This window comes from Durio zibethinus, chromosome 2 (assembly GCF_047325235.1).
Source record: "Durio zibethinus cultivar Kanyao isolate XHJ-2024 chromosome 2, ASM4732523v1, whole genome shotgun sequence".
Taxonomy (NCBI): domain Eukaryota; kingdom Viridiplantae; phylum Streptophyta; class Magnoliopsida; order Malvales; family Malvaceae; genus Durio; species Durio zibethinus.
In genome coordinates this window covers 23,287,241-23,359,329 of record NC_143163.1, presented here as the reverse complement: position 1 = coordinate 23,359,329, position 72,089 = coordinate 23,287,241, and positions in this window count along the sequence as shown.

Genomic DNA, 72,089 nt, shown 5'->3' with positions numbered 1-72,089 from the left:
GTCCCCATTTCAGACACTTCAATGCCTACTAGGAGCAAACCTATAAAATCTCAAATGCTCTTTAAGGGGGTGTGAGTTCTTGAGGTTTGATAAGGGATAGAGGACCAATATAAAGGCCAAGTACCAGCACCCATCGCACATCATGTGCGCACATCCCCCGGCCCCCCAATCGCCAAAACCTCCAATGCTGTCGGTTAGGTTCTCCGGTGATGCTCCGGTGATGGTGCCCCGGGTGAAAAAAATGTGGCACCAGCACATGCTCGAGCCCAGCATGTGCACCATGGCTCAAAATTTAACTTCGGCCAAGGCCTCGACCATCAATGGCACATGATGGCGCATGATGATGGCACATGCATCGATCATCATCGACACAGGCTGCCCTTTGGTAGGGGTACTTACCTCGACCACCATCGGCACAAGCTGTGCCCTGGTGTGAACGGTTGCCTTGATCACCATCGACACATGTCGGCCCTTGGTGCGGGCAATTGCCTCAACCACCATTAGTACAAGATGGCCCCTAGTGCGGGCGATTATATCGAACACCATCGGCACATGCTGGGCCGTGGTGCGGGCGGTTGCCTCGACCACCATCGGCACATGCCGAGCCTCGGTCAGCCCCCGAAATGAATGTGCGGGGACCGAACCAACCACTGGGGGCGGGATGCGTGAGCCGACTAAGGATCCCGCTGCTGGTCCCCCTCGATTGTTGCCCCAAACGCCGTCGATAGCCTCTGGCCCTTGGTTGGTCAAGATCGGGAATGCACTATGTATGCCTAAGTCAACCCATGAAACGAGCGTGTGGGTGCTTAGCCGGCTGGAGAGGCAGAATGCACAAGCTGAGGATCGGTTCGGTCCCCCCTACATGCTATCGATCCTGCTGCTAGTCCTGCTGTCGCAACCCTCAGTCCGGTTTGATCTTAGACTGGGAATGAACTTTGTGTGCTTAGACTGGGGATGAACTTCGTATGCCTAAGTCAACCCATGAAATGAGCGTGCGGGTGCTCAGCCGGCCAAAGAGGCAGGATGCGTAAGCTGGGGATCGACCCGGTCCTCTCTGCATGCTGTCGATCCCATTGCGGGTCCTGCTGCCACAACCCTCAGTCCGGTCTGATCTTAGACTGGGAGTGCACTACGTATGCCTAAGTTAGCCCATGAAATGAGCGGGCGGGCACTTAGCCGACTAGAGAGGTGGGATGCGCAAGCCGTGGATCGATCGAATGGTAGGTGGGTTCAGGCACATCTTCATATTTCTATCGTGCCAATGCCATTTTATGGCTTGTAAATTCATACAATGGTCCCTTAAGCCTTCATGTGAAGTTTCGTGGCAAGATGACCCGTTTTCTATTTTTCATGATTTTTGAAACTTTTTACGGTTCGGGATTTTTTAAAATTTTTTTAGAAAGAGTTTTGGCCCCAAATTTGGTAGACGTGATCCTTGTATTTTTTTTGGCATGCATAAACAAATTCAGCTAAAAACTTGAAGTGGAGAAGATTTTGTGACCGTTTGAAAAAAATGTCCCCATTTCAGACACTTTAATGGCTACTGGGAGCAAATTTATAAAATCTCAAATGCTCTTTAAGGGGGTGCGAGTTCTCGAGATTTGATTAGGGATAGGGGGACAATATAAGGGCCAAGTACCAGCACCCATCGCACATCATGTGCGCACACCCCCCGACCCCCCTAATCGTTGAAACCCCAAATGCCGCCGGTTAGGTTCTCCGTCGATGCTCCGACGATGGTGCCCTGGGCGAAAAAAATGTGGCACTAGCACATGCCTGAGCCCAGCATGTGCACCGTGGCTCAAAATCAAACTTTGGCCAAGGCCTCGACCATCAATGGCACATGATGGCGCATGGTGATCGCACATGTATTGACCGTCATCGACACAAGCTGGGCCCTGGTGCGAGCGGTTGCCTTGACCACCATCGGCACATGTCGAGCCCCGATCGACCCTCGAAATGAACGTGTGAGCATCAAACCGACCGCTGGGGGTGAGATGAGTGAGCCGACCAAGGATCCCTGCACTGGTCCCCCTTGGTCATTGCCCCGAACGCCGTCGACAGCCTTTTGCCCTTGGTTGGTTGAGACTGAAAATGAACTCCGTGTGCCTAAGTCAATCCATGAAACGAGCGTGCGGGAGCTGAGCTGGCCAGAGAGGCATAATGTACAAGTCGAGGATCTGCCCGGTCCCCCTCTGCGTGCTGTCGGTCCTGCTACCATAACTCTCGGTTCGGCTTGGGCTTAGACATGGAATAAACTCCGTATGCCTAAGCCAACCCACAAAACGAGCGTGTGAGAGCTCAGTCGATCGAAGAGGCAGAATGCAGAAGCTGGGGATCGACCCAGTCCCCCTCTGCGTGCTGCTGTCGATCCCATTGTCGGTTCGATCTTAGACTGGGAATGAACTTTGTATGCTTAGACTGGGAATGAACTCCGTATGCCTAAGTCAACCCACGAAACGAGCATACGGACGCTGAGCCAGTCGGAGAGGCATAATGCGCAAGCTGAGAATATACCCAGTCCCTCTCTGCATGCTATCAGTCTCGCTGCCACAACCCTCGGTCCAATTGGGGCTTAGACATGAATGAACTCTGTATGCCTAAGCCGACCCACGAAACGAGCGTACGAACGCTCAACCGATCGGAGAGGCAGAATACACAAGCCAGGGATCAGCCCGATCCCCCCTGCATGCTACCGATCCTGCTGCTGGTCCTATTGCCGCAACCCTCGGTCCGGTCTGATCTTAGACTGGGAATGAACACCGTATCCTGGGGATGAACTCTATATTCCTAAGACAACCCATAAAACAAGCGTGTGGGCACTCAACCGGCTAGAGAGGCAGGATGCGCAAGCCGGGGATCGACCCGGTCCCCTCTGCGTGTTGTCGATCCCGCTGCAGGTCTTTTTACCGTAACCCTCGGTCTGGTTTGATGTTAGACTGGGAGCACACTACGTATGCCTAGGTCAACCCATGAAACGAGCGTGCTGGCACATAGCCGGTCGGAGAGGCAGAATGCACAAGTCGAGGATCGACTCGGTCCCTCTCTACGTGCTGTTGATCCCACTGTCGATCTGATCTTAGACTGGTAATGAACTTCGTATGCTTAGACTGGGAATGAACTCTGTATGCCTAAATCAACCCATGAAATGAGCATACGGGCGCTCAGTCGGCCAGAGAGGTAGGATGCGCAAGCTGGGGATCGACCCAGTCCCCTCTGCGTGCTGTCGATCTCGCTACGGGTCCTGCTAACGCAACCCTCGGTTCGGTCCGATCTTAGACTGGGAGTGCACTATGTATACCTTGGTCATCCCACGAAACGGGCGTGCGGGCACATAGCCAGTCGGAGAGGCAGAATGCACAAGCCGAGGTTCGACTCGGTTCCCTTCTGCGTGCTGCTATCAATCTCGCTGGTGGTCTAATCTTAGACTGGGATTGAACTTCATATGCTTAGACTGGGAATGAACTCCGTACGCCTAAGTCAACCCATGGAACGAGTGCGCGGGCGCTCAGCCGGCCGGAGAGGTAGAATACGCAAGTCTGGGATTGGCCTAGTCCCTCCTGCGTGCTGTCGATCCTGCTGCTGGTCCTGCTGTTGCAACCCTCGGTCTGATCCAATCTTAGACTGGGAATGAACTCCGTATGCTTAGACTGGGATGAACTCCGTATGCCTAAGTCAACCCACGAAACGAGCGTGCAGGAGCTCAGTCGGCTAGAGAGGCAGGATGCGCAAGTCGGGGATCGACCCGGTCCCCTCTGCATGCTGTCGATCCCGCTATGGGTCCTGTTACCTTCAACCCTCGATCTGGTTTGATCTTAGACTAGGAGCACACTACGTATACCTAGGTCAACCCAGGAAACAAGCGTGCGGGCACTTAGCCAACCGGAGAGGCGGGATGCGCAAGTCATGGATCGATTGAGTGGTAGGTGGGTTCAGGCACATCTTCATATTTCTGCCATGCCAATGCCATTTTTATGGCTCATAAATTCATACAATGGTCCCCTAAGCCTTCATGTGAAGTTTCGTGGCAAGACGACCCATTTTCTATTTTTCATGATTTCCGAATCTTTTTACGGTTCAGGATTTTTTAAAATTTTTTTAAGAGTTTTGGCCCCAAATTTGGAAGACGTGATCCTTGTATTTTTGTTGGCACACACAAACAAATTCATCTAAAAACTCGAAGTGGAGAAGATTTTGTGATCGTTTCAGAAAAATGTCCCCATTTGAGACACTTTAATGGCTATTGGAGCAAACCTATAAAATCTCAAATGCTCTTTAAGGGGGTGTGAGTTCTTGAGGTTTGATGAGGGATAGGGGCCAATATAAGGGCCAAGTACCAGCACCCATCGCACATCATGTGCGCATACCCCTCGGCCCCCCAATCGTCGGAACCCCCAATGCCACCGGTTAGGTTCTCCGACGATGCTCCGAAGATGGTGCCCCGAGCAAAAAAAATGTGGCACCAGCACATGCTCGAGCCCAGCATGTGCATGTGGCTCAAAATCAAACTTCGACCAAGGCCTCGACCATCAGTGGCACATGATGGCGCATGGTGATGGCACATGCATCGACCATCATGGGCACAGGTGCCCTTCAGTATGGGCACTTGCCTCAACCGCCATCGACACAAGCTGGGCCCTAGTTGGGGTGGTTGCCTCGACCACCATTGGCAGAAGATGACCCCTGGTGCGGGCGGTTGCATCAAACACCATTGGCACATGCTGGGCCGTGGTGCGGGCGGTTGCCTTGACCACCATCGGCACATGCCGAGCCTCAGTCAGCCCCTGAAACGAGCGTGCAAGCAATGAACACCAGAATGCACTACATATTCCTATGTCATCGGTTGGTCCCCCTCATTTGTTGCCCAAAATGCCATCGATTGCCTCTGGCCCTTGGTTGGTCGAGACCGGGAATGCACTACGTATTGCTGTGTCAACCCATGAAACAAGCGTACGGGCACTCAGCCGGCTGAAGAGCCAGAATACGCAAGCCGAGGATTGACCCGGTCCCCCTCTGTGTGCTGTCGATCGTGCTACGGGTCCCTCGATTTGGTTGGGGTTTAGATCAGGAATGAACTCCATATGCCTAAGTCAACCCATGAAACGAGCGTACGGGCGCTCAATCAGTCGGAGAGGCAGGATGCGCAAGTCGATGATCGGCCTGGTCCCCCTCTGGGTGCTGCTGTCGATCCCGCTATCGATCCAATCTTAGACTAGGAATAAACTCCGTATGCCTAAGTCAACCCCCGAAATGAGCGTGCGGGCGCTCAGCCGGCTAAAAAGGCATAATGCGTAAACCGAGGATCGACTCGATCCCCCTCTGCATGCTGTCGGTTCTGCTGCCACAACCTTCAGTCTGATTGGGGCTTAGACATGGAATGAACTCCGTATGCCTAAGCCAACCCACAAAACAAGCGTGCGGGTGCTCAACCAGCCGGAGAGGCAGAATGCGCAAGCTGAGGATCGGCCCGATCCCCCTCTGCATGCTGTTGGTCCGATCTTAGACTGGGAATGAACTCTATATGCTTAGACTGGGAATGTACTCTGTATGCCTAAGTCAACCCATGAAACGAGCATGCGGGCGTTGAGCCGGTCAGAGAGGCATAATGGGCAAGCTGGGGATCGACCCGGTCTCCTTTTGTGTACTGTCGGTCTTGCTGCCATAGCCCTCGGTCTGGTTAGGGCTTAGACATAGAATGAACACCATATGCCTAAGCCAACCCATGAAACGAGCGTGTGGGCGCTCAGCTGGCCGAAGAGGTAGAATGCGCAAGCAGGGGATCGGCCCATTCCCCCCTGTGTGCTACCGATCCTACTGCCGCAACCCTCAGTCTGCTTTGATCTTGGACTAGGAATGAACTTTATATGCTTAGACTGGGGATGAACTCTGTATGCCTAAGCCAACCCATGAAATGAGCATGCGGGCGCTCAGCCGACAGAAGAGGCAGAATGCACAAGCCAGGTGTCATGACCCAACATTGTATAGGGCCATGACCGGGACTTAGGTTGCCATGAGCCACCCATGTATAGGGCCATGGTTGGGTAGATCCCTTGTGCTAGGAAAAGTGTCCCCATTTCAAACATTGTAATGGTTACTGGTAGCATAGCTCTAAAATCTCTAAGGCTCTTTAGGGGGGTGAGCCGACAGCGTAGTGTTGGGCTGTCTCACTGGGTGCTATGCGAGCTTAGGCCACCCACCAAGGGCTGTGGCCCTGGTGATGGTGGGAGATCCCGCTGTATGATTCTCGTTCATAATAAAATTCACCTCGATTGAATGCTCGATTGTTGCCTCGATGCGTTTCTTTCTTTCTCTATGTGGATGTGCCTTGTTGTGTGTGTATGCTTGAGATTGACCTCGATATATTGTGTCTTATTGTGAATGCTTGGGACTAACCATGGTTTATGGTTATTTGTTCAGATATTGATCTATTGAAGGCTGACTTAGGTGGAAGCATCCATTTAAGTGCCGTACGGCCTAGTGCTTGTTGAGAGGAAGCTTAGTCCGTGACACGTGGTATCAGAGCACGGTTGAGAAGTGCTAGAAAATGGATGAGATGGCCACAAGTGGTGGACCTGATCATCAACAGAGAATTGAAGAACTTGAGGCCGTGGTGGCCGCAATGAAAACTCACATGGTGACTAAAGATCGAGTGAGGGAGATCGAGACAACCCAATGGGAGTTATCCGATACTCTCCACAACATGAGCGAGGAGGCTAGAGATGCCTTAAATATTTTCCAAAAAGAGTTTGAAGAGCTCAGAGCACCGGTGAGCATCTTACAACTGGCTGTGGCCAGGTCAGGTTCGAGCTCGACGGATAGGGGGAAAAGGCCTAAGGTGTCGAAGCCTCGATGTTATGAGGGGGCAAGGGATGCCAAAGAACTTGAAAATTTCTTGTTTGACATGGAGCAGTACTTTCAGGCTGTGCACACGGATTCAGAGGAAGACAAGGTAACAATGGCATTGATGTACCTCGCAGGGGATGCCAAGCTTTGGTGGCATTCCAAGTTTGTCAATGACGAGTGCCCGATCAAAACTTGGACAGACCTGAAGCAGGAATTGAAAAACCAGTTTTTCCCTGAGAATGTGGAGTATATGGCTCGAAGGAGACTTCAAGAATTGGTGCAAACAGGGACAGTGCGAGAGTTTGTAAGGAGTTTTTCTACCCTGATGTTGGATATTCGAGACATGTCCGAGAAGGACAAGATGTTCTATTTTCTCGAGGGTCTCAAGCCTTGGGCCAGAGTAGAACTACAAAGACAAAAAGTGCAAGACATGGCCACGACCATGGCTGCAGCTGAACGTCTCCAAGACTATAATGATGGCTCCTTAAAACGAAAAAATTTTTTATCAGCTGGCAGTAGCTTCAACTTTGGGAGTGGGGGAAAGATGACCAGATTGGACCTTCCTTTCAGTGGGGGATCAGATAGGAGGTTTTTCAGTCGAGATAGCACCCAGCCCAAAACAAACAATGCAGTGACTTTTAGGCCTAGGCAACCGCTAGCTTGCTTTCTTTGCAAGGAGCCGCATCGGGTGGCCGAATGCCCGCACAGAGGAGCCCTTAACGCTTTAAGGACCTCATCTCAAGAGTCTACAAAAATGCCAGAGAGCATTGAAGAGATCGAAGAGGAACCAGCTAGGATGGGCTCAATAAAGTTCTTCAATGCCCTTCACACCCAACTGAACACTATAAGGAAAGAGCAAAGTAGGGGCTTGATATATGTGAACCTAATGATCAACGAGAAGGCCACCAAGGCCATGGTAGACACAGGTGCAACTGATACTTTCATCAGACCAAAAAAAGCAAAAAGGTGTGGCCTTCAGGTTAACAAAGACTGTGGATGAATGAAGGTAGTCAGTTTGCCAGCCTTTGCGATCAGTGGAAGCTCCAAGGGTGTGACAACCAAATTGGGGCCATGGGAAGGGAAGGTAGACTTCACAGTCTCCCCTATGGATGACTTTGATGTCATTCTCGGATTGGACTTCATGATGTTGGCTCAAGTAATCCCTATCCCCGCTGCTAGCTGCTTGTTGTTTTTAGGGGAACACTCATGTGTGGTGTCAGCCAATATCTTGCCAAAGAGTGGAAAGAAAATGATTTTAGCTTTGCAGTTCAAGAAAGGGGTAAAGAGAGGGGAACCCTCTTTTGTGGCCATGCCAATCTACAAAGAAGGGTCGAAAGTAGAATCAATACCCGATGGCATGAAGAGAGTGTTGGAAGAATTCGAAGGGGTGATGCCAGAGATGTTGCCCAAGGTTCTACCGCCTCCACGAGCAGTGGACCACGAAATTGAGCTCCTTCCAAGAGCAAAACCCCCTGCTAAAGCTCCCTATTGCATGGCCCCACCAGAGTTAGCTGAGCTGAGAAAACAATTAGATGAGCTTCTGTATGCCGGGTTTATCAGACCATCAAAGGCTCATTTCGGAGCGCCTGTGCTATTCCAGAAGAAGCATGATGGGAGCTTGCGCTTATGTGTTAACTACAGGGCCCTAAACAAAGTCACCGTAAGAAACAAATATCTTATCCCGCTTATAACGGACTTGTTTGATCAATTGCGCAGGCGACCAGAGTTAGCGGCCCTTAGAAGAATGGCCCCAATGGCAACTAGCAGAGCCACTATGAACATTCATAAGTTGATTGGAGATCATCTAGGGAAGGACCCACAAGCTTGTGCCATCTTGAAGCTAGTGGAAGAAGGGAAGTCCAAATACTTCTGGCAAGAAAATGGGGTCTTGTGGACCAAGGGGCCTCGAGTGTTTATGCCGAGAGCAGGAGGGCTGAGACAGATGCTGATGAGGGAATGCCATGACACCCCATAGGTGGGACACCTGGGCTGGCAATGCACTTTAGTGTTATTAAAACAAGGATACTATTGGCCTCACATGCGACAAGATGTGATGGACTATACGAAGACTTGCCTTATTTACCAACAAGACAAAGTCGAAAAGAGGAAACTTGCGGGCATGCTTGAACCATTATCGGTACCCACCAAACCATGGAAAAGTATCTCCCTCGATTTCATTTCGAGCCTACCCAAGGTTGGTGATCTTAGAACTATCTTGGTGGTAATTGATCGGTTCTCCAAGTATGCCACATTCATTTTCGCTCACAAGTATTGTACAGCGGAAGACACAGCTCGACTATTGTTCAAACATGTGGTCAAATCTTGGGGCCTCCCTCAAAACATTATCAGCGATAGAGATCTAAAATTCACGGGGTCTTTCTGGAGAGAACTTTTCAAGATTTTGGGGTCCCAACTCAACATCTTTTCGAGCTACCATCCTCAGACCGATGGCCAAACGAAATGTTTCAATGGATTGTTGGAGGAATATTTGAGGCACTTTGTCCAAGCCAACCAGAAAGACTGGCCTTCATTGTTGGACGTTGCTCAACTCTACTTTAATTCCAACAAAAGCTCTTCCACTAACAAGAGCCCATTTGAGGTGGTCACCGGACAATTACCAAGGCTACCCCACACTTTTTTGGAACAATATGGAGGAAAGAATCTGAGAGCTTTCAACCTCAGCAAGGAATGGAAACAAAACACAGAGATTGCACAAGCCTACCTAGAAAAGGCATCAAAGCGGATGAAGAAGTGGGCAGACAAGAATCGTAGAGCTCAGCAATTCCAAGTTGGTGATTTGGTTCTGGTCTGACTAGTTCCTGAACAAACTAGGTTCTTAAGAAAGAGAGATTGTAGACTAGTGCGTAAATATGAAGGTCTAGTAAGAGTCCTTTCCAAAGTAGGGAACGCTTCTTACAAAATCGACCCACCAAAATGGATGAAGGTGCACCCAGTATTTCATGTAAGCAATCTGAAGCCTTTCCATGCAGATCCTATAGATGTTAGCTGAAAAAAGCCAACCAGAGTCACCATCACCATGAAGCGACCCTCAGAGCATCGAGTCGAAGAGATCTTAGCCGACAGGGAAACCAAGATATCTCGAAGACTAGTCCGAGAATACTTAGTGAAGTGGGAGGGCTTAGGACTAGAAAAAACCAGCTGGGAGAGAGAACATGACCTCCAGAGATTTCAAAGGAAGATTGAAGAATTTTAAGCCAGCAAGTCGACGAGGACGTTGATAGAATAGGTGGGGGAGGATGTCATGAGCCAACCTTGTATAGGGCCATGACCTGGACTTAGGTTGCCATAAGCCACCCATGTATAGGGCCATGGTCGGGTAGATCCCTTGTGCTAGGAAAAGTGTCCCCATTTCAAACATTGTAATGGTTACTGGTAGCATAGCTCTAAAATCTCTAGGGCTCTTTAGGGGGGGATGAACCGGCAGTGTAGTGTTGGGCTATCTCACCGGGTGCTATGCGAGCTTAGGCCACCCACCAAGGGCTGCCCCCTAGCCTTGGTGATGGTGGGAGATCTCGATGTATGATTCCCGTTTATAATAAAATTCACCTCGATTGAATGCTCGATTGTTGCCTCGATGCGTTTCTTTCTTTCTCGATGTGGATGTGCCTTGTTGTGTGTGTATGCTTGAGATTGACCTCGATATATTGTGTCTTATTGTGAATGCTTGGGACTAACCATGGTTTATGGTTATTTGTTCAGATATCGATCTATTGAAGGCTGACTTGGGTGGAAGCGTCCATTCAAGTGCCGTACGACCTAGTGCTTATTGAGAGGAAGCTTAGTCTGTGACACCGGGGATCGACCCGATCCCCCCCTGCGTGCTGCCAATCCTACTGTTGGTCCTGATGTCGCAACCCTCAGTTCGATCCGATCTTAGACTGGGAATGAACTCTGTATGCTTAGACTGGGGATGAACTTCGTATGCCTAAGTCAACCCACGAAACGAGTGTACGGGCGCTCAGTCGGCCAGAAAGGCAGGATGCGTAAGCCGAGGATCGACCCGATCCCCTCTACGTGCTGTCGATCATGCTGTGGGTCTTACTGCCACAACCCTCGGTCTGGTCTGATCTTAGAATGGGAGCGCACTATGTATGCCTAGGTCAACCCACGAAACGAGCGTGCGGGCACTAAGCTGGCCGGAAAGGCATAATGCGCAAGTCGGGGATCACCTTGGTCCCCCTCTGCGTGTTGTCGGTCCTGCTGCAATAGCCCTCAGTCTGGCTGGGGCTTAGACATGGAATGAACTCTGTATGCCTAAGCCAACCTATGAAATGAGCGTGCGGGCACTTAACCGACCGGAGAGGCAGAATGCACAAGTCGAGGATCAGCCCGGTCCTCCTCTATGTGCTATTGTCGACTCCGCTGTCGGTCCGATCTTAGGCTGGGAATGAACTCCGTATGCTTAGACTGGGAATGAACTCCGTATGCCTAAGTCAACCCATGAAACGATCATGCGGGCGCTAAGCCGATCGGAGAAGCATAATGCACAAGCCAAGGATAGGCTTGATCCCCCTCTGTATGCTGTCGATCCCGTTGCCACAACCCTTGGTCTGGTTAGGGCTTAGACATGGAATGAACTTCGTATGCCTAAGCCAACCCACGAAACGAGCGTGCGGTCCCTCATCCGACCAAAAAGATAGAATGCGCAAGCCGAGGTTCGGCCCATTCCCCCCTGCGTGCTGTCGATCCTACTACCGTAACCCTCGGTCCGATCCGATCTTAGACTGGGAATGAACTTTGTATGCTTAGACTGGGGATGAACTCCATATTCCTAAGCCAACCCACGAAACGAGCGTGCGGGCACTCAGCCGATAGAAGAGGCAGAATGCGCAAGTCGGGGATCGACCTGGTCCCCCCTGCGTGCTGCCAATCCTGCTGCTGGTCCTGCTACCGCAACCCTTGGTCCGTTTTGATCTTAAACTGGGAATGAACTCCGTATGCTTAGACTGGGGATGAACTCCGTAGGCCTATGACAATCCACGAAATGAGCGTACGGGCGCTCAGTCGGCCAGAGAGGTAGGATGTGTAAGCCGAGGATCGACCCAGTCCCCTCTACGTGCTATCGATCCCGTTGCGAGTCCTGCTACCGCAACCTTCGGTCTAGTTCGATCTTAGACTGGGAGCGCACTGCCTAAGTCAACCCACGAAATGAGCATGCGGGCACTTAGCCGGTCGAAGAGGCGGGATGCACAAGCCGTAGATCGATCGAGTGGTAGGTGGGTTTAGGCACATCTTCATGTTTTTGCCCTGCCAATGTCATTTTTATGGCTTGTAAATTCATACAATGGTCCCTTAAACCTTCATGTGAAGTTTCGTGGCAAGACGACCCATTTTTTATTTTTCATGATTTTTGAAACTTTTTACGGCTTGGGATGTTTTAAAATTTTTTTAAAAGGAGTTTTGGCCCTAAATTTGGTAGACGTGATCCTTGTATTTTTTTTGGCACGCACAAACAAATTCAGCTAAAAACTCGAAGTGGAGAACATTTTGTGACCATTTGAAAAAAATGTCCCCATTTCAGACACTTTAATGGCTACTGGGAGCAAACCTATAAAATCTCAAATGCTCTTTAAGGGGGTGTGAGTTCTCGAGGTTTGATGAGCGATAGGGGGCCAATATAAGGGCCAAGTACCAGCACCCATCGCACATTATGTGTGCACCCCCCGGCCCCCCCAATCGTCGGAACCCCCAATACCGCCGGTTAGGTTCTTCGATGATGGTGCCCCGGGCAAAAACAAAATGTGGCACCAGCACATGCTCGAGCCCAACATGTGCACCGTGGCTCAAAATTAAACTTCGGCCAAGGCCTTGACCATCAACGGCACATGATGGCGCATAGTGATGGCACATGCATCGACCATCATCGGCACAGGCTGTCCTTTGGTACGGGCACTTACCTTGACCACCATCGACATAAGCTGGGCCCTGGTGCGAGCGGTTACCTCGACCACCATCAGCACAAGATGGCCCCTGGTGCGAGCAGTTGCATCAAACACCATCGGCACATGCTGGGCCGTGGTGCGGGCGGTTACCTCGACCACCATGGGCATAATACGCAAGTCGAGGAATTGCCCTCGAAACGAGCGTGCGAGCATCGAACCGACCACTGGGGTGGGATGCACGAGCCGACCAAGGATCCCACTGCTGGTCCCCCTCGATTGTTACCTCAAACGCCATCGATAGCCTTTGGCCCTTGGTTGGTCGAGATCGGGAATGCACTACATATGCCTAAGTCAACCCATGAAACGAGCTTGCAGGCGCTCAGCCGACCGGAGAGCCAGAATGCACAAGCCAAGGATCGACCTGGTCCCCCTCTAGGTGCTGTTGATCCCACTGCGGGTCCCTCAGTCCGATTGGGGCTTAGATATGGAATGAACTCCGTATGCCTAAGTCAACCCATGAAACAAGCGTGCAGGCGCTCAGCCGACCGGAGAGGCAAGATGCGTAAGCCAAGGATCAGTCCGGTCCCCCTCTGCATGCTGCTGTTCATCCCTCTGTCGGTTTGATCTTAGACTGGGAATGAACTCTGTATGCTTAGACTGAGAATGAATTTCGTATGCCTAAGTCAACCCACGAAATGCGCTTACGGGTACTGAGCCAGCCGAAGAGGCATAATATGCAAGCCGCGGATCACCCGGTCCCCCTCTACATGCTGTCGGTCTCGCTGCCACAACCCTCGGTCCGACTGGGGCTTAGACATGGAATGAACTCTGTATGCCTAAGCCAACCCACGAAACGAACGTGCGGGTGCTTAAACGGTCAGAGAGGCAGAATGCACAAGTTGGGGATTGCTCGATCCCCCTTCGCGTGCTGCTGTCGATCCTACTGTCGGTCTGATCTTAGACTGGGAATGAACTCCGTATGCCTAAGTTAACCCATGAAATGAGCGTGTAGGCACTGAGCCGGCCAAAGAGGCATAATGCGCAAGTCGAGGATCGGCTCGATCCCCCTCTACATGCTGTCGGTCCCGCTACCACAACCCTCAGTCCGGCTGGGACGTAGACATGGAATGAACTCTGTATGCCTAAGCCAACCCACAAAACGAGTGTACGGAAGCTCAGTCGGTCGGAGAGGCAGAATGCGCAAGTCGGGGATCGACTCGGTCCTCCCTACGTGCTGTCGATCCTGCTGCCGGTCCTGCTGCTGCAACCCTCGGTCCGGTCTGATATTAGACTGGGAATGAACTTCGTATGCTTAGACTGGGGATGAACTCCGTATGCCTAAGTCAACCCATGAAATGAGTGTGCGACGCTCAGTCGGCCAGAGAGGCAGGATGCATAAGTCGAGGATCGACCCGGTCCCTTCTGCGTTCTGCCAATCCCGCTGCGGGTCCTGCTACCGTAACCCTCGGTCCGATCCAATCTTAGATTGGAAATGAACTCCGTACGCTTAGACTACGAATGCACTACGTATGCCTAAGTCAACCTAAGAAACGAGCGTACAAGTGCTCAACTGACGAGAGTGCCAGAATACGTAAGCCGAGGATCGGCTGGATCCCCCTCAGCATGCTATCGATCCCGTTGCGGGTCCCTTGGTCTGGTTGGGGCTTAGACATGGAATGAACTCCATATGCCTAAGTCAACCCATGAAACAAGCGAGCGGGCACTCAGTCGGGCAGAGAGGTAGGATGCGTAAGTCGAGGATCGACCCGATCCCCTCTGCCTGCTCTCGATCCTACTACGGGTCCTACTGTCGCAACCCTCAGTCTGATCTAATTTTAGACTGGGAGTGCACTACGTTTGCCTAGGTCAACCCACGAAACGAGCGTGCGGGCACTTAGCCGGTCAGAGAGGTGGAATGCGCAAGCAGTGGATCGATCGAGTGGTAGGTAGGTTCAGGCACATCTTCATATTTCTGTCGTGCCAGTGCCATTTTCATGGCTTGTAAATTCATACAGTGGTCCCCTAAGCCTTCATGTGAAGTTTCATGGCAAGACGACCCGTTTTCTATTTTTTACGATTTTCAAAACTTTTTATGGTTTAAGATTTTTTAAAATTTTTTTAGAAGGAGTTTTGGCCCCAAATTTGGTAGACGTGATCCTTGTATTTTTGTTGGCACGCACAAACAAATTCAGTTAAAAACTCAAAGTGGAGAAGATTTTGTGACTGTTTGAAAAAAATGTCCACATTTCAGACACTTTAATGGCTACTAGGAGCAAACCTATAAAATCTCAAATACTCTTTAAGGGGGTGTGAGTTCTCGAGGTTTGATGAGGGATGGGGGCCAATATAAGGGCCAAGTACCAGCGCCCATTGTACATCATGTGCACACACCCCCTGGCCCCCCAATCGTCGAAACCCCCAATGCTGCCGGTTAGGTTCTCCGATGATGATTTGGTGATGGTGCCCCAACCAAAAAAAATGTGGCACCAACACATGCCCGAGCCCAGCACGTGCACCATGGCTCAAAATCAAACTTCGGCCAAGGCCTCGACCATCAATGGCACATGATGGCACATGGTGATGGCACATGCATCGACCATCATCGGTACAGGCTACCCTTTGGTACGAAAACTTACCTCGACCGCCATCGGCACAAGCTGGGCCTTGGTGCAGACGGTTGCCTTGATCACCATTGGCACATGCCGACCTTTGGTGCAGGCGATTGCCTTGACCACCATTGACAAAAGATGGCCCCTGGTGCTGGCGGTGGCATCGAACACCATCGGCACATGCTAGGTCGTGGTGCGGGCGGTTTCCTTAACCACCATCGGCACATGCCAAGCCCCGATCGACCCCTGAAATGAGCGTGCGGGCACCGAACCGACTGCTAGGGTGGGATGCACGAGCCGACCAAGGATCTCGCTACTGGTACCCCTCGGTAGTTGCCCTAAACACCGTCGACAGCCTCTGGCCCCTGGTTGGTCGAGATCGGGAATGCACTACGTATGCCTCAGTCAACCCATGAAACAAGCGTGCGGGCACTCAATCGGCCAGAGAACCAGAATGCACAAGTTGAGGATCAGACTGGTCCCTCTCTGCGTGCTGCTGATCCCGTTACAGGCCCCTCGATCCGGTTGGGGCTTAGACCGAGAATGAACTCTGTATGCATAAGTTAACCCATGAAATGAGTGTGCGGGCACTCAGCCCACGGGAGAGGCAAGATGCGTAAGTCGAGGATCGGCCTAGTCCCTCTCTACGTGCTGCTGTCGATCCCGCTGTCGGTCCGATCTTAGATTAGGAATGAACTTCGTATGCCTAAGTCAACCCATGAAACAAGCGTGCGGACGCTGAGCTGACCGGAGAGGCATAATGCGTAAGCCGAGGATCAACCCAGTCCCTCTCTGCGTGCTACCAATCCCCCTACCATTACCCTCGGTCCGACTAGGGTTTAGACATGGAATGAACTTCGTATGCCCAAGGCAACCCATGAAACGAATATGCAGGCACTCAGCCAGCCGGAAAGGCAAAATACGCAAGCCACGGATCGGCCCGGTCCCCCTCTACGTGCTGCCAATCCTGCTCTAGTCCTGCTACCGCAACCCTTGATCCGGTCTGATCTTATACTGGGAATGAACTCCATATGCTTAGACTATGGATGAACTCCATATGCCTAAGTCAACCCACAAAACGAGCGTGCAGGTGCTCAGCCAGCCAGGGAGGTAGGATGCGCAAGCCGGGGATAGGGGGCCAATATAAGGGCCAAGTACCAGCACCCATCGCACATCATGTGTGCACACCTCCGACCCCCCTAATCGCTGGCACCCCCAATGCCATCGGTTAGGTTCTCCGGTGATGCTCCGACGATGATGCCCCGGGGCGAAAAAAATGTGGCACCAGCACATGCCCGAGCCTAGCATGTGCACCGTGGCTCAAAGTCAAACTTTGACCATGGCCTCGACCATCAATGGCACATGATGGCATACGGTGATGGCACATGCATCGACCATCATCAGCACAGGCTACACTTTGGTACGGGCACTTGCCTCGACCGCCATCGGCACAAGCTGGGCCCTGGTGCGGGCGGTTGCCTCGACCACCATCGGCAAAAGATGGCCTCTGGTACGAGCGGTTGCATCGACCACCATCGGCATAAGATGGCCCCTGGTACGGGTGGTTGCTTTGAAAACCATCGGTACATGCTGGGCATTGGTGCGGGCGGTTGTCTCGACCACCATCGACACATGTCGAGCCCGATCGACCCTTGAAATGAGCGTGCGAGCATCGAACCGACCACTGGGGGTGGGATGAGCAAGCCGACCAAGGATCCCGCTACTAGTCCCCCTCGGTTATTGCCCCAAATGCCATCGATAGCCCCTGGCCCTTGGTTGGTCGAAATCGGGAATGCACTACGTATGCCTAAGTCAACCCATGAAACGAACGTGTGGGCACTCAGCGGGCCGAAGAGCCAGAAGGCATAAGTCGAGGATCGACCCGATCCCCTTCTACGTGGTATCGATCCAGCTGCGGGTCCCTCGGTCTGGTTAGGGCTTAGATTGGGAATGAACTTCGTATGCCTAAGTCAACCGATGAAATGAACGTGTGGGCGCTCAGCCAACCGGAGGGGCAAGATGCGCAAGTCGAGGATCGACTCGGTCCCCCTCTGCGTGCTACTGCATTTCTCGCTGCAGGTTCGATCTTAGACTGGGAATGAACTCTGTATGCTTAGACTGGGAATGAACTCCGTATGCCTAAATCAACCCATGAAATGAGCGTGTGGGCATTGAGCAGGCCAGAGAGGCATAATGCGCAAGCCGAGGATCGGCCCAGTCCGATTGGGGCTTAGACATGGAATGAACTCCGTATGCCTAAGCCAACCCATGAAACGAGCGTGCGGGCGCTCAGTCGGCTAGAGAGGTAGAATGCGCAAGCCGAGAATCGACCCGGTCACCCTCTGTACGCTACTACCGATCCCACTGCCGGTCCGATCTTAGACTAAGAATGAACTCCGTATGTTTAGACTGGGAATTAACTTCGTACGCCTAAGTCAAACCACGAAATGAGCGTGCGGGTGCTGAGTCGATCGAAGAGGCATAATGAGCAAGTCGAGGATCGACCCGGTACTCTTCTACGTGCTACCGATCTCGCTGTCGGTCCCTCGGTCTGATTGGGGCTTAGACCAAGTATGAACTCCGTATGCTTAAGTCAACCCACAAAATGAGCGTACGGGCGCTCAGTTGACCGGAGAGGCAGGATGCATAAGCCTAGGATCAGCCCGATCCCCCTCTGCGTGCTGCTATCGATCTCGCTATCGGTTTGATCTTAGACTAGGAATGAACTCTGTATGCTCAGACTGGTAATGAACTCCATATGCCTAAGTCAACCCACGAAATGAGTGTACAGGTGCTAAGCCGGTCGAAGAGGCATAATGCGTAAGTCGGGGATCAGCTCGGTCCCCTTTTACGTGCTGTCGGTCCTGCTACAACAACCCTCGGTCCAGCTGGGGCTTAGACATGGAATGAACTCCGTATGCCTAAGTCAACCCATTAAACTAGCGTGTGGGCACTCAGCCAGCCGGAAAGGCAGAATGCGCAAGCTGGGGATCGGCTCGGTCCCCCCTGCGTGCTATCGATCCTGCTGTTGGTCCTGCTGTCGCAACCCTCGATCCAGTTCGATCATAGACTGGGAATGAACTTCGTATGCTTAGATTGGGGATGAACTCCGTATGCCTAAGTCAACTCATGAAACGAGCGTGCAGGTGCTCAGTCGGCCAGAGAGGTAGGATACGCAAGTCGGGGATCGATCCGATCCCCTTTGTGGCTGTCGATCCTGCTGCGGGTCCCTTGGTCTAGTTAAGGCTTAGACCGGGAATGAACTCCGTATGCCTAAGTCACCCATGAAACGAGCGTGTGGGTGCTCAGCCGACGAAGAGGCAGGATGCATAAACTGAAGATCAACCTGATCCCCCTCTGCGTGCTGCTCTCGAACGTGGGGGCGGCATGCATGAGCAGACCAAGGATCCCGCTGCTGGTCCCCCTCGGTTGTTACCCCATACGCCATCGATAGCCTCTGGCCTTTGGTTGGTCAAGATCGGGAATGCACTACGTATGCCTAAGTAAACCCATGAAACGAGCGTGTGGGTGCTCAGTAGGACGGAGAGCCAGAATGCGCAAGTCGAGGATCGGCCCAGTCCCCCTCTACGTGCTGTCAGTCCCGCTATGGGTCCCTCGATCCAATTGGCGCTTAGACCAGGAATGAACTCTGTATGCTTAAGTCAACCCACGAAATGAATGTGCGAGCGCTCAGCCGGTCGGAGAGGTAGGATGCGTAAGATAAGGATCAGCTCGATCCCTCTCTGCGTGCTGTTGTCGATCCCGTTGTCAGTCCGATCTTAGACTGGGAATGAACTTCGTATGTTTAGAATGGGAATGAACTCCGTATGCCTAAGTCAACCCACGAAACGAGCGTGTGGGCGCTGAGCTGGCCAGAGAGGCATAATGAACAAGCCAGGGATCGGCCTGGTCTCCCTCTGCGTGCTGTCGGTCCCGCTGCCATAACCCTTGGTCCGGCTAGGGCTTAGACATGGAATGAACTTTGTATTCCTAGGCCAACCCACGAAACGAGCGTGCGGGCACTCAACCAACCAGAGAGGCAGAATGCACAAGCCAGGGATCGACCCGGTCCCCCCTGCGTGCTATCAATCTTACTACCGTAACCCTCAATTCGATCCGATCTTAGACTGGGAATGAACTCTGTATGCTTAGACTGGGGATGAAGTCCGTATGCCTAAGTCAACCCATGAAACGAGGGTGCGGCCGCTCAACCGGCCAAAGAGGTAGGATGCCCAAGCCGGGGATCGACTCGATACCCTCTGCGTGCTGCTGATCCCGCTGTAGGTCCTGCTACCACAAGCCTTGGTCCCATCCGATCTTATACTGGGAGCGCACTACATATGCCTAGGTCAACCCATGAAACGAGCGTACGGGCATTTAGCCGGTCCCCTCTGCATGCTGTCGATCCCACTGTGGGTCCTGCTACCACAGCCCTTAGTCCGGTCCAATCTTAGATTGGGAGTGCACTACGTATGCCTAGGTCAACCCACGAAATGAGCGTGCGGGCACTTAGCCGATCAGAGAGGCAGCATGCGCAAGCCATGGATCGATCGAGTGGTAGGTGGGTTCAGGCACATCTTCATATTTCTGCCATGCCAACGCCATTTTTATGGCTTGTAAATTCATACAATGGTTCCCTAAACCTTCATGTGAAGTTTCGTGGCAAGATGACCCGTTTTCTATTTTGCACAATTTTTAAAACTTTTTACGGTCCAAGATTTTTTAAAATTTTTTTAGAAGGAGTTTTGGCCCCAAATTTGGTGGACGTGATCCTTGTATTTTTTTTGGCACGCACAAACAAATTCAGCTAAAAACTTGAAGTGGAGAAGATTTTGTGACCGTTTGAAAAACATGTCCCCATTTCAGACACTTTAATGGGTACTAGGAGCAAACCTATAAAATCTCAAATACTCTTTAAGGGGGTGTGAGTTCTCAAGGTTTGATGAGGGATAGGGGGCCAATATAAGGGCCAAGTACCAACACCCATCGCACATCATGTGTGCACACCCCTTGGCCCCCCAATCGCCGGAACCCCCAATGCCACCGGTTAGGTTCTCCGACGATGGTGCCCTGGGCAAAAAAAATGTGGCACCAGCACATGCCCGAGCCCAGCATGTGCATCGTAGCTCAAAATCAAACTTCGGCTAAGGCCTCGACCATCAATGGCACATGATGGCGCATGGTGATGGCACATGCATCGACCATCATCGGCACATGTATTTTTGTTGGCACGCACAAACAAATTCAGCTAAAAACTCGAAGTGGAGAAGATTTTGTGATCGTTTGAAAAACATTTCCCCATTTTAGACACTTTAATGGCTACTGGGAGCAAACCTATAAAATCTCAAATGCTCTTTAAGGGGGTGTGAGTTCTCGAGGTTTGATGAGGGATAGGGGGCCAATATAAGGGCGAAGTACCAGCACCCATCGTACATCATTTGTGCGCACCCCCTGGCACCCCAATCGTCGGAACCCTCAATGCCACCGGTTAAGTTCTCCAGCAATGCTCCGATGATGGTGTCCTGGGCGAAAAAAATGTGGCACCAGCACATGCCCGAGCCTAGCATGTGCACCGTGGCTCAAAATTGAACTTCGGCCAAGGCCTCGACCATCAATGGCACATGATGGCATATGCTGATGGCACATGCATCGACCATCATCGGCACAGGCTACCCTTTGGTACGGGCACTTACCTCGACTGCCATCGGCACAAGCTAGGCCCTAGTGCGGGCGGTTGCCTCGACCACCATCAGTACAAGATGGCCCCTGGTGCGGGCGATTGCATCGAACACCATCGGCACATGTTGGGCCATGGTGTGGGCGGTTGCTTCGACCACCATCGGCACATGCCGAGCCCCGATCGACCACTGAAACAAGCGTACGAGCACTGAACTGACCACTGAGGGTGGTATGCATGAGCCGACCAAGGATCCCACTAGTGGTCCCCCTCGGTTGTTACCCCAAACGCCATCGATAGCCTCTAGCCCTTGGTTGGTTGAGACCGGGAATGCACTACATATGCCTAAGTCAACCCATGAAATGAGCGTGTGGGCGTTCAACCGACCGGAGAGATAGAATGTGCAAGCAAAGGATCAGCCCGATCCCCCTCTACGTGCTACCGATCCCGCTATGGGTCCCTTGGTCCAGTTGGGGCTTAGACCGAGAATGAACTTCGTATGCCTAAGTCAACCCATGAAACGAGCGTGCGGGCACTCAGTCGGTCAGAGAGGCAGGATACAGAGGCTGAGGATCGATCGGGTCTCCCTCTACGGGTTGTCGATCCTGCTGCCACAATCCTCGGTCCGGCTGGGGCTTAGACATGGAATGAACTCCGTATGCCTAAGCCAACCCACGAAACGAGTGTGCGGGCACTCAGTCGGTCGGAGAGGTAGAATGTGCAAATCGAAGATCGGTCGGTCCCCCTTGCATGCTGTCGATCTTGCTGCTGGTCCAGCTGTCGCAACCCTTGGTCCGATCCAATCTTAGACTGGGAATGAACTCCGTATGCTTAGGCTGGAGATGAACTCCTTATGCCTAAGTCAACGCACGAAACGAGCGTGCGGGCGCTCAACCGACCAGAGAGGCAGGATGGGCAAGCCGAGGATCGACCCGGTCCCCTCTACGTGTTGTCGATCCTGCTGTGGGTCCTACTGCCACAACCCTCTGTCCGGTCTGATCTTAGACAGGGAACGCACTACGTATGCCTAGGTCAACCCACAAAACGAGCGTGCAGGCGCTTAGCCAACTAGAGGCAGGATCATAAGCCATAGATCGATCGAGTGGTAGGTGGGTTCAAGCACATCTTCATATTTTTGTCATGCCAATGCCATTTTTATGGCTTGTAAATTCATATAATGGTCCCCTAAGCCTTCATGTGAAGTTTCGTGGCAAGACGACCCGTTTTCTATTTTTCACGATTTTTGAAACTTTTTGTGATTCGAGATTTTTTTAAATTTTTTTAGAAGGATTTTTGGCCCCAAATTTGGTAGACGTGATCCTTGTATTTTTGTTGGCACGCACAAACAAATTCAGCTAAAAACTCAAAGTGGAGAAGATTTTGTGACCGTTTGAAAAAAATGTCCCCATTTCAGACACTTTAATGGCTACTGGGAGCAAACCTACAAAATCTCAAATGCTCTTTAATGGGGTGTGAGTTCTAGAGGTTTGATGAGGGATAGGGGGCCAATATAAGGGCCAAGTACCAGCACCCATCGCACATCATGTGCGCACACCCCCGGCCCCCCCAATCATCGGAACCCCCAATGCCATCGGTTAGGTTCTCCGGTGATGCTTCGACAACGGTGCCCCGGGTGAAGAAAATGTGGCACCAGCACATGCCCAAGCCCAGCATGTGTTTCTGCAACCCATGAAACGAGCATCCGGGTGCTCAACAGGCCAGAGGGGCGGAATGCGTAAGCCAGGGATCGGTCGGGACCCCCTCGGCGTGCTGTCGATCCTGCTGCCGCAACCCTCAGTCCAGTCCAATCTTAGACTGAGAATGAACTCCGTATTCCTAATCCAACTGATGAAATGTGCGGGCGGGCACTACGCCAGCCAGAGAAATGGGATGCACAAGCCGTGGATCGATAGGGTGGTAGGTGGGTTTAGGCACATCTTCATATTTCTACATGCCAATGCCATTTTTATGGCTTGTAAATTCATACAATGGTCCCTTAAGCCTTCACATGAAGTTTCAGGGCAAGACGACACGTTTTCTATTTTTCAAGATTTTTGAAACTTTTTACGGCTCGGGATTTTTTAAAATTTTTTCGAAAGGATTTTTGGCCCCAAACTTGGTAGATGTGATCCTTGTATTTTTTTTGGCATGCATAAAACAATTCAGCTAAAAACTCGAAGTGTACAATATTTTGTGTCCACTTGAAAAAAATGTCCCCATTTCAGACACTTTGATGGCTGCTGGCAGCAAACTTGTAAAATCTCAAATGCTCATTAAAAGGGTGTGAGTTCTCGAGGTTTGATGAGGGATAGGGGGCCAATATAAGGACCAAGTACCAGCACCCATCGCACATCATGTACGTACACCCCCTCGACCCCCCCGATCATCGGAACCCCAAGGCCGCCGGTCAAGTTCTCCAGCGATGGTGCCCCGGTGAAGAAAAATGCGGCACTAGCACATGCCCGAGCCCAGCATGTGCTGCCGCAACCCTCGGTCTGGTCTGATTTTAGACTGGGAATGAACTCCGTATGCCTAAGTCAACCCACGAAACGAGCGTACGAGCATTCAGCCAGCCAGAGCGGTGGGATGCGCAAATCGAGGATTGGTCGGGTCCCCTTCTGTGTGCTACCGATCCTACTGCTGCAACCCTCAGTCCGATCCGATCTTAGACTGGGATTGAACTCCGTATGCCTAAACCAACCGACGAAATGAGTGGGCGAACGGGCGGGCAGACATTACGTCGGCCAGAGAGACGGGATATGTAAGCCGTGGATCGATAGGGTGGTAGGTTGGTTTAGGCACATCTTCATATTTCTGTGTGCCAATGCCATTTTTATGGCTTGTAAATTCATACATTGGTCCCTTAAGCCTTCATGTGAAGTTTCATGGCAAGACGACTCGTTTTCTATTTTTCACGATTTTCAAAACCTTTTGCAGTTCGGGATTTTTTAAACTTTTTTTGGAAGGGGTTTTGGCCCCAAACTTGGTAGGCGTGATCCTTGTATTTTTGTTGGCATGCACAAAAAAATTCAGCTAAAAACTCGTAGTGTACAAGATTTTGTTACCATTTGAAAAAAGTGTCCCCATTTTAGACACTTTAATGGCTACTAGCGGCGAACCTGTAAAATCTCAAATGCTTCTTAAGGGGGTGTCAGTTCTCAAGGTTTGATGAGGGATAGGCGGCCAATAGAGGGGCGAAGTACCAGCACCCATCGCACATCATGTGCGCACACCCCCCGGCCCCCCCGATCGCCGGAACCCCAATGTCGCCGGTCAAGTTCTCCGGCGATGGTGCCCCGGTGAAGAAAAATACGGCACCAGCACATGCCCGAGCCCAGCATGTGCTATCGCAACCCTCGTTCCTGTCCGATCTTAGACTGGGAATGAACTCCGTATGCCTAAGTCAACCCACGAAACGAGCGTACGGGCACTCAGCCGGCCAGAAGGGCGGGATGCACAAGCCGGGATCGATCGGGACCCCCTCTGCGTGCTGCCGATCCTGCTGCCACAACAATCGATCTGGTCCAATCTTAGACTGGGAATGAGCTCCGTATGCCTAAGCCAACAGATGAAACGAGCGGGCGGACGGCGAGTGGGCACTACGCCGGCCAGAGAGACGGGATGCGCGAGTCGTGGATCGATAGGATGGTTGGTGGGTTTAGGCACATCTTCATATTTCTAGGTGCCAATGCCATTTTTATGGCTTGTAAATTCATACAATGCTCCCTTAAGCCTTCACGTGAAGTTTCATGGCAAGACGACTCGTTTTCTATTTTTCATAATTTTTGAAACTTTTTACGGTTCGGGATTTTTTAAAATTTTTTCGGAGGGAGTTTTGGTCCCAAACTTGGTAGACGTGATCCTTGTATTTTTGTTGGCATGCACAAAGAAATTCAGCTAAAAAATTGAAGTGTACAAGATTTTGTAACCATTTGAAAAAAGTGTCCCCATTTCAGACACTTTAATGGCTACTGGCAGCAAACCTGTAAAATCTCAAATGCTCTTTAAGGGGGTGTGAATTCTTGAGGTTTCATGAGGGATAGGGGGCCAATATAAGGGCCAAGTACCAGCACCCATTGCACCTCATGTGCGCACACCCCCCCGATCGTCGGAACCCCAATGCCGCCGGTCAGGTTCTCTAGCGATGCTCCGGCGATGGTGCCCCGGTGAAGAAAAATACGGTACCAGCACATGCTCGAGCTCAGCATGTGCTGCCGTAACCCTCGATCCGGTCCTATCTTAGACTTGGAATGAACTCCGTATGCTTAGACTGGGAATGAACTCCGTATGCCTAAGTCAACCCATGGAACGAGCGTGCGGGTACTCAACCGGCCAGAGGGGCGAGATGAGCAAGCCGAGGATCGGTCGGGTCCCCCACTGCATGCTGCCGATCCTTGCCACAACCCTCAGTCTGGTTCGATCTTATACTGGGAATGAACTCTGTATGCCTAAGCCAATCGATGAAACGAACGGGTGGGCGGGCACTGCATCGACCAGAGAGACGAGATGCGCAAGTCACAGATCGATAGGGTGGTAGGTGGGTTTAGGCACATCTTCATATTTCTGTGTGCCAATGCCATTTTTATGGCTTGCAAATTCATACAATGGTCCCTTAAGCCTTCACGTGAAGTTTCATGGCAAGACGACTCATTTTTTATTTTTCATGATTTTCAAAACTTTTTGCGGTTCAGGATTTTTTAAACTTTTTTCAGAAGGAGTTTTGGCCCCAAACTTGGTAGATGTGATCCTTGTATTTTTCTTGGCATGCACAAAAAAAATTCAGCTAAAAACTCAAAGTGTACAAGATTTTGTGACCATTTGAAAAAAGTCTCCCCATTTCAAACACTTTAATGGCTACTGGCAGCAAACCTATAAAATCTCAAATGCTCTTTAAGGGGGTGTGAGTTCTAGAGGTTTGATGAGGGATAGGGGGCCAATATAAGGGCCAAGTACCAGCACCCATCGCACATCATGTGTGCACACCCGCCCCGACCCCCCCGATCGTCGGAACCCCAATGCCACCGGTTAGGTTCTCCGACGATGGTACCTCAACGAAGAAAAATACGGCACCAGCACATGCCCAAGCCCAGCATGTGCTGCTGCAACCCTCTGTCCAGTTTGATCTTAGACTAGGAATGAACTCCGTATGCTTAGACTGGGAATGAACTCCGTATGCCTAAGTCAACCCACGAAACGAGCGTGCGGGCGCTCAACCGGCCAGAGGGGTAGGATGCACAAGCTGGGGATCGGTCAGGTCCCCCTCTGTAAGCTACCGATCCTGCTACCGTAACCCTTGATCCGATCTAATCTTAGACTGGGAATAAACTCCATATGCCTAAGCCAACCGACGAAACCAGCAGGCGGGCGGGTGGGCACTGCGTCGGCCAGAGAGACGGGATGCACAAGCTGTGGATCGATATGGTGGTAGGTGGGTCTAGGCACACCTTCATATTTCTATGTTTCAATGCCATTTTTATGGCTTGTAAATTCATACAATGGTCTCTTAAGCTTTCACGTGAAGTTTCATGGCAAGACGACTTGTTTTCTTTTTTTCACAATTTTGGAAACCTTTTACGGTTCGGGATTTTTTAAAATTTTTCGGAAGGAGTTTTCACCCCAAACTTGGTAGACGTGATCCTTGTATTTTGTTGGCATGCACAAAAAAATTTAGTTAAAAACTCAAAGTGTACAAGATCTTGTGACCATTTGAAAAAAGTGTCCCCATTTTAGACACTTTAAGGGCTAAGTCAACCCACGAAATGAGCGTGCGGGCACTCAGCCGGCTAGAGGGGCGGGATGCACAAGCCGGGGATCGGTCGGGTCCCCCTCTACGTGCTGCCGATCCTACTGCCGCAACTCTCAGTTCGGTCCGATCTTAGACTAGGAATGAACTCTGTATGCCTAACCTAACCAATGAAACAAGCGGGCGGACGGGTACTACGCTGGCCAGAGAGACGGGATGCGCAAGCCGTGGATCGATAGGGTGGTAGGTGGGTTTAGGCACATCTTCATATTTCTACCTGCCAATGCCATTTTTATGGCTTGTAAATTCATACATTGGTCCCTTAAGCCTTCACGTGAAGTTCCATGGTAAGACGACTCGTTTTCTATTTTTCATGATTTTTGAAATTTTTTTCGGTTTGGGATTTTTTAAAATTTTTTCAGAAGGAGTTTTGGTAACAAGCTTGGTAGACGTGATCCTTGTAATTTTTTTGGCATGCACAAAAAAATTCAGCTAGAAACTCAAAGTGTACAAGATTTTGTTACGATTTGAAAAAAGTGTCCCCATTTCAAACACTTTAATGGCTACTGGCAGCAAACCTATAAAATCTCAAAGGCTCTTTAAGGGGGTGTGAGTTCTCGAGGTTTGATGAGGGATAGGGGGCCACTATAAGGGCCAAGTACCAGCACCCATCCCACATCATGTGCGACACCCCCCTGATCCCCCGATCGCCGGAACCCCAATGCCCCGGTCAGGTTCTCCGACGATGCTCCGATGAAGAAAAATGTGGCACCAGCACATGCCCGAGCCCAGCATGTGTTGCCACAACCCTTGGTCCAGTCAGATCTTAGATTGGGAATGAACTCCATATGCTTAGACTGGGAATGAACTCCATATGCCTAAGTCAACCCACAAAACGATCATGCGGGCGCTTAGCCCGCCAGAAGGGCGGGATGTGCAAGTCGGGGATCGATCGGGTCCCCCTCTGCGTGCTGCTGATCCTGCTACTGCAACCCTCAATTCGGTCTGATCTTAGACTGGGAATGAACTCCGTATGCCTAAGCCAACTGACGAAATGAGCGGGCGGGCGGGCGGGCACTATGCCGGCCAAAGAGATAGGATGCGCAAGCCATGAATCGATACGGTTGTAGGTGGGTTTAGGCACATCTTCATATTTCTGCATGCCAATGCCATTTTTATGGCTTGTAAATTCACACAACGGTCCCTTAAGCCTTCACGTTAAGTTTCATGGCAAGACGACTCATTTTCTATTTTTCACGATTGTCGAAGCTTTTTACAATTCGGGATTTTTTAAAATTTTTTTGAAAGGAGTTTTGGCCCCAAACTTGGTAGATGTGATCCTTGTATTTTTTTTGGCATGCATAAAAAATTTCAGCTAAAAACTCGAAGTGTACAAGATTTTGTAACAATTTGAAAAAAGTGTCCCCATTTCAGACACTTTAATGGCTACTGGCAACAAACCTGTAAAATCTCAAATACTCATTAAGGGGGTGTGAGTTCTCAAGGTTTGATGAGAGAGAGTTGGCCAATATAAGGGCCAAGTTCCAGCACCCATCGCACATCTTATGTGCACACCCCCCGGCCCCTCGATCGTCGGAACCCCAATGCCGCCAGTCAGGTTCTCCAACGATGCTTCGATGATGGTGCCCCGGTGAAGAAAAATGCCACAACCCTTGATCCAATCCAATCTTAGATTGGGAATGAACTCCATATGCTTAGACTGGGAATGAACTCCGTATGCCTAAGTCAACCCACGAAACGAGCGTACGGGCGCTCAGCCGGCCAGAGGTGCGGGATGCACAAGCCGAGGATCGGCCGAGTCCCCCTCTACGTGTTACCGATCCTGTTGCCACAACCCTCCATTCGGTCTGATCTTAGACTGGGAATGAACTTGGTATGCCTAAGCCAACCAACGAAACGAGCGTGCGGGCAGGCGGGCACTACGTCGGCCAGAGAGTCGGGATGCGCAAGCCGTGGATCGATAGGGTGGTAGGTGGTTTAGGCACATCTTCATATTTCTGCATCCCAATGCCATTTTTATGGCTCGTAAATTCAAACAATGGTCCCTTAGGCCTTCACGTGAAGTTTCATGGCAAGACGACTCGTTTTCTATTTTTTATGATATTTGAAACTTTTTGCGGTTTGGGATTTTTTAAAATTTTTTTGGAAGGAGTTTTGGCCCCAAACTTGGTAAATGTGATCCTTGTATTTTTTTTGGCATGCACAAAAAAGTTCAGCTAAAAACTCGAAGTGTACAAGATTTTGTGACCATTTGAAAAAAGTGTCCCCATTCCAGACACTTTAATGGCTATTGGCAGCATATCTGTAAAATCTCAAATGCTCTTTAAGGGGGTGCGAGTTCTCAAGGTTTGATGAGGGATAGGTGGCCAATATAAGGGCCATGTACCAGCACCCATCGCACATCATGTGCGCACACCCCCACCCCTCACCCCCCCCGATCGTCGGAACCCCAATGTCGCCGGTCAGGTTCTCCGACGATGCTCCGACGATGGTGCCCCGACGAAGAAAAATGTGGAACCATCACATGCCCGAGCCCAGCATGTGCTGCCGCAACCCTCGATCCGATCTGATCTTAGACTGGGAATGAACTCTGTATGCTTAGACTGGGAATGAACTCCGTATGCCTAAGTTAACCCACGAAACGAGCGTACGGGCTCTCAGCCGGCCAGAGGGGTCGGATGCATAAGCCGGTGATCGGCCGGGTCCCCCTCTACGTGCTGCCGATCTTGCTACCGCAACCCTATGTCTGGTCCAATCTTAGACTGGGAATGAACTCCGTATGCCTAAGCCAACCGATGAAAAGATCGGGCGGGCGGGCGGGTGGGCACTACGCCGGCCAGAAAGACGGGATGTGCAAGCCGTGGATCGATAGGGTGGTAGGTGGGTTTAGGCACATCTTCATATTTCTGCCTGCCAATTCCATTTTTATGGCTTCTAAATTCATACAATGGTCCCTTAAGCCTTCACATGAAGTTCCATGGCAAGACGACTCATTTTCTATTTTTCATGATTTTTGAAACTTTTTTCGGTTCGGGATTTTTTAAAATTTTTTCAGAAGGAGTTTTGGCCCCAAACTTGGTAGACATGATCCTTGTATTTTGTTGGCATGCACAAAAAAATTCAGCTAAAAACTCAAAGTGTACAAGATTTTGTTACCATTTGAACAAAGTGTCCCCATTTCAGACACTTTAATGGCTACTGGCAGCAAACCTGTAAAATCTCAAATGCTCTTTAAGGGGGTGTGAGTTCTTGAGGTTGGATGAGGGATAGGGGGCCAATATAAGGGCCAAATACCAGCACCCATCGCACATCATGTGCGCACACCCCCCCGGCCCCCCCGATCACCGGAACCTCAATGCCGCCGGTCAGGTTCTCCGATGAAGCTCCAGCGATGGTGCCTCGGTGAAGAAAAATGCAGCACCAGCACATGCCCGAGCCAGGCATGTGCTGCCGCAACCCTCGGTCCATTCCAATCTTAGACTGGGAATGAACTCCGTATGCTTAGACTGGGAATGAACTTCGTATGCCTAAGTCAACCCACGAAACGAGCATGCGGGCTCTCAGTCGGCCAGACGGGTAGGATGCGCAATCCAGGGATCGACCGGGTCCCCCTCTGCATGCTACCAATCCTACTGCTGCAACCCTCGGTCCGGTCTGATCTTAGACTGGGAATGAACTCCGTATGCCTAAGCCAATCGACGAAACGAGCGAGCGGGCGGGCACTACGCCTACCAAAGAGACGGGATGCGCAAGCTGTGGATCGATAGGGTGGTAGGTGGGTTTAGGCACATCTTCATATTTCTGCAAGCCAATGCCATTTTTATGGCTTGTAAATTCATACAATGGTCCCTTAAGCCTTCACGTGAAGTTTCATGGCAAGATGACTCATTTTCTATTTTTCATGACTTTCAAAAGTTTTTACGGTTCGGGATTTTTTAAAATTTTTTTGAAAGGAGTTTTGGCCCCAAACTTGGTAGACGTGATCCTTGTATTTTTTTTGGCATGCCCAAAAAAATTCAGCTAAAAACTCGAAGTGTACAGATTTTGTCACCATTTGAAAAAAGTGTCCCCATTTCAGACACATTAATGGCTACTGGTAGCAAACCTGTAAAATCTCAAATGCCCTTTAAGGGGGTGTGAGTTCTTGAGGTTTCATGAGGGATAGGGGACAAAATAAGGGCCAAGTACCAGCACCCATCACACATCATGTGTGCACACCCCCCCGAGCCCTCGATCGCCGAAACCCCAATGCCGTCGGTCAGGTTCTCCGGTGATGGTGCCTCGGTGAAGAAAAATATGGCACCAGCACATGCCCGAGCCCAGCATGTGCTACCGCAACCATCGGTCCGGTCTGATCTTAGACTGGGAATGAACTTCGTTTGCTTAGACTGGGAATGAACTCCGTATGGCTAAGTCAAACCACAAAATGAACGTGCGGGCGCTCAACCGGCCAGAGGGGCAGGATGCACAAGTCGGGGATTGGCCCGGTCCCCCTCTGCGTGCTGTCGATCCTGTTGCCGCAACGCTCAGTCCAGTCCAATCTTAGACTGGGAATGAACTTCGTATGCCTAAGCCAACCGACGAAACGAGCAGGCGGGCGGGCGTGCGGGCACTACGTCGGCCAGAGGGATGGGATGCGCAAGCTGTGGATCAATAAGGTGGTAGCTGAGTTTAGGCATATTTTCATATTTCTGCCTGCCAATGCCATTTTTATGGCTTGTAAATTCATACAATGGTCCCTTAAGCCTTCACGTGAAGTTTCATGGCAAGACGACACGTTTTTTATTTTTCACAATTTTTGAAAATTTTTACGGTTCGGGATTTTTTAAAATTTTTTCGAAAGGAGTTTTGGTCCAAACTTGGTAGACGTGATCCTTGTATTTTTGTTGGCGTGCACAAAAAAATTCAGCTAAAAACTTGAAGTGTACAAGAGTTTGTGACCATTTGAAAAAAGTGTCCCCATTTCAGACACTTTAATGGCTACTGGCAGCAAACCTGTAAAATCTCAAATGTTCTTTAAGGGGGCGTGAGTTCTCGAGGTTTGATGACAGATAGGGAGCCAATATAAGAGCCAAGTACCAGCACCCATCGCACATCATGTGCGCACACCACCCTCCGACCCGCTCGATCGCCGGAACCCCAATGCCGCCGGTCAAGTTCTCTGGCGATGCTCCGACGATGGTGCCCCGGTGAAGAAAAATGCGGCACCAGCACATGCCCGAGCCTAGCATGTGCTACCGCAATCCTCGGTCCGATCCGATCTTAGACTGGCAATGAACTCCGTATGCTTAGACTGGGAATGAACTCCGTATGCTTAGACTGGGAATGAACTCTGTATCCCTAAGTCAACCCACGAAACGAGCGTGCGGGCACTCAGCTGGCCAGAGGGGGGGGATGCGCAAGCCAGGGATCGACCGGGTCCCCCTCTGCATGCTGTCGATCCTACAACCGCAACCCTCGGTCCGATTTGATCTTAGATTGGGAATGAACTCCGTATGCCTAAGCCAATCGACGAAACGAGTGGGCGGGCTGGCGGGCGGGCACTACACCGGCCAGAGAGACGGGATGCGCAAGCCGTGAATCGATTGGGTGGTAGGTGGATTTAGGCACATCTTCATATTTCTGCATGCCAATGCCATTTTTATGGATTGTAAATTCGTACAATGGTTCCTTAAGCCTTCACGTGAAGTTTCATGGCAGGACGACTCGTTTTCTATTTTTCACGATTTGCGAAACTTTTTACGATTCGAGATTTTTTAAAATTTTTTCGGAATGAGTTTTGGCCCCAAACTTGGTAGACGTGATCCTCGATTTTTGTTGGCATGCACAAAACAATTCAGCTAAAAACTCGAAGTGTACAAGATTTTGTGACCATTTGAAAAAGTGTCCCCATTTTAGACACTTTAATGGCTACTGGCAGCAAACCTGTAAAATCTCAAATGCTCTTTGAGGGGGTGTGAGTTATCAAGGTTTGATGAGGGATAGGGGGCCAATATAAGGGCCAAGTACCAGCACCCATCGCACATCATGTGCGCACACCCCCCGACCCCCTCGATTGTCAGAAACCTAATGCCGTCGGTCAGGTTCTCCGATAATGCTCCGACGATGGTGCCTCGACGAAGAAGAATGCGGCACCACCACATGCCCGAGCCTAGCATGTGCTGCCGCAACTCTCGGTCCGGTTCGATCTTAGACTGGAATGAACTTCGTATGCTTAGATTGGGAATGAACACTGTATGCCTAAGTCAACCCAAGAAACGATCGTGCGGGCGCTCAGCCGACCAAAGGGGCCGGATGTGGAAGCTGAGGATTGGCTGGGTCCCCCTCTGCATGCTGCCCATCCTGCTGCCGCAACCCTCGGTTCAGTCCGATCTTAGACTGGGAATGAACTCCGTATGCCTAAGCCAACTGACAGAACGAGCGGGCGGGTGGGTACTACGTTTGCCAGAGAGACAGGATGCGCAAGCCATGGATGGATAGGGTGCCAATGCCATTTTTATGGCTTGTAAATTCATACAATGGTCCCTTAAGCCTTCACGTGAAGTTTCAGGGCAAGATGACTCGTTTTCTATTTTTCACGATTGTTGAAACTTTTTGCCGTTCAGGATTTTTTTAAATTTTTTCAGAAGGTGTTGTGGCCCCAAACTTGGTAGACGTGATACCCGTATTTTTTTTGGGATGCCCAAAAAAATTCAGCTAAAAACTCAAAGTGTACAAGATTTTGTGACAATTTGAAAAAAGTGTCCCCATTTTCAGACACTTTAATTGCTACTGATAGCAAACCTGTAAAATGTAAAATGCTCTTTAAGGGGATGTGAGTTCTCGAGCTTTGATGAGGGATAGGGGGCCAATAAAAGAGCCAAGTACCAGCACCCATTGCACATCATGTGCGCACACCCCCCCGGCCCCCCCGATCGCCTGAACCCTAATGCCACCGGTCACGTTCTCCGATGATGCTCTGGCGATGCTGGCCCGACGAAGAAAAATGTGGCACCAGCGCATGCCCGAGCCCAGCATGTGCTATCGTAACCTTCGGTCTGGTCTGATCTTAGACTAGGAATGAACTCCGTATGCCTAAGTGAACCCACGAAACAAGCGTGCGGGCGCGCAGCCGGCCAGAGAGGCAAGATGCGCAAGCAGGGGATCGGTCCGGTCCCCCTCTATGTGCTACCGATCTCGGTGCCACAACCCTCGGTCCGGTCTGATCTTAGACTGGGACTGAACTCTGTATGCCTAAGCCAACTGACGAAACGAGTGGGCGGGCAGGCGGAAACTACACCGGCCAGAGAGACAAGATGCGCAAGCCGTGGATCGATAGGGTGGTAGGTGGGTTTAGGCACATCTTCATATTTCTACGTGCCAATGCCATTTTTATGGCTTGTAAATTCATAGAATGGTCCTTTAAGCCTTCTTTCATGGCAAGACGACTCATTTTTTATTTTTCATGATTTTTGAAACTTTTTGTGGTTCGCTATTTTTTAAAATTTTTTCAGAGGAAGTTTTGGCCCCAAACTTGGTAGACATGATCCTTGTATTTTTTTTGGCATTCACAAAAAAATTCAGCTACAAACTCGAAGTGTACAAGATTTTGTGACCATTAGAAAAAAGTGTCCCCATTTCAGACACTTTAATGGCTACTAGCAGCAAACCTGTAAAATCTCAAATGCTCTTTAAGGGGGCGTGAGATCTCGAGGTTTGATGAGGTATAGGGGGCCAATATAAGGGCCAACTACTAGCAGTCATCGTACATCATGTGCGACACCCCCCCGGCCCCCCGATCGCCAGAACCCCAAAGTCGTCGGTCAGGTTCTCCGAGGATGCTCTGGCGATGGTCCCCGACGAAGAAAAATGTGGCACCAGCACATGCCCGAGCCTAGCATGTGCTGCCGCAACCCTCGGTCCGATCTAATCTTAGACTGGGAATGAACTTCGTATGCTTAGACTGGGAAAGAACTCCGTATGCCTAAGTCAACCCACGGAACGAGCGTGCGGGCGCTCAGTCGGCCAGAGAGGCGAGATGCGCAAGCCGAGGATCGACTGGGTCCCCTTCTGCGTGCTGTGAATCCTACTACCATAACCCTCGATCTGATTCGATCTTAGACTGGGAATGAACTCTGTATGCCTAGGCCAACTAACGAAAGGAGCGGACGGGCGGGCAGGCGGGAACTACGCCGACCAGAGAGACGAGATGCGCAAGCCGTGGATCGATAGGGTGGTAGGTGGGTTTAGCCACATCTTCATATTTCTGCGTGCCAATGCCATTTTTATGGCTTGTAAATTCATACAATGGTCCCTTAAGCCTTCACGTGAAGTTTCATGGCAAGACGACTCGTTTTCTATTTTTTCATTATTTTCAAAACTTTTTACGGTTCGGGATTTTTTAAAATTTTTTCGGAAGGATTTTTGGCCCCAAACTTGGTAGACATGATCATTGTATTTTTTTTGGCATGCACAAAAAAATTCAGCTAAAATCTCGAAGTGTACAACATTTTGTGACCATTTGAAAAAAGTGTCCCCATTTTAGACACTTTAATGGCTACTGGCAGCAAACGTGTAAAATCTCAAATGCTCTTTAAGGGGGTGTGAGTTTTGGAGGTTTGATGAGGGATAGGGGGCCAATATAAGGGCCAAGTACCAGCACCCATCGCACATCATGTGCGACACCCCCCCGGCCCCCCGATCGCCGGAACCGCAATGCCGCCGGTCAGGTTCTCCGGTGATTCTCTGGCGATGGTGCCCCAGTGAAGAAAAATGTGGCATCAGCATATGCCTGAGCCCAGCATGTGCTGTTGCAACCCTCGATCCAATCCGATCTTAGACTAGGAATGAACTCCATATGCCTAAGCCAACCGACGAAACGAACGGGCGGGCGGGCGGGCGGGCGGGCACTACGCTGGCCAGAGAGACGGGATGCACAAGCCGTGGATCGATAGGGTGGTAGGTGGGTTTAGTCACATCTTCATATTTCTGCGTGCCAATGCCTTTTTTATGGCTTGTAAATTCATACAATGGTCCCTTAAGCCTTCACATGAAGTTTCATGGCAAGACGACTCGTTTTCTATTTTTCATGATTTTTGAAACTTTTTACGGTTCGGGATTTTTTAAAATTTTTTCGGAAGGAGTTTTGGCCCCAAACTTGGTAGACGTGATCCTTGTATTTTTTTTGGCTGGCACAAAATAATTCAGCTAAAAACTCAAACTGTACAAGATTTTGTGACCATTTGAAAAAAATGTCCCCATTTCGGACACCTTAATGGCTACTGGCAGCAAACCTGTAAAATCTCAAATGCTCTTTAAGGGGGTGTGAGTTCTTGAGGTTTGATGAGGGAAAGGGGGCCAATATAAGGGCCAAGTACCAGCACCAATCGCACATCATGTGCGAACACCCCCCCCGGCCCCCCCGATCGCCGGAACCCCAATGCCACCGGTCAGGTTCTCCGGCGATGCTTCGGGGATGGTGCCCCGGTGAAGAAAAATGCGACACCAGCACATGCCCGAGCCTAGTATTTGCTGCCGTAACTCTCGGTTTGGTCTGATCTTAGACTGGGAATGAACTCCGTATGCTTAGACTGGGAATGAACTCCGTATGCCTAAGTCAACCCACGAAACAGGCGTGCGGGCGCTCAGCCGGCAGAGGGGCGGGATGCGCAAGCCAGGGATCAATCGGGTCCTCCTCTGCGTGCTGCCGATCCTGCTACCGCAACCCTTGGTTTGGTCTGATCTTAGACTAGGAATGAACTTTGTATGCCTAAGCCAACCGACGAAATGAGCGGGCAGGCGGGCAGGCGGGCAAGCGGGCACTACGCGGGCCAGAGAGACGGGATGCGCAAGCCGTGGATCGATAGGGTGGTAGGTGGGTTTAGGCACATCTTCATATTTCTACATGCCAATGCCATTTTTATGGCTTGTAAATTAATACAATGGTCCCTTAAGCCTTCACGTTAGGTTTTATGGCAAGACGACTCGTTTTCTATTTTTCACAATTTTTGAAACTTTTTACGGTTCTGAATTTTTTAAAATTTTTTTATAAGGAGTTTTGGCAGGAAACTTGGTAGACGTGATCGTTGTATTTTTGTTGGCATGCACAAAAAAATTCAGCTAAAAACTCACAGTGTACAAGATTTTGTGACCATTTGAAAAAAGTGTCCCCATTTCAGACACTTTAATGGCTACTGGCAGCAAACCTGTAATATCTCAAATGCTCTTTAAGGGGGTGTGAGTTGTCGAGGTTTGATGATGGATAGGGGGCCAATATAAGGGCCAAGTACCAGCACCCATCATGCATCATGTGTGCACACCCCCTGGCCCCCCCGATCATCGAAACTGTAACTCTTGGTCCGATCCGATCTTAGACTAGGAATGAACTCTGTATGCTTAGACTGGGAATGAACTCTGTATGCCTAAGTCAACCCACGAAATTAGCGTACGGCGCTCAGCCGGCCAAAGGGGCGGGATGCGCAAGCCAAGGATCAATCGGGTCCCCCTCTGCGTGCTATGATCCTGGTGCCACAACCCTCGATTCGGTTTCATCTTAGACTGGGAATGAACTCCGTATGCCAAAGCCAACCGACGAAACGAGCAGGCGGGCGGGCAGGCACTACATCGGCCAGAGAAACGGGATGCATAAACCTTGGATCGATAGGATGGTACGTGGGTTTTGCCACATCTTCATATTTCTATGTGCCAATGCCATTTTTATGGCCTGTAAATTCATATAATGGTCCCTTAAGCCTTCTCATAAAGTTTCACGGCAAGATGACTCGTTTTCTATTTTTAACGATTTTTGAAACTTTTTACGGTTCGGGATTTTTTAAAATTTTTTCAGAAGGAGTTTTGGCCCCAAACTTAGTAGATGTGATCCTTGTATTTTTTTTTGGCATGCACAAAAAAATTCAGCTAAAAAATCCAAGTGTACAAGATTTTGTGACCATTTGAAAAAAGTGTCCCCATTTCAGACACTTTAATGGCTACTGGCAGCAAACCTGTAAAATCTGAAATACTTTTTAAAGGGGTGTGAGTTCTCGAGGTTTGATAAGGGATAGGGGGCCAATATAAGGGCCAAGTACCAGCACCCATCACACATCATGTGCGCACACCCCCTGGCACCCCCGATCGTCGGAACCCCAACACCGTCGGTCAGGTTCTCCGGCGATGGTGCCCCGACAAAGAAAAATACGACACCAGCACATGCTTGAGCCCAGCATGTGCTGTCGTAACCCTCAGTCTGGTCAGATCTTAGACTGGGAATGAACTCCGTATGATTAGACTGGGAATGAACTCCGTATGCCTAAGTCAACCCATGAAACGAGCGTACGGGCGCTCAACCAGCCAGAGGGGCGGGATGCGCAAGTAGGGGATCGATTGGGTCCGGCCTGCATACTGTCGATCCTACTATCAGAACCCTCGGTCTGGTCTGATCTTAGACTGGGAATGAACTCAGTATGCCTAACCCAACCGATGAAACGAGAGGGCGGACGGGCGGGCACTACGCCGGTTAGAGAGACGGGATGCGCAAGCCATGGATCGATAGGGTGGTAGGTGGGCTTAGGCACATCTTCATATTTCTATGTGGCAATGCCATTTTTATGGCTTGTAAATTCATAGAATGGTCCCTTAAGCCGTCACGTGAAGTTTCATGGCAAGACGACTCGTTTACTATTTTTTACGATTTTTGAAACTTTTTACGGTTCGAGATTTTTTTAAATTTTTTCGGAAGGATTTTTGGCCCCAAACCTGGTATACGTGATCCTTGAATTTTTTTTGGCATGCACAAAAAAATTGAGCTAAAAATTTGAAGTGTACAAGATTTTGTGACTATTTGAAAAAAGTGTCCCCATTTCAGACACTTTAATGGCTACTGGCCGTAAACCTGTAAAATCTCAAATGCTCTTTAAGGGGGTGTGAGTTCTCGAGGTTTGATGAGGGATAGGGGGCCAATATATGGGCCAAGTACTAGCACCTATCTTATATCATGTGCGCACACCCCCCGGCCCCCCCGATCACCGGAACCCCAGTGCCGCCGGTCCGGTTCTCCGGCGATGCTCCGACGATGGTGGCTCGACGAAGAAAAATGCGGCACCAGCACATGCTAGAGCCCAGCATGTGTCGTCGCAACACTCAGTCCGATCCAATCTTAGACTGAGAATGAACTCCGTATGCTTACACTAGGAATGAACTCTGTGTGCCTAAGTCAACCCACGAAATGAGCGTGCAGGCGCTCAGCCGGCCAGAGGGGCGGGATGCGCAATCGAGGATCGATCGGGTCCCCCTCTGCGTGCTAATGATCCTGCTACCGCAACCCTCGGTTCGGTCTGATATTAGACTAGGAATGAACTCCGTATGCCTAAGCCAACCGATGAAACGACCACGCAGGCGGGCGGGCGAGCACTACGCCGGCCAGAAACACGGGATGCGCAAGCAGTGGATCGATAGGGTGGTAGGTGGGTTTAGGCAAATCTTCATATTTTTGTGCGTCAATACCATTTTTATGGCGTGTAAATTCATACAATGGTCCCTTAAGCCTTCACGTGAAGTTTCATGGCAAGATGACTTGTTTTCTATTTTTCACGATTTTTGAAACTTTTTATGGTTAGGGATTTTTTAAAATTTTTTCGAAAGGAGTTTTGGCACCAAACTAGGTAGACGTGATCCTTGTATATTCGTTGGCATGCACAAAAAAATTCAGCTAAAAACTCGAAGTGTACAAGATTTTGTGACCATTTGAAAAAAGTGCCCCCATTTCAGACACTTTAATGGCTACTGGCAGCAAACCTGTAAAATCTCAAATGGTCTTTAAGGGAGTGTGAGTTGTCGAGGTTTGATGAGGGATAGGGGGCCAATATAAGGGACAAGTACCAGCACCCATCATGCATCATGTGTGCACACCCCCGGCCCCCCCGATCATCAGAACCACAATGTCGTCGGTCAGCTTCTCCGGGGATGGTGCCCCGGTGAAGAAAAATGTGGCACCAGCATCTGCTCGAGCCCAGCATGTGCTGCCACAACCCTCAGTTCGGTCCGATCTTAGACTGGGAATGAACTCCGTATGCTTAGACTGGGAATGAACTCCATATGCCTAACTCAACCCACGAAACTAAAGTGCGGGCGCTCAGCCAGCCAGAGGGGCGGGATGCGCAAGTCGGGGATCGGCCAGGTCCCCCTCTGCGTGCTGTCCATCCTGCTGCCGCAACCCTCATTCTGGTCCGATCTTAGACTGGGAATGAACTTCGTATGCCTAAGCCAACCGACGAAACGAGCAAGCGGGTGGGCAGGCACAACGCCAGCCAGAGAAACGGGATGCGCAAGCCGTGGATCGATAGGGTGGTACATGGGTTTTGGCACATCTTCATATTTCTGTGTGCCAATACCATTTTTATGGCTTGTAAATTCATACAATGGTCCCTTAAGCCTTCACGTAAAGTTTCATGGCAAGACGACTCGTTTTCTATTTTTCACGATTTTCAAAACTTTTTACGGTTCTGGATTTTTTAAAATTTTTTGGAAGGAGTTTTGGCCCCAAACTTGGTAGACGTGATCCTTGTATTTTTGTTGGCATGCACAAAAAATTTCAGCTAAAAACTCGAAGTGTACAAGATTTTGTGACCATTTGAAAAAAGTGTCCCCATTTTAGACACTTTAATGGCTACTGGCAGCAAACCTGTAAAATCTCAAATGCTCTTTAAGGGGGTGTGATTTCTCGAGGTTTGATGAAGGGTAGGGGGCCAATATAAGGGCCAAGTGCCAGCACCCATCATAGATCATGTGCGCACAACCCCCGGCCCCCCCGATCGTCGGAACCCCAAAATCGTCGATCAGGTTCTCCAGGGATGGTGCCCCGATGAAGAAAAATGCGGCACCAGCACATGCCCGAGCCCAGCATGTGCTGCCACAACCCTCGGTCGGGTCTGGTCTTAGGCTGGGAATGAACTCCGCATGCTTAGACTAGGAATGAACTCCGTATGCCTAAGTCAACCCATGAAACGAGCGTACGGGCGCTCAGCCAGCCAGAGGGGCGGGATGCACAAGCTGGGGATCGGATGGGTCCCCCTCTATGTACTATCGATCCTGCTACCGTAACCCTCTGTCCAGTTCGATCTTAGTCTGGGAATGAACTCCGTATGCTTCAACTGGGAATGAAATTCGTGTGCCTAAATCAACCCACGAAACAAACATGCGGGCGCTCAGCCAGCCAGAGGGGCGGGATGCGCCAGCCAGGGATCAGACGAGTCCTCCTTTACGTGCTGCCGATCCTACTGCCGCAACCCTCAGTCCGATCTGATCTGAGACTGGGAATGAACTCCGTTTGCCTAAGCCAACCGACGAAACGAGCGGGAGGGCGGGCGGGCACTACGCTGGCCAGAGAGACGGGATGCGCAAGCCGTGGATCAATAGGGTGGTAGGTGGGTTTAGGCACATCTTCATATTTCTGTGTGCCAATGCCATTTTTATGGCTTGTAAATTCATACAATGGTCCCTTAAGCTGTCAGTTAAAGTTTCATGGCAAGACGACTCGTTTACTATTTTTCACGATTTTTGAAACTTTTTAAGGTTCGGGATTTTTTAAAATTTTTTCGGAAAGAGTTTTCGCCTGAAACTTTTTAGACTTGATCCTTGTATTTTTTTTGGTATGCACAAAAAAATTCAGCTAAAAACTCGAAGTGTACAAGATTTTGTGGCCATTTGAAAAAAGTGTCCCCATTTTAGACACTTTAATGGCTACTGGCAGCAAACCTGTAAAATCTCAAATGCTCATTAAGGGGGAGTGAGTTCTCAAGGTTTGATGAGGGATAGGGGGCCAATATAAGGGCCAAGTACCAGCACCCATTGCACATCATGTGCGCACTACCCCCCGACCCCCCCGATCGCCGGAACCCCAATGCTGTCGGTCAGGTTCTCCGACGATGGTGCCCCGACGAAGAAAAATACGGCACTAGCACATGCCCGAGCCCAGTAAGTGCTGTCGCAAACCTCTATCCGGTCTGATCTTAGATTGGGAATGAACTCCGTATGCCTAGACTGGGAATGAACTTCGTATGCCTAAGTCAACCCACGAAACGAGCGTGCGGGCGCTCAGCCGGCCAGAGGGACGGGATGTACAAGCCGGGGATCAGCCGGGTCCTCCTCTGCATGCTGTCGATCCTGTTGCCGTGACCCTCAGTCCAGTTCAATCTTAGACTGGGAATGACCTCCGTATACCTAAGCCAAACTTGGTAGACGTGATCCTTGTATTTTCGTTGGCATGCACAAAAAAATTCAGCTAAAAATTTGAAGCGTACATGATTTTGTGACGATTTGAAAAAAGTGTCCCTATTTCAGACACTTTAATGGCTACTACCAGCAAACCTGTAAAATCTCAAATGCTCTTTAAAGGAGTGTGAGTTGTCAAGGTTTGATGAGGGATAGGGGGCCAATATAAGGGCCAAGTACCGACACCCATCATGCATCCTGTGTGCACACCCCCCCGGACCCCCCCGATCGTCGAAACCCAAATATCGCTAGTCAGGTTCTCCGGGGATGGTGCCCCGGTGAAGAAAAATGTGGCACCAGCACATGCTCGAGCCCAGCATGTGTGCCGGAACCCTCAGTTCGATCCGATCTTAGACTGGGAATGAACTTCATATGCTTAGACTAGGAATGAACTCCGTATGCCTAAGTCAACCCACGAAACGAGCGTGCGGGCGCTCAGTCGGCCAAAGGGGTGGGATGCGCAAGCCGAGGATCGGTCGGGTCCCCCTCTACGTGCTATTGATCCTGCTGCTGCAACCCTCGGTCTGGTATGATCTTAGACTGGGAATGAAATCCGTATCCCTAAGCCAACCGATGAAATGAGCGGGCGGACGGGCGGGCGGGCACTACGCCGGCCAGAGAGACGGGATGCGCAAGTAGTGGATCGATAGGGTGGTAGGTGGGTTTAGGCACATCTTCATATTTCTGTGCACCAAAGCCATTTTTATGGCTTGTAAATTCATACAATGGTCCCTTAAGCCTTCACGTGAAGTTTCATGGCAAGACGACTCGTTTTCTATTTTTCACGATTTTTAAAACTTTTTACGGTTCGGGATTTTTTAAAATTTTTTTGGAAGGATTTTTGGCCCCAAACTTGGTAGACGTGATCCTTGTATTTTTGTTGGCATGCACAAAACAATTCAGCTAAAAACTTGAAGCGTACAAGATTTTGTGACGATTTGAAAAACGTGTCCGCATTTCAGACACTTTAATGGCTACTAGCAGGAAACCTGTAAAATCTCAAATGCTCTTTAAGGGAGTGTGAGTTGTCGAGGTTCGATGAGGGATAGGGGGCCAATATAAGGGCCAAGTACCGGCACCCATCATGCATCATGTGTGCACACCCCCCGACCCCCCCGATCGTCGAAACCCCAATGTCACCGGTCAGGTTCTCCGGGGATGGTGCCCCGGTGAAGAAAAATGTGGCAGCAGCACATGCTTGAGCCCAGCATGTGCTGTCGTAACCCTCGGCTCGGTCTGATCTTAGATTGGGAATAAACTTCGTATGCTTGGACTGGGAATGAACTACGTATGTCTAAGTCAACCCAGGAAACGAGCGTACGGGCGCTCAGCCGGCCAGAGGGGCAGGATGCGCAAGCCAAGGATCGGCCGGGTCCCCTTCTGCGTGCTATTGATCCTGCTATCGCAACCCTCGGTCTGGTCCAATCTTAGACTGGGAATGAACTCCGTATGCCTAAGCCAACCGTTGAAACAAGCAGGCGGGCGGGCAGGCACTACGCCGGCCAGAGAAACGGGATGCGTAAGCCTTGGATCGATAGTATGGTACGTGGGTTTTGTCACATCTTCATATTTCTATGTGCCAATGCCATTTTTATGGCTTGTAAATTCATACAATGGTCCCTTAAGCCTTCACGTAAAGTTTCACGGCAAGATGACTCGTTTTCTATTTTTAACGATTTTAGAAACTTTTTACGGTTTGGGATTTTTTAAAATTTTTTCAGAAGGAGTTTTGGCCCCAAACTTAGTAGATGTGATCCTTGAATTTTTGTTGGCATGCATAAAAAATTTCAGCTAAAAAATCCAAGTGTACAAGATTTTGTGACCATTTGAAAAAAATGTCCCCATTTTAGACACTTTAATGGCTACTGGCAGGAAACCTATAAAATCTCAAATGCTCTTTAAAGGGGTGTGAGTTCTCGAGCTTTGATGAGGGATAGGGGGCCAATATAAGGGCCAAGTACCAGCACCCATCATGCATCATGTGCGCACACCCCCTGGTGCCCCCGATCGTCGGAACCCCAACGCCACCGGTCAGGTTCTCCGACGATGGTGCCCCGGCAAAGAAAAATATGGCACCAGCACATGCTTGAGCCCAACATGTGCTACCGTAACCCTCAGTCTGGTCTGATCTTAGACTGGGAATGAACTCCGTATGCTTAGACTGGGAATGAACTCCGTATGCTTAGACTGGGAATGAACTCTGTATGCGTAACTCAACCCACGAAATGAGCATGCGGCCGCTCAGCCAGCCAGAGGGGCGAGATGCGCAAGCAGGGGATCGATTGGGTCCCGCCTGCATGCTGCCGATCCTGCTGCCGCAGCCCTTGGTCTGGACTGATCTTAGACTGGGAATGAACTCAGTATGCCCAACCCAACCGACGAAACGAGCGGGCGGGCGGGTGGGCACTATGCCGGCCAGAGAGATGGGATGCGCAAGCCGTGGATCGATAGGGTGGTAGGTGGGATTAGGCACATCTTCATATTTCTACGTGCCAATGCCATTTTTATGGCTTGTAAATTCATACAATGGTCCCTTAAGCCGTCACTTGAAGTTTCATGGCAAGACGACTCGTTTACTATTTTTCACGATTTTTGAAACTTTTTAAGGTTCGGGATTTTTTTAAATTTTTTCAGAAGGTTTTTTGGCCCCAAACTTGGTATACGTGATCCTTGAATTTTTTTTGGCATGCACAAAAAAATTGAGCTAAAAATTTGAAGTGTACAAGATTTTGTGACTATTTGAAAAAAGTGTCGCCATTTCAGACACTTTAATGGCTACTGGCCGTAAACCTGTAAAATCTCAAATGCTCTTTAAGGGGGTGTGAGTTCTCAAGGTTTGATGAGGGATAGGGGGCCAATATATGGGCCAAGTACTAGCACCCATCTTATATCATGTGCGCACACCCCTCATGGCCCCCCCGATCATCGGAACCCTAGTGCCGCCGGTCAGGTTCTCCGACGATGCTCCGACGATGGTGCCCCGACGAAGAAAAATGCGGCACCAGCACATGCCAGAGCCCAGCATGTGTCGTCGCAACCCTCGGTCTGATCCAATCTTAGACTGGGAATGAACTCCGTATGCTTAGACTGGCAATGAACTCTGTGTGGCTAAGTCAACCCATGAAACGAGCGTGCGGGCGCTCAACCGGCCAGAGGGGTGGGATGCGCAAGCCGAGGATCGACCGGGTCCCCCTCTGTGTGCTATTGATCCTACTACCACAACCCTCGGTCCGGTCCGGTATTAGACTGGGAATGAACTCCGTATGCCTAAGCCGATCGATGAAACGAGCGGGCAGGCGGGCGGGCGAGCACTACGTCGGCTAGAGAGACGGGATGCGCAAGCAATGGATCGATAGGGTGGTAGGTGGGTTTAGGCAAATCTTCATATTTCTGTGCGCCAATACCATTTTTATGGCATGTAAATTCATACAATGGTCCCTTAAGCCTTCATGTGAAGTTTCATGGCAAGACGACTCGTTTTCTATTTTTCACGATTTTTGAAACTTTTTACGGTTCGGGATTTTTTAAAATTTTTTCGAAAGGAGTTTTGGCCCCAAACTAGGCAGACATGATGCTTGTATATTCATTGGCATGCACAAAAAAATTCAGCTAAAAACTTGAAGTGTACAAGATTTTGTGACCATTTGAAAAAAGTGTCCCCATTTCAGACACTTTAATGGCTACTGGCAGCAAACCTGTAAAATCTCAAATGCTCTTTAAGGGAGTGAGAGTTGTCGAGGTTTGATGAGGGATAGGGGGCCAATATAAGGGCCAAGTACCAGCACCCATCATGCATCATGTGCGCACACCCCCCGGCCCCCCCGATCATCGGAACCACAATGTCGCCGGTCAGGTTCTCCGGGGATGGTGCCCTGGTGAAGAAAAATGTGGCACCAGCACATGCCCGAGCCCAGCATGTGCTGCCACAACCCTCGGTTCGGTCCGATCTTAGACTGGGAATGAACTCCGTATGCTTAGACTGGGAATGAACTTCGTATGCCTAAGTCAACCCACGAAACTAGCGTGCGGGCGCTCAGCCGACTAAAGGGGCGGGATGCGCAAGTCGGGGATCGGCCAGGTCCCCCTCTGCGTGCTGCCGATCTTGCTGCCGCAACCCTTGGTCTGGTCCAATCTTAGACTGGGAATGTACTCCGTATGCCTAAGCCAACCGATGAAACGAGCAGGCGAGCGGGCAGGCACAATGTCGGCCAGAGAAACGGGATGCGCAAGCCATTGATCGATAGGGTGGTAGTGGGTTTTGGCACATCTTCATATTTCTGTGTCCCAATACCATTTTTATGGCTTGTAAATTCATACAATGGTCCCTTAAGCCTTCACGTAAAGTTTCATGGCAAGACGGCTCGTTTTCTATTTTTCACGATTTTCAAAACTTTTTACGGTTCCAGATTTTTTAAAATTTTTTGGAAGGAGTTTTGGCCCCAAACTTGGTAGACGTGATCCTTGTATTTTTTTTGGCATGCACAAAAAAATTCAGCTAAAAACTTGAAGTGTACAAGATTTTGTGACCATTTGAAAAAAGTGTCCCCATTTTAGACACTTTAATGGCTACTGGCAGCAAACCTGTAAAATCTCAAATGCTCTTTAAGGGGGTGTGAGTTCTCGAGGTTTGATGAAGGGTAGGGGGCCAATATAAGGGCCAAGTACCAGCACCCATCATAGATCATGTGCACACACCCCCCGACCCCCTCGATCGTCGGAACCCCAAAATCGTCAATCAGGTTCTCCGGGGATCGTGCCCCGATGAAGAAAAATACGGCACCAGCACATGCCCGAGCCCAGCATGTGCTGCTGCAACCCTCGGTCGGGTCTGGTCTTAGGTTGGGAATGAACTCCGTACGCTTAAACTGGGAATGAACTCCGTATGCCTAAGTCAACCCTCGGTGCTGCTACCATAACCCTCGGTCCGGTTTGATCTTAGACTGGGAATGAACTCCGTATGCTTCGACTGGGAATGAACTCCGTGTGCCTAAGTCAACCCATGAAACGAACATGCGGGCGCTCAGCCAACCAGAGGGGCAGGATGCGCAAGCCAGGGATCAGACGGGTCCCCCTTTACATGCTGCCAATCCTGCTGCTGCAACCCTCGATCCGATCCGATCTGAGACTGGGAATGAACTTTGTTTGCCTAAGCTAACTGACGAAACGAGCGGACGGGCGGGCGGGCACTACGCTGGCCAGACAGACGGGATGTGCAAGTCGTGGATCGATAGGGTGGTAGGTGGGTTTAGGCACATCTTCATATTTCTGCGTGCCATTGCCATTTTTATGGCTTGTAAATTCATACAATGGTCCCTTAAGCCTTCACGTGAAGTTTCATGGCAAGACGACTTGTTTTCTATTTTTCATGATTTTCAAAACTTTTTGCGGTTCAGGATTTTTTAAAATTTTTTCGAAAAGAGTTTTGGCCCGAAACTTTTTAGACGTGATCCTTGTATTTTTGTTGGCATGCACAAAAATATTCAGCTAAAAACTCGAAGTGTACAAGATTTTGTGGCCATTTGAAAAAAGTGTCCCCATTTAAGACACTTTAATGGCTACTGGCAGCAAACCTGTAAAATCTCAAATGCTCTTTAAGGGAGTGTGAGTTGTCGAGGTTTGATGAGGGATAGGGGGCCAATATAATGGCCAAGTACCAGCACCCATTGCACATCATGTGTGCACCACCCCCCGGCCCCCCCGATCGTCGGAACCCTAATGCTGTCGGTCAGGTTCTCCGACAATGGTGCCCCGACGAAGAAAAATATGTCACTAGCACATGCCCGAGCCCAGCAAGTGCTGCCGCAAACCTCGGTCTGGACCGATCTTAGACTGGGAATGAACTCCGTATGCTTAGACTGGGAATGAACTCCATATGCCTAAGTGAACCCACGAAACGAGCGCGCGGGCGCTCAGCCGGTCAGAGGGGCGGGATGTACAAGTCGGGGATCGGTTAGGTCCTCCTCTGCATGCTGTCGATCCTGTTGCTGCGACCCTCAGTCCGGTTCGGTCTTAGACTGGGAATGACCTCCATATGCCTAGGCCAATCGACGAAATGAGCGGGCGGGCGGGCGGTCACTACGCCGACAAGAGAGACAGGATGCGCAAGTCGTGGATCGATAGGGTGGTAGGTGGGTTTAGGCACATATTCATATTTCTGCGTGCCAATGGCATTTTTATGGCTTGTAAATTCATACAATGGTCCCTTAAGCCTTCACGTGAAGTTTCACGGCAAGACGACTCGTTTTCTATTTTTCATGATTTTTGAAACTTTTTACGGTTCAGAATTTTTTAAAATTTTTTCAGAGGGATTTTTGTCCCCAAACTTGGTAGACGTGATCCTTGTATTTTTGTTGGCATGCACAAAAAAATTCAGCTAAAAACTCGAAATGTACAAGATTTTGTGATGATTTGAATAAAGTGTCCCCATTTCAGACACTTTAATGGCTACTGGCAGCAAACCTGTAAAATCATAAATGCTCTTTGATGGGGTGTGAGTTCTCGAGGTTTGATGAGGGATAGGGGGCCAATATGAGGGCCAAGTACCAGCACCCATCACACATTACGTGCGCACTGCCCCCCTCGGCCCCCCCGATCGTCGGAACCCCAATGCCGTCGGTCATGTTCTCCGGCGATGGTGCCCCGACGAAGAAAAATGCGGCACCAGCACATGCCTGAGCCCAGCATGTGCTGCTGCAACCCTTGGTCCGGTCTGATCTTAGGCTGGGAATGAACTCCGTATGCCTAAGTCAACTTACGAAAGGAACGTGCGGGCGCTCAGCCGGCCAGGGGGCGGGATGCACAAGTCGGGGATCGGCTGGGTCCGCCTTTGCGTGCTGTCGATCCTACTGCCGCAACCCTCGGTCCAGTCCATTCTTAGATTGGGAATGAACTCTGTATGCCGAAGCCAACCGATGAAACGAGTTGGCGGACGGGCGGGCACCACACCGACCAGAGAGATGGGATGCGCAAGCCGTGGATCGATAGTGTGGTAGGTGGGCTTCAGCACATCATCATATTTCTGTGTGCCAATGCCATTTTTATGGCTTGTAAATTCATACAATGGTCCCTTAAGCCTTCACGTGAAGTTTCATGGCAAGACGACTCATTTTCTATTTTTCATGATTTTTGAAAATTTTTACGGTTCGGGATTTTTTAAAATTTTTTCAGAAGGAGTTTTGGCTAGGTAGACGTGATCCTTGTATTTTTGTTGGCATGCATAAAAAAATTCAGCTAGAAACTTGAAGTGTACAAGATTTTGTGACCATTTGAAAAAAGTGTTACCATTTTAGACACTTTAATGGCTACTGGCAGCAAACCTGTAAAATCTCAAATGCTCTTTAAGGGGGTGTGAGTTCTCGAGGTTTGATGAGGGATACGGGGCCAATATGAGGGCCAACTACCAGCACCCATCACACATTATGTGCGCATAGCCCCCCCCGGCCCCCCGATCGTCGGAACCCCAAAGCCACCGGTCAAGTTCTCCGGCGATGGTGCCCCGACGAAGAAAAATGCAGCACTAGCACATGCCCGAGCCCAGCATGTGCTGCCGTAACCTTCGGTCCGATCCGATCTTAGACTGGGAATGAACTCCGTATGCTTAGACTGGGAATGAACTTCGTATGCCTAAGTCAACACACGAAACGAGCGTGCAAGCGCTCAGTCGGCCAAAGGGGTGGGATGCGCAAGCTGGGGATCAGCCAAGTCCCCTTCTACGTGCTGCTGTAACTCTCGGTCCGGTGCGATCTTAGACTAGGAATGAACTCCGTATGCCTAAGCCAACCGACGAAACAATCGGGCAGGCGGGCGGGCGGGCACTACGCCAGCCAGAGAGACGAGATGCGCATGCCATGGATCGATAGTGTGGTAGGTGGGTTTAGGCACATCTTCAGATTTCTGCGTGCCAATGCCATTTTTTGGCTTGTAAATTCATACAATGGTCCCTTAAGCCTTCACGTGAAGTATCATGGCAAGACGACTCATTTTCTATTTTTCACGATTTTTAAAACTTTTTACGGTTCAGAATTTTTTTAAATTTTTTCGAAGGCGTTTTGCCCCAAACTTGGTAGACGTGATCCTTGTATTTTTGTTGGCATGTGCAAAAAAATTCAGCTAAAAACTCGAAGTGTACAAGATTTTGTGACCATTTGAAAAAAGTGTCCCCATTTCAGACACTTTAATGGCTACTGGCAGCAAACCTGTAAAATCTCAAATGATCTTTAAGGGGGTGTGAGTTCTTGAGGTTTGATGAGAGATAGGGGGCCAATATAAGGGCCAAGTACAAGCACCCATCGCACATCATGTGCGCACACCCCCCCTGGCCCCCCGATCGGCAAAACCCTAATGCCGCCGGTCAGGTTCTCCGGCGATGCTCCGACGATGGTGTCCTGACGAAGAAAAATGCAGCACCAGCAAATGCCCGAGCCAAGCATGTGCTGTCGTAACCCTCGGTCCGGTCGAATCATAGACTGGGAATAAACTTCATATGCTTAGACTGGGAATGAACTCTGTATGCCTAAGTCAACCCACGAAACGAGCATGAAGGTGCTCAACCGGCCAGAGGGGCAGGATGCACAAGCCGGGGATCGGTCGGGTCCCCCTTGGCGTGCTGCTGATCCTACTACCGCAACCCTCAGTCTGGTCTGATCTTAGACTGGGAATGAACTCCATATACCTAAGCCAACCGACGAACGAGCGGGCGGGCGGGCGGGCGGGCACTACGCCGGCCAGAGAGACGGGATGCCCAAGACGTGGATCGATAGGGTGGTAGGTGGGTTTAGGTACATCTTCATATTTCTACATGCCAATGCCATTTTAATGTCTTGTAAATTCATACAATGGTCCCTCAAGCCCTCACGTGAAGTTTCATGGCAAGACGACTCGTTTTCTATTTTTCACCATTTTCAAAATTTTTGTGGTTCGGGATTTTTTAAAATTTTTTCAGAAGGAGTTTTGGCCCCAAACTTGGTAGACGTGATTCTTGTATTTTTGTTGGCATGCATAAAACAATTTAGCTAAAAACTCGAAGTGTATAGATTTTGTGACCCTTTGAAAAAAGTGTCCCCATTTCAGACACTTTAATGGCTACGGCAACAAGCCTGTAAAATCTCAAATGCTCTTTAAGGGGGTGTGAGTTCCCAAGGTTTGATGAGGGATAGGGGGCCAATATAAGGGCCATGTACCAGCACCCATCGCACATCATGTGCGCACATCCCATCCGGCCCCCCCGATTGCCGGAACCCCAATGCCGCCGGTCAGGTTCTCCGACGATGCTCTGGCGATGGTGCCCCGACAAAGAAAAATGTGCCACCAGCACATGCCCGAGCCCAGCATGTGCTGTCGCAACCCTCGGTCTGGTCTGATCTTACACTGGGAATGAACTCGGTATGCTTAGACTAGGAATGAACTCCGTATGCCTAAGTCAACCCATGAAACGAACGTACGGACGCTCAGCCAGCCAGAGAGGCGGGATGCGCAAGCCAGGGATTGGTCGGGTCCCCCTCTCCGTGCTCTGATCCTGCTATTGCAACCCTCAGTCTGGTCTGATCTTAGACTGGGAATGAACTCTGTATGCCTAAGCCAACCGACGAAACGAACGGGTGGGCGGGCACTACGCCGGCCAGAGAGACGGGATGCGCAAGCCGTGGATCGATAGGGGGTAGGTGGGTTTAGGCACATCTTGATATTTCTTCATGCCAATGCCATTTTTATGGCTTGTAAATTCATACAACGGTCCCTTAAGCCTTCACATTAAGTTTCATGGCTAGACGACTCGTTTTCTACTTTTCATGATTTTTGAAACTTTTTATGGTTCAGGATTTTTTCAAATTTTTTTGGAAGGTGTTTTGGCCCCAAACTTGGTAGACATGATCCTTGTATTTTTTTTGGCATGCATAAAAAAATTCAGCTAAAAACTCGAAGTGTACAAGATTTTGTGACCATTTGAAAAAAGTGTCCCCATTTTAGACACTTTATTGGCTACTGGCAGCAAACCTGTAAAATCTCAAATGCTCTTTAAGGGGGTGTGAGCTCTCTAGGTTTGATGAGGGATAGGGGGCCAACATAAGGGCCAAGTACCTGCACCCATCGTACATCATGTGTGCACACCCCCCGACCCCCCCGATAGCCGGAAGCCCAATGCCGCCGGTCAGGTTCTCCGGTGATGCTCCAATGATGGTGCCCTGACGAAGAAAAATGTGGCACCAGCACATGCCTGAGCCCAACATGTGTTGTCGCAACACTCGGTCTGATTCGATCTTAGACTGGGAATGAACTCCATATGATTAGACTGCGAATGAACTCCGTATGCCTCAGTCAATCCACGAAACGAGCGTGCGGGCGTTCAGTCGGCCAGAGGGGCAGAATACGCAAGCCGGGGATCGACCGGGTCCCCCTCTACGTGCTGCCGATCTCACTGTCGCAACCCTCAGTCCAATCCAATCTTAGACTGGGAATGAAGTCCGTATGCCTAAACCAACCGACGAAATGAGCGGGCGAGCAAGCGGGCAGGCGGGCGGGCACTAGTCGGCCAGAGAGACGTGATGCGCAAGCCGTGGATCGATCGGGTGGTAGGTGGGTTTAGGCACATCTTCATATTTCTTTGTGCCAATGCCATTTTTACTGCTTGTAAATTCATACAATAGTCCCTTAAGCTTTCACGTGAAGTTTCATGGCAAGACGACTCGTTTTCTATTTTTCATGATTTTTTGAACTTTTTTCAGTTCGGGACTTTTTAAAAATTTTTTGGAAGGAGTTTTAGCCCCAAACAAGGTAGACGTGATCCTTGTATTTTTTTTGGCATGCACAAAAAAATTCAGCTAAAAACTCGAAGTGTACAAGATTTGGTGATCATTTGAAAAAAGTGTCCCCATTTCAGACACTTTAATGGCTACTGGCAGCAAACCTATAAAATCTCAAATGCTCTTTAAGGGAGTGTGAGTTCTCGAGGTTTGATGAGCGATAGGGGGCCAATATAAGGGCCAAGTACCAGCACCCATCGCAAATCAGTGTGCACACCCCCCGGCCTCCCCGACCGTCGGAACCCCAATGTCGCTGGTCAGGTTCTCCGGTGATGCTCCGGTGATGGTGCCCCGGCGAAGAAAAATGTGGCACCAGCATATGCTCGAGCCCAGCATGTGCTGCCGTAACCCTCAATCTGCTCTGATCTTAGATTGGGAATGAACTCTGTATGCCTAAGTCAACCCACGAAACGAGTGTGCGGGCGCTCAGCCGATCATAGGGGCGGGATGCGCAAGCCGGGGATCGGGCGGGTCCCCCTCTGTGTGCTACTGATATTGCTGCTGCAACCCTTGATCCAGTCTGATCTTAGACTGGGAATGAACTCCGTATGCCTAAGCCAAATGACAAAATGAGCGGGCGGGCGGGCACACGCCGGCCAGAGAGATGGAATGCGCAAGCCGTGGATCGATAGGGTAGAAGGTGGGTTTAGGCACATCTTCATATTTCTGCATGCCAATGCAATTTTTTTCCTTGTAAATTCATACAACGGTCCCATAAGCCTTCACGTGAAGTTTCATGGCAAGACGATTCGTTTTCTATTTTTCATGATTTTTGAAACTTTTTGCGGTTCGGTATTTTTAAAATTTTTTCGGAAGGAGTTTTGGTTCCAAACTTGGTAGACGTGATCCTTGTATTTTTGTTGGCATGCACAAAAAAATTCAGCTAAAAAATCAAAGTGTACAAGATTTTGTGACCATTTGAAAAATGTGTCCCCATTTCAGACACTTTAATGGCTACTGGTAGCAAACCTGTAAAATCTCAAATGCTCTTTAAGGGGGTGTGAGTTCTCAAGGTTTGATGAGAGATAGGGGGCCAATATAAGGGCCAAGTACCAGCACCCATCGCACATCATGTGCGCACACCCCCCCTCCCCACCCCCCGATCGTTGAAACCCCTATGCCATCGGTCAGGTTCTCCGACGATGGTGCCCCGGCAAAGAAAAATACAGCACCAGCACATGCCCGAGCCCAGCATGTGCTGCGAAAAACCTCGGTCCGGTCCGATCTTAGACTGGGAATGAACTCTGAATGCTTAGACTGGGAATGAACTCCGTATGCCTAAGTCAACCTACGAAATGAGCGTGCGGGTGCTCATCCGACGGGAGGGGCGGGATGCGCAAGCCGGGGATCAATCGAGTCCCCCTTTGCGTGCTGCCAATCCTGCTACCGCAACCCTCGGTCCAGTCTGATCTTAGACTGGGAATAAACTCCGTATGCCTAAGCCAACCGATGAAACGAGCGAGCGGGCGGGCGGGCACTACGTCGGCCAGAGAGGCGGGATGCGTAAGCCGTGGATCGATAGGGTGGTAGGTGGGTTTAGGCGCATCTTCATATTTCTGCAAGCAAATGCGATTTTTATGGCTTGTAAATTCATATAATGGTCGCTTAAGCCTTCACGTGAAGTTTCATGGCAAGACGACTCGTTTTCTATTTTTCATGATTTTTCAAACTTTTTACGGTTCGGGATTTTTTAAAATTTTTTCAGAATGAGTTTTGGCCCCAAACTTGGTAGACGTGATTCTTGTATTTTTGTTGCCATGCACAAACAAATTTAGTTAAAAACTCAATGTTTACAAGATTTTGTGACCATTTTAAAAAAGTGTGCCCATTTCAGACACTTTAATGGCTACTGGCAGCAAACCTGTAAAATCTCAATTGCTCTTTAAGGGGGTGTGAGTTCTTGAGGTTTGATGATGGATAGGAGGCGAATATAAGGGCCAAGTACCATCACCCATCGCATATCATGTGCGCACACCCCCTGGCCCTCCCAATCAATGGAACCCCAATGCCCCGGCGAAGAAAAATGCGGCACCAGCACATGCTTGAGCCCAGCATGTGCTGCCGCAACCCTCGGTCGGGTCTGATCTTAGACTGGGAATGAACACCGTATGCTTAGACTGGGAATCAACTCCGTAGGCCTAAGTCAACCTACGAAACGAGCATGTGGGCGCTCAGCCAGCCAGAGGGGTGGGATGCGCAAGCCGGGGATTGGTCGGGTCCCCCTCTGTGTGGTGCCGATCCTACTACGCAACCCTCGGTCTGGCTTGATCTTAGACTGGGAGTGAACTCGTATGCCTAAGCCAATCGACAAAGCGAGCGAGCGGGCAGGCGGGCGGGCACTACGCCGGCCAGAGAGACAGGATGCGCAAGCCATGGATCGATAAAGTGGTAGGTTGGTTTAGGCATATCTTCATGTTTCTACGTGCCAATGCCATTTTTATGGCTTGTAAATCCATACAATGGTCCCTTAAGCCTTCATGTGAAGTTTCATGGCAAGACGACTCGTTTTCTATTTTTCATGATTTTCCAAACTTTTTACGGTTCGGGATTTTTTAAAATTTTTTCGGAAGAAGTTTTGGCCCTAAACTTGGTAAACTTGATCCTTGTATTTTTGTTGGCAAGCATAAAAAAATTCAGCTAAAAACTCGAAGTGTACAAGATTTTGTCATCATTTGAAAAAAGTGTCCCCATTTCAGACACTTTAATTGCTACTGGCAGCAAACCTGTAAAATCTCAAATGCTCTTTAAGGGGGTGTGAGTTCTCGAGGTTTGATGAGGGATAGGGGGCCAATATAAGGGCCAAGTACCAGCACCCATTGCACATCATGTGCGCACACACCCCCGGCCCCCCGATCGTCGGAACCCCAATTCCGTCGGTCAGGTTCTCCGGCGATGCTCCGGCGATGGTGCCCCGCCGAAGAGAAATGCGGCACCAGCACATGCCCGAGCCCAGCATGTGCTACCGTAACCCTACGTCTGATCTGATCTTAGATTGGGAATGAACTCCGTATGCTTAGACTAGGAATGAACTCCATATGCCTAAGTCAACCCACGAAACGAGCGTGCGTGCGCTCAGTAGGCTAGAGGGGCGGGATGCGCAAGTCGGGGTTCGACCAGGTCCCCCTCTGTGTGCTACCGATCTTGCTACCGCAACCCTCCATCAGGTCCAATCTTAGACTGGGAATGAACTCCGTATGCCTAAGCCAACTGACAAAACGATCGGACGGGCAGGCGGACGGGCACTACGCCAGCCAAAGAGACGGGATGCGCAAGCCGTGGATCGATAGGGTGGTAGGTAGGTTTAGGCACATCTTCATAGTTCTATGTGCCAATGCCATATTTATGGCTTGTAAATTCATACAATGGTCCGTTAAGCCTTCACGTGAAGTTTCAGGGCAAGACGACTCGTTTTCTATTTTTCATGATTTTTGAAACTTTTTGCATTTCGGGATTTTTTTTAAATTTTTTTGAAAGGATTTTTGGGCCCAAATTTGGTAGACGTGATCCTTGTATTTTTGTTGGCATGCACAAAAAAATTCATTTAAAAACTCGAAGTGTACAAGATTTTGTGACCAATTGAAAAAAGTGTCCCCATTTCAGACACTTTAACGGCTACTGGCAGCAAACCTGTAAAATCTCAAATGCTCTTTAAGGGGGTGTGAGTTCTCGAGGTTTGATGAGGGATGGGGGGCCAATATAAGGGCCAAGTACCAGCACCCATCGCACATTATGTGTGCACACCCCTCGTCCCCCCGATCGCCGAAACCGCAATTCTGCCGGTCAGGTTCTCCGGCGATGCTCCGGCGATGGTGCCCCGCCGAAGAAAAATGCGGCACCAGCACATGCCCGAGCCCAGTATGTGCTGACGCAACCCTCGTTCTCGTCTGATCTTATACTGGGAATGAACTCTGTATGCTTACATAGGGAATGAACTCCGTATGCCTAAGTCAACCCACGAAACGAGCGTGCGGGCGTTCAGTCGGCCAGAGGGGTGGGATGCGTAAGCCGGGGTTCGGTCGGGTCCCCTTCTGCGTGCTACCGATCCTGCTACTGCAGTCCTCGGTTTGATCCAATCTTAGACTGGGACTGAACTCCGTATGCCTAAGCCAAGCGACGAAAGGAGCGGGCGGGTGGGCGGGCGGGCACTACGTCGACCAGAGAGACGGGATGCGCAAGCCGTGGATCGATAGGGTGGTAGGTGGGTTTAGGCACATCTTCATATTTCTGTATCCCAATGCCATTTTTATGGCTTGTAAATTCATACAATGGTCCCTTAAGCCTTCACGTGAAGTTTCATGGCAAGACGACTCGTTTTCTATTTCTCACGATTTTTGAAACTTTTTACGGTTCGGGATTTTTGAAAATTTTTTTGGAAGGAGTTTTGGCTCCAAACTTGGTAGACATGATCCTTTTATTTTTGTTGGTATGCACAAAAATATTCAGCTAAAAACTCGAAGTGTACAAGATTTTGTGATCGTTTGAAAAAAGTGTCCCCATTTCAGACACTTTAATGGCTACTGGTAGCAAACCTGTAAAATCTCAAATGCTCTTTGAGGGGGTGCGAGTTCTCGAGGTTTGATGAGGGATAGGGGGCCAATCTAAGGGCCAAGTACCAGCACCCATCGCACATCATGTGCGCACACCCCCCCGGCGCCCCCGATTGTCGAAACCCCAATGCCGTCGGTCAGGTTCTCCGACAATGGTGCCCCGGCGAAGAAAAATACAGCACCAGCACATGCCCGAGCCCAACATGTGCTTCTGCGACCCTCAGTTCGGTTCGATCTTAGACTGGGAATGAACTTCGTATAGCTTTGACTACGAATGAACTCTGTATGCCTAAGTCAACCCACGAAACGAGCGTGCGGGCGCTCAGCCGGACATAGGGGCAGGATGCGTAAGCCGAGGATCAATCGGGTCCCCCTCTGCGTGCTGCCGATCCTACTGTCGCAACCCTCGATCAGGTCCGATCTTAGACTGGGAATGAACTCCATATGCCTAAGCCAACCGATGAAATGAGCGGGTAGGCGGGGGCGCGGGGACTACGCCGGCCAGAGAGATAGGATGCGCAGGCCGTGGATCGATAGGATGGTAGGTGGATTTAGGCACATCTTCAAATTTTTGCATGCCAATGCCATTTTTATGGCTTGTAAATTCATACAATAGTCCCTTAAGCCTTCACGTGAAGTTTCACGGCAAGACGGCTCATTTTCTATTTTTCATGATATTCAAAACTTTTTGCGTCTTGGGATTTTTTTAAATTTTTTCGGAAGGAGTTTTTGCCCCAAACTTGGTAGACGTGATCCTTGTATTTTTCTTGGCATGCACAAAAAAATTCAGCTAAAACCTCGTAGTGTACAAGATTTTCTGACCATTTGAAAAAAGTGTCCCCATTTCATACACTTTAATGGCTACTGGCAGCAAACCTGTAAAATCTCAAATGCTCTTTAAAGGGGTGTGAGTTCTAAAGGTTTGATGAGGGATAGGGGGCCAATATAAGGGCCAAGTACCAGCACCCATCGCACATCATGTGTGCACACCTCCGGCCCCCCCGATCGTCGAAACCCCAATGCCGCCGGTCAGGTTCTCCGATGATGCTCCGACGATGGTGCCTTGACGAAAAAAAATGCGGCACCAGCACATGCCCGAGCCCAGCATGTGCTACCGTAACCCTCGGTCTGGTTTGATCTTATACTGGAAATGAACTGCGTATGCTTAGACTGGGAATGAACTCCATAGGCCTAGTCACCCCACGAAACGAGCGTACGGGCGCTCAGCGGGCTAGAAGGGTGGGATGCGCAAACCGGGATTCGGTCGGGTCCCTTTCTTCGTGCTGCCAATCTTGCTACCGCAACACTCGGTCCGGTTTGATCTTAGACTGGGAATAAACTCTGCATGCCTAAGCCAACCGACGAAACGAGTGGATGGGCGGGCGGGCACTACGTCGGCCAGAGAGACGGGATGTACAAGTCGTGGATCGATAGGGTGGTAGGTGGGTTTAGGCACATCTTCATATTTCTGCGTGCCAATGCCATTTTTATGGCTTGTAAATTCATACAATGGTCCCTTAAGCCTTCACGTGAAGTTTCATGGCAAGACGGCTCGTTTTCCATTTTTTATGATTTTTGAAACTTTCTGCGGTTAAGGATTTTTTAAAATTTTTTCGAAAGGATTTTTGGCTCCAAACTTTGTAGACGTGATCCTTGTATTTTTGTTGGCATGCAAAACAAAATTCACCTAAAAACTCAAAGTGTACAAGATTTTGTGACCATTTGAAAAAAATGTCCCCATTTCAGATACTTTAATGGCTACTGGCAGCAAACCTGTAAAATCTCAAATGCTCTTTAAGGGGGTGTGAGTTCTCGAGGTTTGATGAGGGGTAGGGGGGCAATATAAGGGCCAAGTACCAGCACCCATCGCAAATCATGTGCGCACACCCCCCCGGCCCCCCCGATCGCCGAAACCGCAATGCTATCGATCAGGTTCTCCGGTGATGCTCCGACGATGGTGCCCCGACGAAGAAAAATGTGGCACCAGCACATTCCCGAGCCCAGCATGTGCTACCGCAACACTCGCTCTGATCTGATCTTAGATTAGGAATGAACTCTGTATGCTTAGACTGGGAATGAACTCTGTATGCCTAAGTCAACCCACGAAACGTGCGTGCGGGCGCTCAGCAGGCCAGAGGGGCGGGATGCGCAAGCCGGGTATCGGTTGGGTCCCTCTTTGCGTGCTGCCAATCCTGCTGCCGCAACCCTTGGTCTGGTCTGATCTTAGACTGGGAATGAACTCCGTATGCCTAAGCCAACCGACGAAACGAGCGGGTGGGCGGGCGGACGGGAGCTATGCCAGCCAGAGAGACGAGATGCGTAAGCCGTGGATCGATAAGGTGGTAGGTGGGTTTAGGCACATCTTCATATTTCTGCTTGCCAATTCCATTTTTATGGATTGTGAATTCATACAATGGTCCCTTAGGCCTTCACGTTAAGTTTCATGGCAAGACGACTCGTTTTCTATTTTTCATGATTTTTGAAACTTTTTACGGTTCGGGATTTTTTAAAATTTTTTCAAAAGGAGTTTTGGCCCCAAACTTGGTAGACGTGATCCTTGCATTTTTGTTGGCGTGCACAAAAAAATTCAGCTAAAAACTCGAAGTGTACAAGAAATTGTGACCATTTGAAAAAAGTGTCCCCATTTTAGACACTTTAGTGGCTACTGGCAGCAAACCTGTAAAATCTCAAATGCTCTTTAAGGGGGTGTGAGTTCTCAAGGTTTGATGAGGGATAGGGGGCCAATATAAGGCTCAAGTAGCAGCACCTATCGCACATAATGTGCGCACACCCCCGGCCCCCCCGATCGCCGGAACCCCAATGCCGCCGGTCAGGTTCTCCGGCGATGCTCTGGCGATGGTGCCCCGACGAAGAAAAATGTGGCACCAGCACATGCTCGAGCCCAGCATGTGCTGTGGCAACCCTTGGCACGGTCCGATCTTAGACTGGAAATGAACTCCGTATGCTTAGACTGGGAATGAACTCCGTATGCCTAAGTCAACCCACGGAACGAGCGTACGGGCACTCAGCCGGCCAGAGTGGCGGGATACGCAGGTCGGGGATGGGTCGAGTCCCACACTGTGTGCTGCCGATCCTGCCACCGCAACCCTCGGTCTGGTTCAATCTTAGATTGGGAATGAACTCCGTATGTGTAAGCCAACTGGCGAAACGAGCGGGCAGGCGGGCGGGCACTGCGCCGGCTAGAGAGACGGGATGCGCAAGCCGTGGATCGATACAGTGGTAGGTGGGTTTAGGTACATCTTCATATTTCTATGTGCCAATGCCATTTTTACGGCTTGTAAATTCATACAATGGTCCCTTAAGCCTTCACGTGCAGTTTCATGGCAAGACGACTCGTTTTCTATTTTTCACGATTTTCAAAACTTTTTATGGTTCGGGATTTTTTAAAATTTTTTTGAAAGGAGTTTTGGCCCCAAACTTGGTAGACGTGATCCTTGTATTTTTTTTTGGCATGCAAAAAAAAATTCAGCTAAAAAATCGAGGTGTACAAGATTTTGTGACCATTTGAAAAAAGCGTCCCTGTTTCAGACACTTTAATGGCTACTGGCCGCAAACCTGTAAACCTCAAATGCTCTTTAAGGGGGTGTGAGTTCTCGAGGTTTGATGAGGGATAGAGGGCCAATATAAGGGCCAAGTACCAGCACCCATCACACATAATGTAAGCACACCCCCCCGGCCCCCCCGATTGCCGGAACCCCAATGCCGCCGGTTAGGTTCTCTGACGATACTCCGACGATGGTGCCCCGACGAAGAAAAGTGTGGCACCAGCACATGCCCGACCCCAGCATGGTCTGTCGCAACCCTTAGTCCAGTCTGATCTTAGACTGGGAATGAACTCTGTACGCTTAGACTGGGAATGAACTCTGTATGCCTAAGTCAACCCACGAAACGAGCGTGCGGGCGCTCAACCGGCCAGAGGGGCGGGATGCGCAAGCCGGGGATTGATGGGGTCCCCCTCTGCGTGCTGTCGATCCTACTGTCGCAACCCTCGGTCCGGTCTGATCATAGACTGGGGTGAACTCTATATGCCTAAGCCAACAGACGAAACGAGCGGACGGGCAGGCGGGCAGGCGGGCGCTACGCCGGCCTGAGAGACGGGATGCGCAAGCCGTGGATCGATAGGGTGGTAGGTGGGTTTAGGCACATCTTCATGTTTCTATGTACCAATGCCATTTTTATGGCTTGTAAATTCATACAATGGTCCCTTAAGCCTTCACGTGAAGTTTCATGGCAAGACGACTCGTTTTCTATTTTTCACGATTTTTGAAACTTGTTGCGGTTTGGGATTTTTTAACATTTTTCCGAAAGGAGTTTCGGCCCCAAACTTGGTAGACGTGATCCTTGTATTTTTGTTGGCATGCGCAAAAAAATTCAGCTAAAAAGTCGAAGTGTACAAGATTTTGTGACCATTTGAAAAAAGTGTCCCCATTTCAGACACTTTAATGGCTACTGGCAGCAAACCTATAAAATCTCAAATGCTCTTTAAGGGGGTGTGAGTTCTTGAGGTTTGATGAGGGATAGGGGGTCAATATAAGGGCCAAGTACCAGCACCCATCACACATCATGTGCGCACACCCCCCGAACCCCCCGATCGCCGGAACCCCAATGCCGCTAGACAAGTTCTCCGGTGATGGTGCCCTGACGAAGAAAAATGCGGCACCAGCACATGCCCGAGCCCAGCATGTGCTGCCGGAACCCTTGGTCTGATCCGATCTAAGACTGGGAATGAACTCCGTATGCCTAAGTTAACCCACGAAACGAGCGTGCGGGTGCTCAACCGGCCAAAGGCGCGAGATGCGCAAGCCCGGGTCCCCCTCTGTGTGCTGTCGATCCTGCTGCTGCAACCCTTGGTCTGATCTGATCTTAGACTGGGAATGAACTTCGTATGCGTAACCAACCGATGAAATGAGCGGGCGGGCGGGTGGTCATACGCCGACCAGAGAGACGGGATGCGCAAGCTGTGGATCGATAGGGTGGTAGGTGGATTTAGGCACATCTTGATATTTCTGCGTGCCAATGCCATTTTTATGGCTTGTAAATTCATACAATGGCCCTTAAGCCTTCACATGAAGTTTCATGGCAAGACGACTGGTTTTCTATTTTTTACGATTTTCAAAACTTTTTGCGGTTTGGGAATTTCTAATATTTTTTCGGAAGGAGTTTTGGCCCCAAACTTGGTACACGTGATACTCGTATTTTTTTTGGCATGCACAAAAAAATTCATCTAAAAACTCGAAGTGTACAAGATTTTGTGACCATTTGAAAAAAGTGTCCCCATTTCAGACACTTTAATGGCTACTGGCAGCAAACCTGTAAAATCTCAAATGCTCTTTAAGGGGTTGTGAGTTCTCGAGGTTTGATGAAGGATAGGGGGCCAATATAAGGGCCAAGTACCAGCTCCCATCGCACATCATGTGCGCACACCCCCGATCGTCGGAACCCTAATGCCGTCAGTAAGGTTCTCCAACGATGCTCCGGTGATGGTGCCTCGGCAAAGAAAAATGTGGCTTCAGCACATGCCCGAGCCCAGCATGTGCTATCGTAACCCTCGGTCTGGTCTGATCTTAGACTGGGTGCTACCGCAACCCTCGGACTGGTCTGATCTTAGATGCGCAAGGCGTGGATCGATAGGGTGGTAGGTGGGTTTAGGCACTTCTTCATATTTCTACGTGCCAATACCATTTTTATGGCTGGTAAATTCATATAATGGTCCCTTAAGCCTTCACGTGAAGTTTCATGGCAAGACGACTCGTTTTCTATTTTTCACAATTTTTGAAACTTTTTGCGGTTCGAGATTTTTTAAAATTTTTTGGAAGGAGTTTTGTCCCCAAACTTGGTAGACGTGATCCTTGTATTTTTGTTGGCATGCCCAAAAAAATTCAGCTAAAAACTCGAAGCGTACAAGATTTTGTGACCATTTGAAAAAAGTGTCCCCATTTTAAACACTTTAATGGCTACTGGCAGCAAACCTGTAAAATCTCAAATGCTCTTTACGGGGTTGTGAATTCTCAAGGTTTGAAAAGGGATAGGGGGCCAATATAAGGGGCAAGTACCAGCACCCATCGCACATCATGTGCGCACACCCCCCGGCTCCCTCGATCGCCGGAACCCCAATGCCAACAGTTAGGTTCCCCGACGATGCTCCGGCGATGGTGCCCCGACGAAGAAAAATACGGCTCCAACACATGCCCGAGCCCAGCATGTGCTGGCACAACCGTCGGTCCGGTTCGATCTTGGACTGGGAATGAACTTCGTATGCTTAGACTGGGAATGAACTCCGTATGCCTAAGTCAACCCACAAAACGAGCATGCGGGCGCTCAGCCAGCCAGAGGGGCGGGTTGCACAAGCCGAGGATCGGTCGGGTCCCCCTCTACGTGCTGCCAATCCTGCTGCCACAACGCTCGGTCCGATCTGATCTTAGACTGGGATTGAACTCCATATGCCTAAGGCAACCGATGAAACGAGCGGACGGGCGGGCAAGCACTACTTCGGCCAAAGAGACGGGATGTGCAAGCCGTGGATCGATAGGGTGGTAGGTGGGTTTAGCCACATCCTCATATTTCTGCGTGCCAATGCCATTTTTATGGCTTGTAAATTCATACAATGGTCCCTTAAGCCTTCACCTGAACTTTCATGGCAAGAGAATCATTTTCTATTTTTCACGATTTTTGAAAACTTTTACGGTTCGGGACTTTTTAAAATTTTTTCGAAAGAAGTTTTGGGCCCAAACTTGGTACACGTGGTCCTTGTATTTTTGTTGGCATGCACAAAAAAATTCACCTAAAAACTCGAAGTGTCCCCATTTCAAACACTTTAATGGCTACTGGCAGTAAACCTGTAAAATCTCAAATGCTCTTTAAGGGAGTGTGAGTACTCGAGGTTTGATGAGGGATAGGGGGCCAATATAAAGGCCAAGTACCAGCACCCATCGCACATCACGTGCGTACACCCCCCGGCCCCCCGATCGTCGGAACCCCAATGCCGTCGGTCAGGTTCTCCGGTGATGCTCCGGTGATGGTGCCCCGACGAAGAAAAATACGACACTAGCACATGCCCGAGCCCAGCATGTGCTAGCAACCCTCAGTCCGGTCTGATCTTAGACTGGGAATGAACTTTGTATGCCTAAGTCAACCCACAAAACGAGCGTGCGGGCGCTCAGTCGGCCAGAGGGGTGGGATGCGCAAGCCGGGGATCGATCGGGTCCCCCTCTGCGTGCTGCCAATCCTACTGCCGCAACCCTCGGTCTGGTCTGATCTTAGACTGGGAATGAACTTCGTATGCCTAAGCCAACCGATGAAACGAGCGGGTGGGCATTACTCCGGCAAGAGAGACGGGATGCGTAGGCCATGGATCAATAGGGTGGTAGGTGGGTTTAGGTACATCTTCATATTTCTGGGTGCCAATGCCATTTTTATGGCTTGTAAATTCATACAATGGTCCCTTAAGCCTTCACCTGAACTTTCATGGCAAGACGAATCGTTTTCTATTTTTCACGATTTTTGAAAACTTTTACGGTTCGGGACTTTTTAAAATTTTTTCGAAAGGAGTTTTGGGCCCAAACTTGGTACACATGATCCTTGTATTTTTTTTTGCATGCATAAAAAAATTCAACTAAAAACTCGAAGTGTCCCCATTTCAGACACTTTAATGGCTATGGCAGCAAACCTGTAAAATCTCAAATGCTCTTTAAGGGGGTGTGAGTTCTCGAGGTTTGATGAGGGATAAGGGGCCAATGTAAGAGCCAAGTACCAGCACCCATCACACATAATGTGCGCACACCCCCCCGGCCCCCCCGATCGTCGGAACCCCAATGTCACTGGTCAGGTTCTCCGGCGATGCTCCGACGATGGTGCCCCGATGAAGAAAAATACGGCACCAGCACGTGCTTGACCCTAGAATGTGCTGCCGCAACCTTCGGTCCGGTTCGATCTTAGACTGGGAATGAACTCCATATGCTTAGACTGGGAAAGAACTCCGTATGCCTAAGTAAACCCACGAAACGAGCGTGCGGGTGCTCAGCCGGCCAGAGGGGCAGGATGCGCAAGCCGGGGATCGGCCGGGTCCCTTTCTACGTGCCGTCGATCTTGCTGCTGCAACCCTCAGTTCGGTCGGATCTTAGACTGGGAATGAACTCTGTATGCCTAAGCCAACCGATGAAACGAGCGGGCGGGCGGGCACTACGTCGGCCAGAGAGACGGGATGCGCAAGCCGTGGATCGATAGGGTGGTAGGTGGGTTTAGGCACATCTTCATATTTCTACGTGCCAATGCCATTTTTATGGCTTGTAAATTCATACAATGGCCCCTTAAGCCTTCACGTGAAGTTTCATGGCAAGACGACTCGTTTTCTATTTTTCATGATTTTTGAAAATTTTTACGGTTCGGGATTTTTTAAAATTTTTTTGGAAGGAGTTTTGGCCCCAAATTGGTAGACGTGATCTTTGTATTTTTTTTGGCATGCATAAAAAAATTCAGCTAAAAACCCGAAGTGTACAAGATTTTGTGACCATTTGAAAAAAATGTCCCCATTTCAGACACTTCAATGGCTACTGGCAGCAAACCTGTAAAATCTCAAATGCTCTTTAAGGGGGTGTGAGTTCTCAAGGTTTGATGAGGGATAGGGGGCCAATATAAGGCCCAAGTACCAGCACCCATCGCACATCATGTCTGCACCCCCCTGCCCCCCCGATCGCCGAATCTCCAATGCCGCCGGTCAAGTTCAACGGAGATGCTCCAACATGGTGCCCTGGCAAAGAAAAATGCGGTACCAGCACATGCCCGAGCCCAACATGTGCTGTCGTAATCCTTGGTCCGGTCTGATCTTAGACTGGGAATGAACTTCGTATGCCTAAGTCAACCCACGAAACGAGCGTGCAGGCGCTCAGTCGGCCAGAGGGGTGGGATACGCAAGCCGGGGATCGGTCGGGTCCCCCTCTGCGTGCTACCGATCCTACTACCGTAACCCTTGATCTGATCCGATCTTATACTGGGAATTACCTCCGTATGCCTAAGCCAACCGATTAAACGAGCGGGCGGGCGGGCACTACACCGACCACATAGACGGGATGCACAAGCCATGGATCAGTAGGGTGGTAGGTGGGTTTAGGCACATCTTCATATTTCTACGTGCCAATGCCATTTTTATGGCTTGTAAATTCATACAATGGTCCCTTAAGCCTTCACGTGAAGTTTCATGGCAAGACGACTCGTTTTCTATTTTTCATGATTTTTAAAACTTTTTACGGCTCGGGATTTTTTAAAATTTTTTCTGAAGGGATTTTGGCCCCAAACATGGTAGATGTGATCCTTGTATTTTTTTTGGCATGCACAAAAAAATTGAGCTAAAAACGCGAAGTGTACAAGATTTTGTGACAACTTGAAAAAAGTGCCCCCATTTCAGACACTTGAATGGCTACTGGCAGCAAACCTGTAAAATCTCAAATCCTCTTTAAGGGGGTGTGAGTTCTTAAGGTTTGATTGGGGATAGGGGGCCAATATAAGGGCCAAGTACCAGCACCCATCACACATCATGTGTGCACACCCCCCCGGCCCCCCCGATCGTCGGAACCCCAATGCCGTCGGTCAGGTTCTCCGGCGATGCTCCGACGATGGTGCCCCGACGAAGAAAAATGCAGCACCAGAACATGCCCGAGCGTAGCATGTGCTGCCGTAACCCTTGATCCGGTCCGATCTTAGACTGGGAATGAACTCCGTATGCCTAAGTCAACCAACGAAATGAGCGTGCGGGCGCTCAGTCGGCCAGAGGGGCGAGATGCGCAAGTCGGGGTTGGCTGGGTCCCCCTTTGCCTGCTGCCGCAACCCTCAGTTCGGTCTGATCTTACACTGGGAATGAACTCCGTATGCCTAAGGCAACCGACGAAACAAGCGAGTGGGCGGGCGGGCGGGCACTACGTCAGCCAGAGGGACGGGATGCGCAAGCCGTGGATCGATAGGGTGGTAGGTGGGTTTAGGCACATCTTCATATTTCTACGTGCCAATGCCATTTTTATGCCTTGTAAATTCATACAATGGTCCTTAAGCCTTCACATGAAGTTTCATGGCAAGACGACTCGTTTTCTATTTTTCACAATTTTTGAAACTTTTTACGGTTCGAGATTTTTTAAACTTTTTTCGGAAGGGGTTTTGGCCCCAAACTTGGTACACTAATCCTTGTATTTTTTTTGCATGCACAAAAAATTCAGCTAAAAACTTGAAGTGCACAAGATTTTTGTGACCATTTGAAAAAAGTGTCCCCATTTTAGACACTTTAATGGCCACTGGCAGCAAACCTGTAAAATCTCAAATGCTCTTTAAGGGGCTGTGAGTTCTCGAGGTTTGATGAGGGGTAGGGGCCAACATAAGGGCCAAGTACCAACACCCATCACACATCATGTGCACAAACCCCCCCGGCCCCCCCGATCATCGGAACCCCAATGCCGCCGGTCAGGTTCTTCGGCGATGCTCCAGCGATGGTGTCCCAGCGAAGAAAAATGCGGCACCAGCACATGCCCGAGCCCAACATGTGCTATCGTAATGCTCGGTCCGGTCCGATGTTAGATTGGGAATGAACTCCGTATGGTTCGACAGGGAATGAACTCTATATGCCTAAGTCAACCCAAGAAACGAGCATACGGGCGCTCAGCCGGCAAGAGGGGCGGGATGCGTAAGCCGGGGATTGACCAGGTCTCCCTCTGCGTGCTGTCGATCCTGCTACCGTAACCCTCGGTCCGGTCCAATCTTACACTAGGAATGAACTTCGTATGCCTAAGCCAACCGACAAAACTAGCGGGCGGGCTCTACGCCGGCCAAAGGGACGGGATACGCAAGCCGTGGATCGATAGGGTGGTAGGTGGGTTTAGGCACATCTTGATATTTCTGCTTGCCAATGCCATTTTTATGGCTTGTAAATTCATACAATGGTCCCTTAAGCCTTCACGTGAAGTGTCATGGCAAGACGACTCATTTTCTATTTTTCATAATTTTGAAACTTTTTATGGTTCGAGATTTTTTAAACTTTTTTCGGAAGGAGTTTTGGCCCCAAACTTGGTAGACGTGATCCTTGTATTTTTGTTGGCATGCATAAAAAAAATTCAGCTAAAAACTCAAAGTGTACAGGATTTTGTGACCATTTGAAAAAAATGTCCCCATTTCAGACACTTTAATGGCTACTGCTAGGAAACTTGTACAATTTTGGTCCGGTATGAACTCCGTATGCCTAAGTCAACCCACAAAATGAGCGTGCGGCCGTTCAGCAGGCCAGAGGGGTGGGATGTGCAATCCGGGGATCGGTCGGGTCCCCCTCTGCGTGCACTCGATCCTACTACCGTAACCCTCAATCCGGTCTGATCTTAGACTAGGAATGAACTCCGTATGCCTAAGCCAACGGACGAAACGAGCGGGCGGGCTGGCGGGCACTACGTCGGCCAGAGAGATGGGATGCGCAAGCCGTGGATCGATAGGGTGGTAGGTGGCTTTAGTTACATCTTCATATTTCTACGTGCCAATGCCATTTTTATGGCTTGTAAATTGATACGATGGTCCCTGAAGCCTTCACTTGAAGTTTCATGGCAAGACGACTCGTTTTCTATTTTTCACGATTTTTGAAACTTTTTGCTGTTCGGGATTTTTTAAAATTTTTTCGGAAGGTGTTTTGGCCCCAAACTTGGTGGATGTGATCCTTGTATTTTTGTTGGCATGCACAAAAAAATCAGCTAAAAACTCGAAGTGTACAAGATTTTGTGACCATTTGAAAAAAGTATCCCCATTTCAAACACTTTAATGGCTACTGGCCGAAAACCTCTAAAATCTCAAATGCTCTTTAAGGGGGTGTGAATTCTCGAGGTTTGATGAGGGATAGGGGGATGATATAAGGGCCAAGTACCAGCACCCATCGTACATCATGTGCGCACATACCCTCGGCCCCCCAGATCGTTGGAACCCCAATGCCACCAGTCAAGTTCTCCGACAATACTCCGGGGATGGTGCCCCGACGAAGAAAAATGCGGCACCAGCACATGCCTGAGCCCAGCATGTGCTGCTGCAATCCTCGATTGGATCCGATCTTAGACTGGGAATGAACTCCGTATGCTTAGACTCGGAATGAACTCCGTATGCCTAAGTCAACCCACGAAACGAGCGTGTGGGTGCTTAGCCGACCAGAGGGGCGGGATGCGCAAGCCGAGGATCAATCGGGTCCCCCTCTGTGTGCTGTCGATCCTGCTATGGCAACCCTCGATCTGGTCTGATCTTAGACTGGGAATGAACTTCGTATGCCTAAGCCAATTGACGAAACGAGCGGGCGGGCGGGCACCACGTCGGCCAGAGAGACGAGATGCACAAGCCGTGGATCGATAGAGTGGTAGGTCAGTTTAGGTACATCTTCATATTTCTATGTGCCAATGCCATTTTTATGGCTTGTAAATTCATACAACGGTCCCTTAAGCCTTCATGTTTAGTTTCATGGCAGGACGACTCATTTTCTCTTTTTCATGAGTTTTGAAACTTTTTGCGGTTTGGGATTTTTTGAAAATTTTTTGGAAGGAGTTTTGGCCCCAAACTTGGTAGACATGATCCCTGTAATTTTTTTGGCATGCACAAAAAAACTCAGCTAAAAACTCGAAGTGTACAAGATTTTGTGACCATTTGAAAAAAGTGTCCCCATTTCAGACACTTTAATGGCTACTGGCAGCAAACCTGAAAATCTCAAATGCTCTTTAAGGGGGTGTGAGTTCTCGAGGTTTGATGAGGGATAGGGGGCGAATATGAGGGCCAAGTACCAGCAGCCATCACACATCATGTGCGCACACCCCCCCGGCCCCCCCAATCGCCAGAACCCCAATGTCGTCGGTCAAGTTCTCCGGCGATGCTCCGGGGATGGCACCTCAACGAAGAAAAATGCAGCACCAGCACATGCCCGAGCCCAGCATGTGCTGTCGTAAGCCTCGATTCAGTCCGATCTTGGACTGGGAATGAACTCCATATGCTTAGACTGCGAATGAACTCCGTATGCCTAAGTCAACCCACGAAATGAGCATGAGGGTGCTCAGCCGGCCAGAGGGGTGGGATACGTAAGCCGGGGATCGGTAGGGTCCCCCTCTACGTGCTCTCGATCCTGCTACCGCAACCCTCGGTTCGGTCCGATCTTAGACTGGAATGAACTCCGTATGCCTAAGCCAACCGATGAAACGGATAGGCGGGCGGGTACTACGCCGGCCGGGGAGACGGGATGCGCAAGCCGTGGATCGATACGGTGGTAGGTGGGTTTAGGCACATCTTCATATTTCTGCATGCCAATGCCATTTCTATGGCTTGTAAATTCATACAATGGTCGCTTAAACCTTCACGTGAAGTTTAATGGCAAGACAACTCGTTTTCTATTTTTCATGATTTTCAAAAATTTTTAGGGTTCGAGATTTTTTAAAATATTTTTGAAAGGATTTTTGGACCCAAAGTTGGTAAACGTGATCCTTGTATTTTTGTTGGCATGCACAAAACAATTCAGCTAAAAACTCAAAGTGTACAAGATTTTATGACCATTTGAAAAAAGTGTCCCCATTTCAGACACTTTAATAGCTACTGGCAGCAAACCTATAAAATCTCAAATGCTCTTTAAGGGGGTGTGAGTTCTCGAGATTTGGTGAGGGATAGGGGGCCAATAAAAGGGCCAAGTACCAGAACCCATCGCACATCATGTGCGCACACCCCCCGGCCCCCCCGATCGTCGAAATCCCAATACCGTCGATCAGGTTCTCCAGCGATGCTCCGGCATTGGTGCCCCGGCAAAGAAAAATGTGGCACCAGCTCCTGCCCGACCCCAACATGTACTGCCACAACCCTCGATCCGGTCCGATCTTAGACTGGGAATGAACTCTGTATGCTTAGACTGGGAATGAACTTTGTATGCCTAAGTCAACCCTCGAAACAAGCGTGCGGGTGCTCAGCCGGCTAGAGAGGCGGGATGCGCAAGTCGAGGATCGGTCGGGTCCCCCTCTACATGCTGTCGATCCTGCTACTGCAACCCTCGGTCCGGTTCAATCTTAGACTAGGAATGAACTCCGTATGCCTAAGCCAACCGATGAAACGAGCGAGCGGGTTGGCGGGCGGGCACTACGCCGGCCAGAGACACGAGATGCGCAAGCCGTGGTTTGATAGGGTGGTATGTGGGTTTAGGCACATCTTCATATTTCTGCGTGCCAATGCCATTTTTACAGCTTGTAAATTCATACAATGGTCCCTTAAGCCTTCACGTGAAGTTTCATGGCAAGACGAATCGTTTTCTATTTTTCATGATTTTTAAAACTTTTTATGGTTCGAGATTTTTTAAAATATTTTTGAAAGGAGTTTTGGCCCCAAACTTGGTAGACGTGATCCTTGTATTTTTGTTGGCAAGCATAAAAAAATTCAGCTAAAAACTCGAAGTGTACAAGATTTTGTGGCTATTTGAAAAGGGTGTCCCCAATTCAGACACTTTAATGGCTACTGGCAGCAAACATATAAAATCTCAAATGCTCTTTAAGGGGGTGTGAGTTCTCAAGGTTTGATGAGGGATAAGGGGCCAATATAAGGGCCAAGTACCAGTACCCATTGCACATCATGTGCGCACACCCTCCCCGACCCCCCCGATCGCCAAAACCCCAATACCGTCGGTCAGGTTCTTCGACGATGCTCTGGCTATGCTGCCCCG